Source organism: Bufo bufo, chromosome 6, assembly GCF_905171765.1.
Source record: "Bufo bufo chromosome 6, aBufBuf1.1, whole genome shotgun sequence".
In the NCBI taxonomy this organism is placed as follows: Eukaryota; Metazoa; Chordata; class Amphibia; order Anura; family Bufonidae; genus Bufo; species Bufo bufo.
Window position 1 is genome coordinate 322,568,668 of NC_053394.1, and position 72,089 is coordinate 322,640,756.

At 46.5% G+C, this 72,089-nt stretch overlaps 1 protein-coding gene across 4 annotated transcripts; it reads left to right on the forward strand.

Moving 5' to 3' along the window:
* Positions 1-21,272: 21,272 nt before the first annotated feature.
* On the forward strand, positions 21,273-46,581 carry LOC121003957. Of its 4 annotated transcripts, none has more exons than XM_040435938.1 (4): positions 21,273-21,310; positions 43,226-43,339; positions 43,502-43,852; positions 46,095-46,581. In XM_040435938.1, the coding sequence occupies exons 2-4, from the start codon at positions 43,276-43,278 to the stop codon at positions 46,283-46,285; spliced, it is 606 nt and encodes a 201-aa protein (XP_040291872.1). In that variant the 5' UTR covers positions 21,273-21,310; positions 43,226-43,275; the 3' UTR covers positions 46,286-46,581. The 4 variants fall into 4 exon arrangements, with proteins under 4 accessions (XP_040291872.1, XP_040291874.1, XP_040291871.1 ...); XM_040435940.1 differs by lacking the exon at positions 21,273-21,310 and adding an exon at positions 37,664-37,833 and having other exon boundaries at positions 43,502-43,925; XM_040435937.1 differs by lacking the exon at positions 21,273-21,310 and adding an exon at positions 37,664-37,833.
* The last annotated feature ends 25,508 nt before the right edge of the window (positions 46,582-72,089 follow it).

Consider the following 72,089-nt stretch of genomic DNA (forward strand, 5'->3'; position numbering starts at 1 on the left):
GCTGGCCAGTTGGGAGCCCCTGGCGCTGTGGGCTGCTCTCCTGTAGGAGGGGGGAGTGGCTTGGCGCTGGGGTCCGCTCCCATGGAAAAAGTGTCCCCGTCCGCTGCCTCGGTGAGCGCTTGTGGCGTGGAGCTGAGGCGGTACGGCGGCGACGCTGCTCCTCCCACACATGGGCGGAGCCTAAAGGTCCTGGAGATGGAGGCGAGAGACGGTGCGGTGAGCGCGGCTGGGGGCGTGCCTGGGGATGCTCCCGGCGATGCTCCCTTGTCTGGGGGCGGAGCTGGGGGTGTGTCCGGGGACGCGCCCAAGCAGCAGCGCACAGTGGTGGCGGGAAGTGGCGGCAGCAGGAGAAGCGGGGACTGGTGTGGCTGGGAGCAGTGGTTCTACAGCGCACCAGTTCCCATTAAAATTAAAATAAAAAGGTGAATGATAAGAGGCCAAAAAGGCCAAGAGGTTAAAAGCGGGGTTTGTATCGCCCAGTGCGGTGGCCGAATACATAAAGACCGGGTTTATTGCTGGGGCCTCTGCCTCCTCCTCCGGCGCTGAATCAAGCGCTGGAAAGGGGGAGGTAATGGTAACCGGCGCCCAAGTATTGAGGGAGGCCGGCAGCGATAACATAGTTATGAATACAAATGCTGTAATGAATGTCTCTGCTGGCCCAGCGGTTTGTTCGCGGGAGGCGGCTCCTGGAAAAGGGGTTGCTCCTAGCGGACAAACCTGTGATGGGTCTCTGGCCGCTGGGGCTGGGGGGGCTATGGAGGTGGGGGTCGGTGGGACACGGTGGCTGGAGTAGCTGCTGGTGCGCCTGTTAAACCGGCCGGTGCCTCCGTGGCCTCTCGGGCTTCTGGGGTCAGTGGCCAAAAAGAGTGTGCGGGAGTGTGTTAGGGCTGCGGGCCCGGTCTCTGGTGGTGGGGTGGATGCGGGGGGGTCGGTCGGCCGCTGAGGGAAAGCGGCTGCGGGCCCCCCGTGCGGCCCCTCGGGGGGACGGGGTGCAGTGTCTGCGTTAGGCATGGTGGGGGAGGGGGGGGGCCGGCTCGGCTGCCCCTCCCGCGTCCGTGGCGCCTGGCAGAAGTTATGCCAGTGTGGCTGCGGCCGTGGGGGGGGAGGGGCTGTCCTCGTTGGCTTCCTCGCTCTCACAGTCCGGTGATGGTGACTTGCAGCGGCGACTGCTGGAGGCCCTCAAAAAGGGGGAGAGCTCCATCACTGTAGAGGGAAAGAAGGTTGATCTGTCGTTCTGGTTCAACAGACATGGCGTGAGGGCTTTCCGAGAGCAGAATGGGGGCGAGACCGCCTGGTCGTCACCTACAACCGGCCCTGGGGTCAGACGGAATGTGGTCTGTCTCAAGTGGAGTAGCGATGAAGCTTGCCCCACAAGAAAGAGGGTGGCGGAGCTCCTGCTTGGGATGGGTTTCAAGGCGACCGACATCTTTGCCTTGATCCATCCGTACGGCTCCAAGGAGTTCGACGTCAGCTTTGTCCGGCCGGAGGGGCTGGAGCTCTTCTGGTCCGGGTATGAGCTGGCGAAGAACACGCCGGACTGGCGCGGTTTCCTTGCGAAAGCAATAACCCGTCAGAGTGAGGTCAAGAGAGTGACCGTTTTGACCCGTAACGAGTCGCTCTCTTGTGTTGACATCATGACCTGGCTGGGCAGGTATGGAGAGATCCAGGGGGTTCCATCCAAGAACCTGGACGAGTTTGGCATTTGGTCGGGCGCCTGGACGTTTAACATCAAACTCAAGCGTCTGGGGAGTACGGTTTCCCACATTCCATCATCTGCCTTTATCGGCCGTGACAGGATTTTGGTTTTCTACAGGGGGCAGCCTAAGCTCTGTCACAAGTGCGGCAGCCCCTCACACTTCAGCGCCAGCTGCCAAGTGCAGAAGTGCGCGCTGTGTGGGGGGACCGGTCATCTAGCCGCATCTTGTGGGGAGATTAGATGCAACCTGTGCGGTGAACTCGGTCACCCTTTCAGTCGTTGTCCTCTCTCTGAGGTCAATGCGGCCCGAGCTCACGCAGGAGCGGGCCGGGAGGTCCCTTCGGCTGAGGCGGGTGCTGGCGGAGACAGCAGAGTTCAGGGGTCGGTGAAGAACAAAGATGGTCCGTCCGGCAGAGGCGGAGGGAGAGGCGCCAGGCGGAGAGGGAGCGGGAGGAACCCCGTCCTGGGGTGATGCCTGCCCCTTCCCAAGCGGCTGCCCCTCCTGCATCGGAGACCCTAGGGGACAGGGAGCTGAATGAGGAGAACGAAAGACTGGAGCGTGCCGAGGGGACTCTGTCCTCGCACTATGAAAGCGCCGCAGAGGATAGCGGGACGGAGTCCAAAATAATTAGACGGAAACGCCGTACTAAGAAAAGACCCGGCTCGACCAAAGTAGCCAGGGAGGGCCTAACCGACTCCCCTCTGGAGCTCTCCAAACCGGTTTCTCACCTTGGATGAGACCTCCGCCTCCTCTTCTTCTGGGGAGGAGGTTGAAGGTGGGAGACCGGGGGCGAAGGAGGGAAGGCCTTCGGGAGGCCCCGCGCCCCCCTCTGGTGGGGATGTAAGGTCCTCAGGAGGGGTGGCAAAACCGGGCCCTGAGACCGAGGAAGCCAGGGTGGTGCGCGGGGGGAGGCGGTGGTGACAAATGAGATGGACACCACCATCTCCCTCAAGAGGGGTCGTGCCGCCTTAGAAGACAGCCCCGGGAGAGGGAGGGTTGGGAAGAAGGCCGTCTAACTCGATCACTCTGTATGGCGGCACCCGCTCTGCTGACACTGGCGACCATTAATGTCGCCAGCATTAAGTCGGATGCGGCTCGTTTCGCGGCCTTTGATTTTCTCAGCCGAATTGGGGCTGACGTTTTGTTTTTGCAAGAGACCAGGCTGCCAGATTTGGCGGCGATTCACGAAGCCAGGAGGGAGTGGGAGATCAGGGCCCTCCTACTGGTCTCTTGCGGCCGAGCCGTATAGCGGAGTGGCGGTCCTTTTTACCGCGCCGGTAGAAAGCCGACGAGTGATCGAGTTGGAAATGGGGAGGTGTTTGATCCTGGATGTCCTCATGAAGGGACAAGACTGCGCCTAATTAACATCTATGGGCCCCAGACCAAACGGGACAGGAAAAGTCTCTTTATGAGGATCAAGCCTTTTCTTTTTACGAGTCGGCAAGTGGTCTTTGGAGGGGATTTCAACACGATCACGAGGTCCCAGGATAGGGGAGGCGCCAGAGACCGGCTGGCTTACGATAGCATCTCTTTAAATAGCGTAGCTAGCGAGGCTCGCCTGGTGGATGTCCACATCAGGCATACCCCAGGCCACGGGGGTTTCACTTATTATAGAGGAAGTCAGACTAGGTCTAGAATAGACAGGTTTTATTTAAAGGAGGAGGCTATTTTCTTGCCCTTAAGGGTCGTAGAGGTAGAATTCTCCGATCACTGTCTGATTATGTTTTCTTTGAATATTTCAGAGTCCCCCCAAATGGGAAGAGGTTACTGGAAGCTGAATTCGGGAGTCCTGGAGGAAGCGGAGGTGAGACAATCCTTTGAGGACTTCCTTCAGAGTCAGGTAACTTTGCTGGATCTCTGTGATACTAAGTCAGAGTGGTGGGAGATATTCAAAGATCGGGCGGCAAAGTTCTTCCGCCAGCTCTCGAGCCTCAGGTCCCTGACAGGTACCGCCTGTATCAGGGTCTGAGGAGGAAACTCGAGCGTCTGGTCTCGACTGGAGGTAGCCGCGAGGATATCTCCAGGGTGAAATCTTTGCTCAGGGGGTGCCAGTACGATAGGCACGCATCTTTGGTTTTTGAGAGGGACTTCGGGAAGTACCGCTCGCCCGACCCTTACAGAAACTGCAAGATGTCAGTGAGTAGTAAGTTGGTGACAGGACTGGTCGATAGTACGGGATCTCTGAACCGGTCCAGATCGGGGATCCTGGAAGTCGTCAGATCCTTCTACTCGCGCCTCTTGGGAAAGAAGGATCTGGATCGGGACAAGATGTCGGCTTTCCTGGCTGACATCGCCCCTGAGTCGGGAGCTCACCTCTCTTTTGACGTTTTGGTGGAAGAGATCAGGAAGGAGGAAGTAATCCTGGCGGTGGAAGGGTTAGCTCTGAAGAAGTCGCCGGGCCCGGATGGCTTAACATCCGAGTTTTATAAGGCCTTTAAGGACTCTTTATGTCCCCTCTTGACTGAGGTATTCAATGAGTGTCTATCCTCGGGCACTCTGCCGAAGTCAATGAGGAGGTCAGCCCTGATCCTTCTGTCAAAGGGTTAAAGATCCGAGCCGTATCGAGAACTGGCGTCCCATAGCGCTTCTCAATACGGACAGAAAGATTCTGGCCAAGATACTGTTCAATCGGTTGGTGAAATTTGCACCCCAGCTCCTTTCGGTGGCCCAGCATTGCTCGGTTCCAGGCCGCAGTACTCTCAGTGCTGTGCTCGGTGTTCGAGAGGCAGTGGAGCGGAGTAGGGCGGGTCACTGGAAGGGGTACATGCTGTCCTTAGATCAGGCAAAGGCGTTTGATCGGGTGAACCACGAGTACCTCTGGTCGGTCCTTCTGAAGTACGGCCTGCCGGGGGGGTTTGTTGATTGGTTAAAGATCTTGTACGCGGGGGCGGAGAGTTTCCCGCTTGTGAACGGTTGGTCTGGCTGCTCTTTCGAGGTTGGGTCTGGCGTTCGTCAGGGTTGTCCTTTGAGCCCGCTTTTATACGTGTTCGCGATCGATCCCTTTCTTAAGAGGATCGATCGTGGTCCGTTGGCGGGAGTCGGGATGGATCCGGCAGCGCCGGAAGCCGCTCTGAGGGCAGTAGCGTACGCCGACGACGTCACCGTTTTCGTGTCCTCGAGAGGGGAGGCGGAGTACGTGATGTCTGAGGTGGACAGCTACTCGGAGGCATCCGGGTCCATGATCAATCGGGATAAGTGCGAGAGTCTCTGGCTGGGAGGGGGTGATCCAGTGTTCGATCTCCCGGACACCCTTCCGGGGCCCCAGTCGTCAGCAAAAGTTCTAGGCATCCGTTTCGGCCACGGGGATTATCCCACCCAAATTGGGACGACAGGCTCAAGATCGCCGCTCAGAAGGTCGGCCAGTGGAAGGGTTGGTCTTTGACCCTCAGGGAAATGGTGAATCTGATCAAGACTTACCTTCTCCCTTTGCTTATCTATTTGGGTAGCGTGTGTATCTTGCCAGAGCCTCTCTGGACTCGGGTTTATAGCCTGTTCTTCCAGCTTTTATGGGGGAATAGGCTGAACCTGATCAAGAGAGAGGTGACTTATCGCACGAGGAGACTAGGGGGGTTATCTATGGTCAACCCCGTGGTGTTTCTCGTGAACACCTTTGTTAAGATCAATTTGGCAAACCTCTGGATGGAGAGGGCTCCTCCGTGGATAGTCTCCTGCAGGGGGTGGTTTCGGCCTTTCTTCAGGAATGGGAGACAGGAGGGCGAGTGAAGGACTTGCGTACGCCTCACGGATATCTTCCGGCTTATGTCACCCCGATTCTGAAGGTGATCCGCCGGTGGGGTTTGGAGGGTGAGGGAAATCAGGACTCTGTCAAGGAGATCCTTGACGAGAGGGTCTTGTTGTCCCACTTTCAGAAGCCCCTGGCCCTCAAGGATTGCCCAAGCCGGGATCTAGACAAGGGGTTACAGTTGCTAAATTCTGCAAGGATCCCTTGAAGTTTTGGGACTTGGCTTGGCGCTGCTTTCAAGGGAGGCTGTATGTAAGGGACAAACTGAAGTACAGGAACTCTGAGGAAAGGGGTTGTCCCCGGGAGGAGTGCGGCTCCATACTGGAAAGTATGGAGCACTTCCTGCTTCATTGTCCTTTTAATACAGAGGTGTATGAACGGGGTGGGAGCTTCCATTGGCTGGCCCAGGCTAGCCAGCCTCTCCTATGCGGAGTGGACCTACGGAGTGTTCAGAGACCTGGGAAGGAGGGACCCGTGCACAAGTTTTTTAGTTAGCATAGTGGTTAGGTTCTACACGTGGAACGCACGGTGTTTAGTTTCTACGCAGCAGAAAGTCCTCCCGGTGGACGAGGTTTGTAGGAACATCTTGGGTGGCCTGGTGAAGGTGCGTTCTCTTGAGTATGAGAGACTGGGTACCAGTAGGGCCTCTCTCCTCTGCAGAGGCTTTGCTTTTGATGTACCGTAAGTCTAGTCGTACTGTTCCTGGTGGTGGGCTGACGCTTCCACACTAGATTTTTGTTTTGTAGTAAGTTGAGGTTTTTGAAAAAGGCTTGCAAAGACCGAACTTGGGCCTTCGGGAGTTTATGTAGTTATGTGAGTTATGTTTGCTAGAGGAGGGAAAGTTGGGATTAGTTAGGTTGGGTGGGTGAGGTAGGGGGGGATAATTTTATGTGTCCTTTTGTGTTTTGAGTTGGGAGACCTGCATCTAGCCCTGGACTATGCGGACATGGGAGGACATGGGGCGAGGGGCTAGATGTGGGTGGTGAAGGAAGGGCTGGCCTTGGACTATGCGGACATGATAGAGACATGAGGCGAAGGTCAGCCCTGGGTGTCGGGTGATGGGTAAAAGGATAGTGTGAGTAGGGATAGAATAGGTTAGGTTGGTGATTTTTCTATAAACAGGTGACGGGAGAAAAAAGAAAAAAAAAAAAGAAAAAAAAGGGAAAAAAAAGAGTATATAAATAATTATGTATATATTTGGCAAAGTCGCCTTGTTGTTCTTTTTTTTGGCAAAGGTCGCCTTTATTTATTTAGTTATATTGATTTATTTATGTTTATGTTTGTTATTTTCTGTTCATTATATACTTTTCTGTTTATGACGATTAGTCCTATTTCTGTTTGGGTTTTACAGCCGGGCGGCCAGGTAAGGTTTTGTAGTTATAAGGTTAGTTGTTAAGTTTGATATGTTGTTAGGGCATGAATGTGAGTGTGAGTGTGGATGTATGTGGCTGGGCCAGTAATAACATTGTTTTATGAGTATTGCTTTATTTGAAATTGTTTTATTTTGTAAAGTTTTGTACTTTTATAATAAAAAGAGTAGCGGTGTGTAGGAGATACAGTCACGGTGTAAGCGGTGTGTAGGAGATACAGTCACGGTGTAAGCGGTGTGTAGGAGATACGGTCACGGTGTAAGCGGTGTGTAGGAGATACGGTCACGGTGTAAGCGGTGTGTAGGTGATACGGTCACGGTGTAAGCGGTGTGTAGGTGATACGGTCACGGTGTAAGCGGTGTGTAGGAGATACGGTCACGGTGTAAGCGGTGTGTAGGTGATACAGTCACGGTGTAAGCGGTGTGTAGGAGATACGGTAGATTAATTCTCCATCGTCACAGTATTTAGTTACCTCATCAGTATTACAGTCACTCACATTGGTTGAATTGGCACATGGATACACATGTGAGCAGTAACGCCACGTCAAGGCTCCAACCCTTGTTACTGACCAGTCACACACACCATGCTTTTCATTCATACGCATTTGGTATTCCAGATGTTTTGGACTACACCTCCCATAATACTTTACCAGCATGATGGGAGATGTAATTCACAGCATCTGGACGGCTATGGTTGCCGACCTCTGACCTCGCGGTGATCACCGTACACAATGCTGAAGTAGCGGTGCAAACAGGAGCAGCTTGTCATCTGTCCAGAGGGCGCGGGCCTCAAACATGGGCTTCTTCATTCCACTTCAGGTACTTCGTGTTCCATAGGAGAACATGCTGGTCAGAGTTGGGACACACAAAAAATAATTAAAATGGTTAGAGTAAATGGCAGAACAGACGCAGTGCAGCAGACGGACGGTCCACATATATACAGCAGACAGACACACAGACTGTGGAGACACAGAGACGGAGATGACAGAATCCAGTGAGCGACGGATTTGGTGGCAGATGTGGGGCCGTCCTCTGGTGGGAATTTATTTTTTATTTTTTGTTAAACTAGGGTTGTACACATGGAACACACAGGCCACACGTGGTGCACAGCTCCACATCTAACGCACAGCCCACAAATATAGTACACTGCCCCCCCCCCAATATACTGCATATCCATCCCCCAATATACTGCGCAGACAGACCCCCATATACTGTGCAGACCCCCCCCCATATACTGTGCAGACAGACCCCCCAATTTTATACTGTGCAGACAGACCCCCCCCATATACTGTGCAGACAGAACCCCCCATATACTGTGAAGACAGACCCCCCCCCCATATACTGTGCAGACCCCCCCCCATATACTGTGAAGACAGACTCCCCCCCATATACTGTGCAGACCCCCCCCCCATATACTGTGCAGCCCCCCCCCATATACTGTGCAGACCCCCCCATATACTGTGCAGACCCCCCCCATATACTGTGCAGACCTACCCCCATATACTGTGCAGACCCCCCCCCCATATACTGTGCAGACCCCCCCCATATACTGTGCAGACCTCCCCCCATATACTGTGCAGACCCCCCCCCCATATACTGTGCAGACAGACCCCCCCCCATATACTGTGCAGACCCCCTATATAATAGAACCTATTTATAAGCGAACAATATGACAATTGCTCCTGCAAAGGGTTAAAAGCGCTTTTGTGAAATGGATATTTATACTACCCTCGGCGCTTGCGCACTGGGACGTAATTTTTCCCTACACCCACACTGCGCAGGCGCGTATATCGGGTGGATTTTTATGAGTTAACCGCGCTTGCGCACTGGGCCGTAATTTTTCCCTACCTCGGCTCCCCGACGCATGCGCAGTGTCCCAGTGTGCTGCTGAAATCGGCAGTGAGATTTTCACTAGTCTGGCCTTTTGCGCATGCGCAGATTGTAAAAACTAAGACACGCCTCCATACGTCATCGCCGATGCGACAGGAAGTCAGGGGGTAGGGAAATCTAACGAGGAAGGGTAATGTAACGCTACACCGGACTGGAAGGGGCGTGGCTTATTCTCCCGCCCTGATTCAGCTTCCTGATTCTTCCTCGGCGCTGCGTGGGTAGGACACAGGACCTGGGAGCTCCATACTGGTAGGCAATCGATACCCCCATCCAGCAGGAGATTTGACCATGTCTGACCCGGCCACTAACCCCCACCAGGCACCCTGTAGGACCACTTACTATGCCTGCTCCTTATGTTCGGAGAAATTCCCTCGTGGTCAGTCACTATCACTGTGCTCTGCATGTCAGAAACCTGCACAGAGCCATCCCCCTAGGGCACAACAGCCCACAGAAGCCCTGGAGCGGCCTGTCCAGGGGGAACCAGACTGGGCAAGGTCCCTGTCACGGGCAGTGGAAGACCTCTCAAAAATCTCCCATTCCACCCTTTCATTGCTGGGTCGTTTGGTAGAGAAATCACCACCGGCGCAACCCGCACAGTCGCATAGCGCACAAACCAGAGGCAGACTTCCGAGTAAGCGCCCCAGAGCAGGCACCCGTTCCTCCTCTGACGCCTCAGCATCCCCCCCTGCTCCTGGATCCCATTCACAGGCGTCCTCCCTTTTAGGCGACGCACTGTCAGAAGGAGAGCTTGGGGATTCGGATGCAGATATGGATCCGGAGCACTCTTCTCAGATTGCATCCATGGTGGATAGCCTTATATCGGCAATAAGGGACACCTTCCAGGTTCAGGAGGACCTTCCCTCCACTAGCAAACAAGGGGTGTCATTTCTGCGTACAAAGCAGAACCCCAAATCGCTCCCATTACACAACGATTTTTCTATCGTTGTCACGAAGGCTTGGGACCAGCCAGGTTTGCGTTTCATTATTCCGAAACGCCTAGACTTACTCTACCCTTTTCCACGCGAGTCCGTGGACAAATGGTCCTCCCCACCGAAGGTGGACCCACCGGTTGCTCGCTTGGCAAAATTCACTACCATCCCGGTGGCGGATGGCTCGTCCCTCCAGGATCCAGTGGACCGCCGCATAGAGTCACTCTCTAAGTCGATCTTTACGGCGAGCGGTTCGGCATTGCGGCCGATTTTCGCCTCTGCCTGGGTAGCCAAAGCAGTTTCGGAGTGGTCCCTCCGTTTGAACCAGGATATAGCGTCCGACCTCTCTCCCACTGAACTTCAATCGTCAGCGCTCCAAATTTCTCAGGCAGGGAAATATCTCTGTGAAGCGGCTCTGGATGCTGGGACTATGATCGCCAGTTCCTCAGCTCTCGCCACTTCCATCCGCCGGGAGTTGTGGCTCAAGGCCTGGAAAGCCGATTCCTCATCTAAACGCTCCCTGTTGAGGCTTCCGTTCTCGGGGTCTCGGCTATTTGGGTCCAAATTAGATGAGATTATTTCGGAGGCTACGGGTGGAAAAAGCACCCATCTGCCCCAACCCAGGGCAAAGCGGCCTTTTCAGTCCAGAACTTCATCTTCTCGCTTTCAGTCCTTTCGCCGCTTTTCGGGCACCCGTTCAACACCCACCTCAGCGGCGGGGCCGCCCAATCAGGATCGGCGGAAAGGACCGTCCTTTAAGCCCCAGCAGGCCTGGTGTCCGCGGCCTCAGCAGCCTCGCACAGCCCCAGGTAAGCAGCCTTCAGCATGAAGGTTTGTCCCCACCCTCACAGGTGGGGGGGTGTCTTCTCCTGTTTCAGGAGATTTGGCACGCCCATATTCCGGACGCATGGGCGCTCGAGGTTGTCTCCTCGGGCTACAAAATAAAGTTCAGGTCTCTTCCCCCCCCAACCGCTTCTTCCTCTCCCAGCCCTCCAGGGATCCCATCCGGGCCGCAGCTCTTTTGCACGCAGTCCAGTCACTTCTCTCACGGGGGGTGATTTCCCCTGTTCCCTTGGAGGAGCGGTTTACGGGTTTTTAGTCCAACCTGTTTGTGGTCCCCAAAAAGGAGGGCGATGTGAGGCCAGTGCTGGACCTAAAACTGTTAAACCGTTATCTGCGGGTTCAAAGGTTCAGGATGGAGTCCCTCCGTTCCGTGGTTGCTTCACTGGTGAAAGGGGAGCACATGGTGTCCTTAGACATCCAGGATGCATATCTCCACATTCCCATCGCCACAGCCCACCAACGGTTCCTTCGATTTGCCATCCAGGCAGCTCATTACCAGTTCGTCGCTCTGCCGTTCGGCTCCGCGAGTATTTACAAAAGTTCTTGCCCCTCTTCTGGGGATTCTGCGGTCCAGAGGCATTACTCTTCTCCCGTATCTGGACGACATCTTAATCAAGGCACCTACAGCGGCTCAATGCGAAGAGAGTCTTCAGATTACGATGAGCACCCTCACTCGCTTCGGGTGGATAATCAACCTGAGGAAGTCATGCCTGTCTCCCACCACTCAGATCAGATTCTTGGGCATGAAACTGGACTCCGAGGCTGCAATGGTGCGTCTACCACTGGACAAGAGATCGGACATTCAGAGGACGGTGCGTCTGCTCATTCAGCGCCGCAGGGTGTCGATTCGCAGCTGCATGCGAGTACTGGGCCTGATGGTGGCCTCCTTCGAGGCGATTCCATTCGCCCAGTTCCACACCAGGGATTTTCAGAGGCTCATTTTGTCCTCCTGGGACAAGTTCTCGGGATTCTCTGGACCTCAGGATCTCTCTGTCCCACCCAGTGCGCGCGGCTCTTGGCTGGTGGATGGTACCGGATCACCTGTCCTTGGGGAAGTCCTTCCTTCCAGTGTCATGGACGGTGGTCATGACCGACGCCAGCCTCAGCGGCTGGGGAGGGGTCTTCGGTACCCGGACAGCCCAAGCCGTTTGGTCTCTGTCGGAGTCCAAACTACCTATCAATATACTGGAGCTCCGGGCCATCTACCTCTCCCTCTGCCATTGGACCCCCTGCTTGCAGGGCCGTCCAGTCAGGATACAGTCGGACAATGCTACAGCGGTTGCCTATATCAACCACCAAGGGGGGACTCGCAGCGGGACGGTGAGGAACGAGGCCGCAAGGATTCTGCAGTGGGCGGAAGCCCATGTTCCGGTGATCTCGGCTATATTCATCCCGGGTGTGGACAATTGGACAGCGGACTTCCTCAGCCGAATGACGGTGGACACGGGGGAGTGGTCTCTCCATCATGAGGTGTTCGAGGACCTTTGTCTCCGGTGGGGACGCCCAGAAGTGGATCTGATGGCGTCCAGGCTAAATCACAAACTCCCGTGCTTTCTGTCTCGTGCAAGAGATCCGATGGCGTACGACGTGGACGCCCTCGTGGCTCCGTGGGACAACTTTACGCTTCTGTACGTGTTCCCTCCGTTACCGCTCCTACCTCGGATCCTACGCAGAATCAGGATGGAGGGCATTCAGACGCATCTGATCGCCCCAGACTGGCCTCGTCGAGCTTGGTACTCAGAGCTCATTCTTCTTCTGGGAGACGTGCCGTGGCCCCTTCCACTCAGGCCCGACCTGCTCTCACAGGGCCCAGTCTTCCACCAGGGTTTAAATACGCTACGTTTAACGGCGTGGCTATTGAAACCTTCCTGTTGAAGCAAAGAGGTTTCTCCGATGCGGTTGTTCGCACGATGATTAGGGCTAGGAAGCCCTCCTCCGCCAAGATCTATTATCGGACGTGGAAATCTTTCCTCAAATTCTGTGAGGACAGGGATCTTCCTCCCAGGCAGTTTTCCCTCCCTACGGTGCTGGCTTTCCTTCAGGCGGGTTTAGAGCTGGGACTAGCTCTGAGTTCGCTGAAAGGTCAGGTTTCTGCTCTTTCCATTTTTTTCCAGCTTACACTGGCGGTGTTGGGTCCAATCAAGACTTTCATACAGGGAGTGGCTCACACCGCAGTCCCTTATCGGCCACCATTGCATTCCTGGGACCTGAATCTGGTGCCAGTCTGAGCCATTTGAACCTCTGCGGTCAGTCTCCCTTCGCATGCTTTCATGGAAGGTTGCGTTTCTGGTTGCAATTACCTCCATCCGGGGGGTGTCGGAACTGGCGGCTCTCTCGTCCAAAGAGTCCTTCTTGGTGTTTCATCAAGACAAGGTAGTACTCCGGACAGTGCCGTCCTTCCTGCCGAAGGTGGTGTCTGCGTTTCATGTTAATGAGCTCATTGTTCTGCCCTCTTTTTGCCCTGCGCCTTCTCATCCTAGGGAGGTGGCTCTCCACTGTCTGGATGTGGTACGGGCCTTGCGGATCTACCTGGCAGTGGTGGCCCCTTTTAGACGTACGGACTCCCTGTTCGTAATCTCGGAAGGTCCTCGTAAAGGTTTGGCAGCCTTCGAAGGTGACGATTGCTCGGTGGATTAGATCGACCATTGCAGAGGCCTACCGCTCTAAGGGCAAGGTTCCTCCTCCCGGTATCACGGCTCACTCTACCAGGGCGGTCGGGGCTTCTTGGGCTCACCTTCACCACGCTTCGGCGTCTCAATTGTGTAAGGCAGCGACTTGGTCCTCTTTACACACCTTCACGAAATTTTACCGAGTGCATTCTTTCGCCTCGGCGGATGCTGCTCTTGGCCGCAGAGTAGTGTCTTACCGGAGGGAGTTGGTTTTGTTCTGGGCCAGTGGTTGTTTCCCGCCTCGGGGACTGCTTTAGGACATCCCACGGTCCTGTGTCCCCCAATGATATGAGCGAGAAAACGAGATTTTTGTGAACTCACCTGTAAAATCTCTTTCTCGCTTTATTCATTGGGGGGGACAGCACCCACCCATTTTTTCCTTTATTATGAGGCCAGTGGGTCCGAGTTGCCGATTGGGGCTGGTGTCCGGTTTGGTTTTTTTGTTGGGCAGTGGTCCTTACTGGTTGTGTTTTGTTTCGGTACTGTTTCTCCTACTGCTGAAGCACAAACTGATATGCTCTCTCCAGGCTGGAGGGGGTATAGCCTGCAGGGGAGGAGCTAACAGCTTTCAGCCTAGTGTCGCCTCCTAGTGGCAGCAGCAAGCTATACCCACGGTCCTGTGTCCCCCAATGAATAAAGCGAGAAACAGATTTTACAGGTGAGTTCACAAAAATCTAGTTTTCTTGCCTCAGGCTGTGTACAAACACCATTTATGTGTGTATTTAAAAAAAAATGTACACTTCTTGCATCACAGACTGAGATTTGGTGTGTGGTAGACAAAGGTATATTTGGTTAGCAAATGTTTGGCAAAAGAAAATGACAGTCATTTCTAGGTTCGTCCACTAGTAACTAGTGATGAGCGGCAGGGGCAATATTCGAATTCGCGATACTTCGCGAATATATGGTAGAATATTTGTCATATATATTCGCATTCGAGATATTCGTTTTATTGCGAAAAATCTGTAATAAAAAAAATCGCATAATGCAAATTTTTATGCGAAAAAAGGTGTTGGTCAAAAACGAGTATATAGCACTACAGAATATACTGCTATATATTCGTCTTTAGAATATTCGTCATTTTTTCCATCTGAACAAATGATTCCTCCCTGCTTAAAATGCTTGTGGGTCAATGAGTCATTGGCCCACAAGCAAGAAGCAGGAAATAATCATGACTTTAGATGTTGAAAAAAGACGAATATTCTAAAATACGAATATATAGCACTATAGAGAATATATTCTTTTTTTTTCTCTCCAAACAGTACAGTAAAACCCCTTTGGCATACTCCTCCACACAAGCGTCCCCGTCACCATGGGAACACCTGGTGGTTAGAATATACCATCGGATCTGAGTTAGATCATGAAAACTCAAATTCGATGGTATATTCTAACACAAAGGCGTTCCCATGGTGATGGGGACGCTTGAATTTAGAGTATACCAACAGGCGCATACATACTGGCCCCCTGCTGCCTGGCGGCACCTGACCTTTGACAGGGCACTGTGATCCACACAATTAACCCCTCAGGTGCCGCACCTAAGGGGTTAATTGTGCGGATCACTGCACCCTGTCAGAGGTCGGGTGCCGCCAGGCAGCAGTGCGCCCCCCCCTAATTAAAATAATTCATAGGCAGTGCGCCCTAACCCCCCTCACCAGTATTACAATCATTGGTGGCCAGTGCGGATCCCCCCCCTCCATATTAAACATCATTGCTGGCAGTGCGCTGACAATCCCTCCCCCCCCCCCGTATTAATCATTTCTGGCAGTGCGCCCTCAATCCCCCCTCCCTCCCCAGTATTAATCATTACTGGCAGTGCCCCCCCCCCCCATCATATGTGGCAGCGGCAGTTCCGATCGGTTACCATGGCAACCAGGACGCTACTGAAGTCCTGGCTGCCATGGTCAGTTAGTCAGCATTGTACTTACCTGCGCTGGGGCCGCCGGGCGCTCCTTCTCAAACTCACAGGTCTGTTCGGCGTATGCTTATAGGTGTCAGGGGTTAATTGTGTGGATGACAGTGCCCTGTCAGAGGTCGGGTGCCGCCAGGCAGCAGTGCGCCCCCCCTAATTAAAATAATTCATAGGCAGTGCGCCCTAACCCCCCTCACCAGTATTACAATCATTGGTGGCCAGTGCGGATCCCCCCCCTCCATATTAAACATCATTGCTGGCAGTGCGCTGACAATCCCTCCCCCCCCCCCGTATTAATCATTTCTGGCAGTGCGCCCTCAATCCCCCCTCCCTCCCCAGTATTAATCATTACTGGCAGTGCGCCCCCCCCCCCATCATTGGTGGCAGCGGCAGTTCCGATCGGTTACCATGGCAACCAGGACGCTACTGAAGTCCTGGCTGCCATGGTCAGTTAGTCAGCATTGTACTTACCTGCGCTGGGGCCGCCGGGCGCTCCTTCTCAAACTCACAGGTCTGTTCGGCGTATGCTTATAGGTGTCAGGGGTTAATTGTGTGGATCACAGTGCCCTGTCAGAGGTCAGGTGCCGCCAGGCAGCAGGGGGCCAGTATGTATGTGCCTGTTGGTATACTCTAACTTCAAGCGTCCCCATCACCATGGGAACGCCTCTGTGTTAGAATATACCATCGGATTTGAGTTTTCACGATCTAACTCGAATCCGATGGTATATTCTAACCACGCTTGTGGGGAGCAGTATGCCAAAGGGGTTTAACTGTACTGTTTGGAGAAAAGAAAAAAAAGAATATTCTAAAAAATGTCAAAACGAATATATTTGCTATAGTGCTATATATTCGTTTTTTTAGAATATTCGTCTTTTTTCAACATCTAAAGTCATGATTACTCCTTGCTTCTTGCTTGTGGGCCAATGATTCATTGACCCACAATCATTTTAAGCAGGGAGGAATCATTTGTTCAGATGTAAAAAATGACGAATATTCGATATAACGAATATATAGCAGTATATTCGTAATATTCGCGAATTATCGAAGTTGCGATATTCACGATTAATATTCGCTATTTGAATATTCGCGCTCAACACTACTAGTAACGTGTCCGCTCCTGCCACCACTGCAAACCCACCACAGCCAGACATCATCTCCTGCACCTTGTCCGTCATGTTCCATACTGCCACTGCTGCCACCAATTGCTACTACAACTGCAAGGCCAGACATCTCCTGCATTTTGTCCATCATGTTCCATACTGTACTGCCACCAACTACTAGCACCACACAGCCAGACATCTCCTGCACCTTGTCCGTCATGTTCCATACTGTGCTGCCATCAGTTACTACTACCACTAGTGCCTCTACCATTCTCACTACACAGCCAGACATTATTTGATATTCAAATCCAGCCTTGTCCATGATGATCCATACTGTACAGCCATTTATGTTGATGCACCACTGCTGCTTCCACCACTACAGAGCGAGACATCTGCTGCTTTGCCCGCATCATGTTCCAAACTGTATTGCCGCTGATGACAACTCGCCACTGCCACTATCACCATCACACAGCCAGTTATCTGTCGCCGTTATGTCCGCCCTGATCTCTTCTGTATTGGAAATGTAGGCAACAACCATTTAGGACCTGCGCCTCATAAAGGAATACATTTTGGAAGGCCATTTAAAAAACAAACAAAAAAAAAACACTTCTTTTTACATAGAAAAGGTCCGTCTAGGTTATGGGAAATAGACAGTACACTGTGAGCAGGCCAAACCCCATGCCTGAAGAGGACCTCCCCAGCAGGAAAACTTCTCTGCTTCTCTGTAGTTAATACATAGAAAAGGTCCATCTGGTGTATGGGAAATAGACAGTACCCTGTGAGCAGGCTAAACCCCCTGCCTGAAGAGGACCTCCCCAGCAGGAAAACTTCTCTGCTTCTCTGTAGTTAATACATAGAAAAGGTCCATCTGGTGTATGGGAAATAGACAGTACCCTGTGAGCAGGCTAAACCCCCTGCCTGAAGAGGACCTCCCCAGCAGGAAAACTTCTCTGCTTCTCTGTAGTTAATACATAGAAAAGGTCCATCTGGTGTATGGGAAATAGACAGTACCCTGTGAGCAGGCTAAACCCCCTGCCTGAAGAGGACCTCCCCAGCAGGAAAGTTTCTCTGTACATAACACACAGAAAAGGTCCATCTGGGGTATGGATCCCATTCGTGAAGAGGACCTCTATTATGTGTATTATGGGGCTATAGAGCTTTCCTTTGACAATGATGATAAAATCACAGGTTATCGACAAAGTCTTGCAATCTGATTGTATACTTTGATATATAGTTCAACTGGCGCTTCACCATATATAGGAAATCGCAGCGGTGTTTATAGCAGTCCCGTACCTGCTATGGAGGGTATTGTGCAGACAAGCTGTACGAATGCCAAATGTGAGAAAATAAGTGTAACACTGCGCGCTAATATTGAGTGAAAATATTGTATTAAAATAACTAGCCACAAACTAGAAACCACTCTGACATACAATGCCGCAAAAAAGAACCACTAACTGCGTATAGGTCTTACCTTAACGCACGTGTGTTAGCGGCGGTGCAAAGTTCTGCAGCGGTGCTCCTCTTGTGTTCTCTGTGCACCGTGAGAGAAGTGGATCCAAAAGGGAGGGGATGACCAGCATGGACCGGTGAGTGTTAAAATATTATAAGTATTGGGAAGCTCGCCCCGGCCGGTGGCGGAGTGTTCCCGTTACCTGTGGGTTAGTGCTCACGTCTGAGCCAGTGACGTCACCGCTAGTGAGTTACGGATTGTAGTGGGAGTCAAACTTCCAACGCGTTTCGAGTACGGACGGTACTCTTCGTCAGGGAACGTTACACCCACTACGTATATTGTCATTATTTATAGTACATGCTGAACCTACTCCTCCCTAGAGTAATTGTAACTAATCAAAACCAAATAGTTCAACTTCAGAGTTGAGGCCCTTTGGCAACATGGTATCTAAATTAAATATCCATTCTGTTTCTTTCTTGGATTGCTTTTTAATGAAATCTCCTCCACGGGCGTCCATTTCTATCTTCTCTATGCCCAAAAAGGACATGCCTTCTATTTTTCCTCCATGTACCTCGGTGAAGTGCCTGGATAGGAGGTGTTCTGATATTATTCATATGTTCGCTTATCCGTTTTTTTAATTTTCTTTTGGTGCGTCCAATATATAGTTTGTGACAGGGGCATTTAATCGCATAAATAACCCCTTCTGTGTTACAGGAGATATGACCCCTAATCTCCTGGTCAAAACTACCCTCATGATTACTTATGTGTTGTATTTTCACAGTGTTTTTTGCTGTGTTTTTACATGGGGCACATTTTTTACACGGGAAGAAGCCCTGTGGGAGATTACTCTGAATGTTGTTCTTTTTCATTAGTATACCTGCTCCTTTGCTAGTTGAGGCAATCTTGTTGCCTATATTGGTTGCCCTTTTATATATAAAGACTGGTTTAGCTGGTATGAGGTTACCTATAATTTTATCCTCTTTCAATATATCCCAATATTTCCCTACGATTTTTCTGAGGATATGGGTTTGAATATTATAAGGGATAATAATGGGTGGTATTTTTTCCTTCATTTCTGATTCTCTTGTTTCTTTGTTTCCACTTTTCTTTATTAGTTTTTCTCTTGTTATCAACTTTATTTCTTTTTTCTGTGCTTCCACTATTTCCAGATTATATCCCTTCGCTGTAAATTTTTTTCCTAAGATTTCTGCCTCGTTAACATTTTCATCGGTCTCAGTGCAGTTTCTTCTAAGGCGGAGAAACTGACTCCTGGGTATATTGTCCAGCCATCTACCCAGGAGTCAGTTTCTCCGCCTTAGAAGAAACTGCACTGAGACCGATGAATATAGCTTCCCAATACTTATAATATTTTAACACTCACCGGTCCATGCTGGTCATCCCCTCCCTTTTGGATCCACTTCTCTCACGGTGCACAGAGAACACAAGAGGAGCACCGCTGCAGAACTTTGCACCGCCGCTAACACACGTGCGTTAAGGTAAGACCTATACGCAGTTAGTGGTTCTTTTTTGCGGCATTGTATGTCAGAGTGGTTTCTAGTTTGTGGCTAGTTATTTTAATACAATATTTTCACTCAATATTAGCGCGCAGTGATTGTATACTTTGGTGCGAACAATTCACAGATAACTCTTGACAAATGAAAAATTTACGCACATCGTTTATTTTTCACGTACACTGTACAACTTTTCAGTCATTGTTAAATGCAGAAATTTGGCAGTGATTAGAAGCTTATCTGGACCATGATCTGAACCCAAACACTGTTCTCACAGGACTCAGGGGGGTGAGATGGGTCCATGATACGGATTCATGTTTTACGGTGATATTACACTATTATAAGGCTTAAATATGAAATAAACATAAAAACCTTACTCATCTGTTTCAATTTATTGGGCAAAATAAATTGCAACTGATCCCATACCACAAAGAGTTAAGCCGGTCCTTACAGAGTATGGAGCTTAGACAATACACTGTGAATCAGCTAAATCCTATAATAGTTCCGGACCTGAGCAACCCCCTGGTGGCTGAGAGGTCCGTATCAGGCATGGGAAATAGACAGCTGCTGTAGAGTGGGCTAATCCCCATACTTGGTAAGGACCAGGTCCGTATCGTGCATGGAGTTTAGCCAAATCAATGTGAGCTGGCTAAACACTAGCTCTGTTCCGGACCTGTCTACTAGGGACCAAGAGGTCTGTACCATGCATGGAGTTTAGACAGCTCATGTAGAGTCGGCTATTTCCTATGCCTGGTAAGGACCAGGTCCGCACCGTGTATGGAGTTTAGACACAACCTTGAATCTAATGCACTAGAAGAGCTGATGGACCTGTGGTAACATCACAGGTCATGTGACCAGTAAAACAGGCAGTGGTTAATAAGGACCTGCGATGATGTCACTATCATGTGACCAGTGCAGGAGAGAACAGCATTGAAGATGTGAAGTCCTGGGGAAGAAGCTGTGGTGATGTCTGTACATGAGGAGAGGGAAGTGAAGGGAGAGGCAGAGCAATGCTGGGAGTTGTGGTTATTTAACTGGGACTGTATGTTAGGGCTGAAGGGAGGGATGTTATTTACATGGGACTGTATGTTGATGGCGTCTGTGGGAGGGAGTGATGTTATTTACATGGGACTAAATGTTGATGGCGGCTGTGGAAGGGAGTGATGTTGTTTACATGGGACTGTATGTTGAAGGTGGCTGGTGGGGGGGAATGATGTTATTTAAATGGGACTGCATGTTGAGGGGGTGATGTTTACATGGGATTGCTTGTTGGAGGCAGCTGGGGAGGAGGTGATATTATTTATTTGGGACTGTATGTTGAAGGCGGCTGGGGAGGAGGTGATGTTATTTACATGGGACTGTATTTTTTTTTGGGGGGGGGGGCGATAAAGAGGGATATTATATATATGGAACTATATATTGGAGGGGGCTGGAGAGATGATGTGATGTTATTTACATGGGACTGTATGGTGGAGAGAGGAATATAACTGCAGGGGGCATTATAAATACTGGGAGCACTTCAGGGTGAACATTATAACAGTACTGGGGGCACTGTAGGGGTATAAATCCAGGGGACATTATAAATGTTCTTATTACTACTGGGGGCTCTATAGGAGGGACTTATAGAACCGCATTATTTCTACTAAGAGCACTATGGGGGCCTTATTACTACTGAGGGGTCTGTAGAAAGCTTTATTACCACTGGAGGAACAATAGGGGAGTTTATTTTTACTGGGGGCTCTGTGAGGACAGTATTAATACTGGGGGGCTCTTCTATGAATGGGGGCACTCTTGGGGAGCATTATCATGGTTGGGGCACTGTAGGGGGAAGTATTAATAATGGGGGCATTCTTGGGAGCATTATCATGGTTGGGGGCACTGTAGGGGACAGTATTACTAATGAGGGCATTCTAGGAGAGAATTACTATTGGTGGGACTGTGAGGAGCACTATTACTATGGGGACACTCATTTCTCTTCAGGATAGTATTTAGGGGTATTGGGGAGCACAACAAGCAGCAGGATAACACTGTGAGGGCTCCTGGTTTGGGGATGATGATAGAAATATGAGGAAGCTAAGATGTCTGTGTGTCACACTCTGCAGAGACGAGGCGGCTGAGAAAAGTGTCCGGACCGAATAGAGAAGATGATGACAGAGAAGATCTACATCGGGGGAGACGTCACCTGGACGCCCTGGATGTGAGAGGTATGTGCTGCTATGTAGCGAGTACAGTAAACTGGGGGGGGGGGGGGGACTTAGAGAACTGGGCCATATTCATTGGGGCTTGGGCCCCGGATCTTTTGAGATCCTAGCAACGCCCCTGCTGAATCCAATATGGCGGCCATCCTCCAACAAGTGGCATGGAATTCTCACCATGAGGCTTACAACCAATCAGCTACTCACAGAGCCATCATGTGATTAGTGCCTGCAGGGGGCGCTGTTTTCAGCATCTGGAGCACGCATGCGCAGGTGCTGTATCACTATACTGCACTCTAGGTTTTCAGGCGCCGCCTTGGCACTGAAATGGCGCCTTTTGCTCCATGAGAAAACGCCATTTGGGGGCGACAGCAGAAGTCAGGAAGGTGAATCGGCTCTGTAAATGACCCCCACTCCCAGAACATCTGCTCAGAGGCGTTATCACTATTACAGTGCAGAGTATAAACCCCCCCACATCTCCCTCTGGAGAGGAGTGACTACTCAGAGTCCATCAGCGACGTACGCCTACCAGAGCCTATAATGCCTCCTCTCCGTCATGTCAGCATTGCGGAAACAGACGCCGAATAATGATCTGTAGACGCTTCACCAGAGCAGTGATATGGATGTGCAGGAGTACAATGCCAGAGCTGCAGTGAAGACTGACACAGGCCGAGCAGTAAAGACAGGGAACAGGGTAAATGTATCCAGAGAGCAGCTCTGCTCATTAAAGCGAGAAAGAGGGTGCAATGCAGCGCTGAGTCTGAAAAATAGAATGCCGGAACTACAGCACAGACTGAATGCAGAGCACAGTGGCCCTGAGCATGTCCTGTGTGGAGGTGGGGAGGGGGGTGTCTTCTGTTGGCTGAAGATATTTGCTCTTCCATCCTCTGGTGACGATGGAAATGGTAAAAAAACAGGATCCCACTGAAACCTGCAGAGAAGATGATGTTCCCCAGCACTGGGGTCCCGGTCTGGAGGCTCCACAGCTGCCCCGGTGCCATCTGCTGCAGGTGAGTAAGAAGCTTCTCCCCTACCTACCTGTGTCAGGTACTCCCACAAGGGTTGTCAGTTGTCATCCAGCTCCCTAAATGCCAAATATATCACCATGTACAGTTTCTTGCTCCCTCGCTGCGTCTTGTCAGTCTTCACTGTAGTGTTTGCATTTTATTCACACACCAATAATTTGTTACAATGTATCAGGGCAGCATGAATTTATCAGACTGTTTAGATCACCAAAAACTATCAGGACTGGACACAACTGTAACAAACCCTTAGCTGTTAGAAGGATTAGGTCTGAAGTCCTGATCATACAGAAAGGCCTCATGCTCACGGACGTTGTTTTGGTGGCTCGGATGCGGACCCATTCACTTCAATGGTACGGATCGCTCCTATACAAGTGTATAGAAGCGATCCGTACCATTGAAATGAATGGGACGGCTTGGGTGTAATTACAGCTGCTCACCGCTGCAGATGCAACGGCGAGCAGGTAAATAATGAAGAGGAGGCAGTGCTGGCACAGCGCGCGCCTTCTCTTTAAACAGCTTATCGGCGGGGGTGCCGGGTGTCGGACCCCAGCCGGTCTTATATTGATGACCTATCCTGAGAATAAATTGGTGAGTGAAATTGGACCGGCACTCAAAACACCCAGAGAAATGTGGATCCAAACTTATTTATTTAAGTACAATAAAATAAATCGAGTGTGTATATTGGCATCAAAAATACAATTTTATCGATAGAATATCTATTATAAAAAATCGACCACAATGAATCGATCCAATAAAATAGAATAGGTTAAAATTCATACATAAAATACATATAAAATGCAATATCCTTAATCGATAAATACTCGATTTTTCTGGAGACCTAAGTGTTTTTCTCAGATAAAGTCCCAGTACAATAAACCCATATATATGGGTGAGTCCCAATGGAAATAATCAAAGCTGTGTCCTCAGAGCTTTATATAAGGAACATCATTTTACCTTTTCAGGCCTGCATAATTAATAAATGCAACCAGCTTTCACGATTAAGCGTATATTTTTAGTTACTCACAACCTTTGGCGCACAGGTACTCCGACCAGACGCGTTTCGAGATAGCTTATCTCTTCCTCAGTGGGGAAGAGATAAGCTATCTCGAAACGCGTCTGGTCGGAGTACCTGTGCGTGAACTCGACTGCTATTTCTACATGGCCATGTATTGAAACCAACTACACAAGGAAAAGTTTCTGTTTTACTCACGAAAACCTACAGACGGACCAAGTCCTGTGATATTCTGTGACGAGATCCTGAGAGCTGCTGCAGAGGGAAACCAACACTGCTGGACTGGGATGTGAATGGTGGGACGCCACCTGAAATAATTCCCATGCAAAGAACCTCTCGATCAGCGCCAAAGGTTGTGAGTAACTAAAAATATACACTTAATCGTGAAAGCTGGTTGCATTTATTAATTATGCAGGCCTGAAAAGGTAAAATTATGCTCCTTATATAAAGCTCTGAGGACACAGCTTTAATTACTTCCATTGGGACTCACCCATATATATGGGTTTATTGTACTGGGACTTTATCTGAGAAAAACACTTAGGTCTCCAGAAAAATCGAGTATTTATCGATTAAGGATATTGCATTTTATTTGTATTTTATGTATGTATTTTAACTTATTCGATTTTATTGGATCGATTCATTGTAGTCGATTTTTTATAATCGATATTCTATCGATAAAATTGTATTTTTGATGCCAATATACACACTCGATTTATTTTATTGTACTTAAATAAATAAGTTTGGATCCACATTTCTCTGGGTGTTTTGAGTGCCGGTCCAATTTCACTCACCAATTTATCTCAACAAGAGCAAGGGGTGGCTCTTTTTGTCCAGAGCACCTAGCGTGATTACTCATAGTGAGCCATCTGTTCATTCTCTCCAAGTGAACATTTCTCTATCCTGAGAATAGGTCATCAATAAATATAACTTGAACAACCCCTTTAATTCTGTCAAAAACTTCTGTCTCAAAGTAAGCCAGCCAATAGCTGCACAGAGCGAGTCCAAAGGATCCGCCCCAAATGTATCGTCAGCCGGGGCCCACTGCTAAACCTCATACTGGTACCTGGTACACCCTTTCGGAGATAAATGTGGTACTGATCCAAGCATACACCCACCGCTGTAGTGTGCCGTTCTTTAGTGTGTAAGCGCCTATACAGGTACATATACAGGTGCACATACAGTACAGACCAAAAGTTTGGACACACCTTCTCATTCAAAGAGTTTTCTTTATTTTCATGACTATGAAGGCATCAAAACTATGAATTAACACATGTGAAATTATATACATAACAAACAAGTGTGAAAAAACTGAAAATATGTCATATTCTAGGTTCTTCAAAGTAGCCACCTTTTGCTTTGATTACTGCTTTGCACACTCTTGGCATTTTCTTGATGAGCTTCAAGAGGTAGTCCCCTGAAATGGTCTTCCAACAGTCTTGAAGGAGTTCCCAGAGATGCTTAGCACTTGTTGGCCCTTTTGCCTTCACTCTGCAGTCCAGCTCACCCCAAACCATCTCGATTGGGTTCAGGTCCGGTGACTGTGGAGGCCAGGTCATCTGGCGCAGCACCCCATCACTCTCCTTCATGGTCAAATAGCCCTTACTTTCAAAGTTTTCCCAATTTTTCGGCTGACTGACTGACCTTCATTCTTAAAGTAATGATGGCCACTCGTTTTTCTTTACTTAGCTGCTTTTTTTCTTGCCATAATACAAATTCTAACAGTCTATTCAGTTGGACTATCAGCTGTGTATCCACCTGACTTCTCCTCAACACCACTGATGGTCCCAACCCCATTTATAAGGCAAGAAATCCCACTTATTAAACCTGACAGGGAACACCTGTGAAGTGAAAACCATTTCAGGGGACTACCTCTTGAAGCTCATCAAGAGAATGCCAAGAGTGTGCAAAGCAGTAATCAAAGCAAAAGGTGGCTACTTTGAAGAACCTAGAATATGACATATTTTCAGTTGTTTCACACTTGTTTGTTATGTATATAATTTCACATGTTCATAGTTCATAGTTTTGATGCCTTCAGTGTGAATCTACAACTTTCATAGTCATGAAAATAAAGAAAACTCTTTGAATGAGAAGGTGTGTCCAAACTTTTGGTCTGTACTGTATATACAGAGGCTCCTATACAGGTGCACATACATCATACATATACAGAAGCTCCTATAAAGGCACACATACACTCACCTAAAGAATTATTAGGAACACCATACTAATACGGTGTTGGACCCCCTTTTGCCTTCAGAACTGCCTTAATTCTATGTGGCATTGATTCAACAAGGTGCTGATAGCATTCTTTAGAAATGTTGGCCCATATTGATAGGATAGCATCTTGCAGTTGATGGAGATTTGAGGGATGCACATCCAGGGCACGAAGCTCCCGTTCCACCACATCCCAAAGATGCTCTATTGGGTTGAGATCTGGTGACTGTGGGGGCCATTTTAGTACAGTGAACTCATTGTCATGTTCAAGAAACCAATTAGAAATGATTCGAGCTTTGTGACATGGTGCATTATCCTGCTGGAAGTAGCCATCAGAGGATGGATACATGTTCTCATTCTGTTTACGCCAAATTCGGACTCTACCATTTGAATGTCTCAACAGAAATCGAGACTCGTCAGACCAGGCAACATTTTTCCAGTCTTCAACAGTCCAATTTTGGTGAGCTCGTGCAAATTGTAGCCTCTTTTTCCTATTTGTAGTGGAGATGAGTGGTACCCGGTGGGGTCTTCTGCTGTTGTAGCCCATCCGCCTCAAGGTTGTGTGTGTTGTGGCTTCACAAATGCTTTGCTGCATACCTCGGTTGTAACGAGTGGTTATTTCAGTCAACGTTGCTCTTCTATCAGCTTGAATCAGTCGGCCCATTCTCCTCTGACCTCTAGCATCCACAAGGCATTTTTGTCCACAGGACTGCCGCATACTGGATGTTTTTCCCTTTTCACACCATTCTTTGTAAACCCTAGAAATGGTTGTGCGTGAAAATCCCAGTAACTGAGCAGATTGTGAAATACTCAGACCGGCCCGTCTGGCACCAACAACCATGCCACGCTCAAAATTGCTTAAATCATCTTTCTTTCCCATTCTGACATTCAGTTTGGAGTTCAGGAGATTGTCTTGACCAGGACCACCCCCCTAAATGCATTGAAGCAACTGCCATGTGATTGGTTGACTAGATAATTGCATTAATTAAAAATAGAACAGGTGTTCCTAATAATTCTTTAGGTGAGTGTACATCATACATGTACAGAGGCTTGTATACAGGTGCATATACATAACAAATGCATATACATCATACATATACAGAGGCTCCTATACAGGTGAACATACATCATACATATACAGAGGCTTCTATACAGGTGCACATAGATCATACATATACAGAGGCTCCTATACAGGTGCACATACATCATACATATACAAAGGCTCCTATACAAGTACATATACAGGTGCACATACATATACAGAGGCTCCTATACAGGTGCACATACATATACAGAGGCTCATATACAGGTGCACATACAGGGAGTGCAGAATTATTAGACAAGTTGTATTTTTGAGGATTAATTTTATTATTGAACAACAACCATGTTCTCAATGAACCCAAAAAACTCATTAAAGGGCTTCTGTCACCCTGCAAAAATCATTTTTTTTTTTTGGGATAGTTACATTCCTTATAGCCCGATATAGGAGAATATAATCTTGTCACTTACTTTCATGCGGCCGTTTCTTTAGAAAACGAAGTTTTATAATATGTAAATCCAGTCTCTACCAGCAAGTAGGGCGTCTACTTGCTGGTAGCCGCAGCATAAAACCGCCCCCTCGCCGTGTTGATTGACAGGGCCAGCCGTGATCTCCTCCTCCGGCCGGCCCTGTCAGTATTTCAAAAATCGCGCGCCTCTGTTCATTCGGCGCAGGCGCTCTGAGATGAGGAGGCTCGTCTCCTCAGAACTCCCTCAGTGCGCCTGCGCCGATGACGTCTTCTCTTTCGGTGATGTCATCGGCGCAGGCGCACTGAGGGAGTTATGAGGAGACGAGCCTCCTCATCTCTGAGCGCCTGCGCCGATTGAACAGAGGCGCGCGATTTTTGAAATACTGACAGGGCCGGCCGGAGGAGGAGATCCCGGCTGGCCCTGTCAATCAACACGGCGAGGGGGCGGTTTTCTGCTGCGGCTACCAGCAAGTAGACGCCCTACTTGCTGGTAGAGACCGGATTTACATATTATAAAACTTCGTTTTCTAAAGAAACGGCCGCATGAAAGTAAGTAATACCATTATATTCTCCTATATCGCGCTATAAGGAATGTAACTATCCAAAAAAAAAAAAAATGACTTTTGCGGGGTGACAGAAGCCCTTTAATATCAAAGCTGAATATTTTTGGAAGTAGTTTTTAGTTTGTTTTTAGTTTTAGCTATTTTAGGGGGATATCTGTGTGTGCAGGTGACTATTACTGTGCATAATTATTAGGCAACTTAACAAAAAACAAATATATACCCATTTCAATTATTTATTTTTACCAGTGAAACCAATATAGCATCTCAACATTCACAAATATACATTTCTGACATTCAAAAACAAAACAAAAACAAATCAGTGACCAATATAGCCACCTTTCTTTGCAAGGACACTCAAAAGCCTGCCATCCATGGATTCTGTCAGTGTTTTGATCTGTTCACCATCAACATTGCGTGCAGCAGCAACCACAGCCTCCCAGACACTGTTCAGAGAGGTGTACTGTTTTCCCTTCTTGTAAATCTCACATTTGATGATGGACCACAGGTTCTCAATGGGGTTCAGATCAGGTGAACAAGGAGGCCATGTCATTAGATTTTCTTCTTTTATACCCTTTCTTGCCAGCCACGCTGTGGAGTACTTGGACTCGTGTGATGGAGCATTGTCCTGCATGAAAATCATGTTTTTCTTGAAGGATGCAGACTTCTTCCTGTACCACTGCTTGAAGAAGGTGTCTTCCAGAAACTGGCAGTAGGACTGGGAGTTGAGCTTGACTCCATCCTCAACCCGAAAAGGCCCCACTAGCTCATCTTTGATGATACCAGCCCAAATCAATACTCCACCTCCACCTTGCTGGCGTCTGAGTCGGACTGGAGCTCTCTACCCTTTACCAATCCAGCCACGGGCCCATCCATCTGGCCCATCAAGACTCACTCTCATTTCATCAGTCCATAAAACCTTAGAAAAATCAGTCTTGAGATATTTCTTGGCCCAGTCTTGACGTTTCAGCTTGTGTGTCTTGTTCAGTGGTGGTCGTCTTTCAGCCTTTCTTACCTTGGCCATGTCTCTGAGTATTGCACACCTTGTGCTTTTGGGCACTCCAGTGATGTTGCAGCTCTGAAATATGGCCAAACTGGTGGCAAGTGGCATCTTGGCAGCTGCACGCTTGACTTTTCTCAGTTCATGGGCAGTTATTTTGCGCCTTGGTTTTTCCACACGCTTCTTGCGACCCTGTTGACTATTTTGAATGAAACTTTGATTGTTCGATGATCACGCTTCAGAAGCTTTGCAATTTTAAGAGTGCTGCATCCCTCTGCAAGATATCTCACTATTTTTGACTTTTCTGAGCCTGTCAAGTCCTTCTTTTGACCCATTTTGCCAAAGGAAAGGAAGTTGCCTAATAATTATGCACACCTAATATAGGGTGTTGATGTCATTAGACCACACCCCTTCTCATTACAGAGATGCACATCACCTAATATGCTTAATTGGTAGTAGGCTTTCGAGCCTATACAGCTTGGAGTAAGACAACATGCATAAAGAGGATGATGTGGTCAAAATACTCATTTGCCTAATAATTCTGCACGCAGTGTACATATACAGGTACACATACATCATACATATACAGAGGCTCTTATACAGGTGCACATACATCATGCATATACAGAGGCTCCTATACAGGTACATATACAGGTGCACATACATATACAGAGGCTCCTATACAGGTGCACATACATCATACATATACAGAGGATCCTATACAGGTGCACATACATCATACATATACAGAGGCTCTTATACAGGTGCACATACATCATATTTATACAGAGGCTCCTATAAAGGTGCACATACATCATACATATACAGCGGCTCCTATACAGGTGCACATACATCATACATATACAGAGGCTTGTATACAGGTGCATATACATAACAAATGCATATACATCATACATATACAGAGGCTCCTATACAGGTGCATATACATTATACATATACAAAGGCTCCTATACAGGTGTACATACATCATACATGTACAGAGGCTTCTATACAGATGCACTTACATCATACATATAAAGAGGCTCCGATACAGGTGCTCATACATATACAGGTGCACATACATCATACATATACAGGCATAGGTGTAGGAACCACAAAAAATCTGGGGGGGGCAGCACTTTTGCTCCCCGGGTATATTTTTATTCAGTAAACTGCGAGTTGTTTATATCGTTAAATTTTAAGTGTGTGTGTGTGTGTGTGAACCCCTTCCCCCCCCCCCCCCCCCCCCCCACACACACACACACACACTTACAGTTCTGAAGACTCAGGGGTGCTGGCTGGCTTGGCCTCAGGGGTGCTGGCTGGCTTGGCCGGGCAGAAGGAGTGTGGGAGACTGTGAGGCCTTTTTCTCCAAGCTGCTCCGGATCAGTGCTCTAAGCTCCGGGCTGGAAGTGGGCACAATAAAAAAAAAAAAAATTTCATTACACCTCAGGTCAGACCACCAATCAGACCCCCAATTTTAATCAGACCTCAGCCCCAATAAGATCCCCAATGTTAATAAGACCTCAGATCACACCTCAGCTCAGACCCCAATATGAATGACCCCCAATCAGACCTCAGATAAGAGCCCCAGTGCCTCTCATCAGCCCCCCAGTGCCTCTCATCAGCCCCCCCCAGTGCCTCTCATCAGCCCCCCAGTGCCTCTCATCAGCCAGTAATAACAGCCCCCCCCAATCATGTGCCAGTAATAACAGCCCCCCAATCATGTGCCAGTAATAACAGCCCCCCCAATCATGTGCCAGTAATAGCCCCCCCAATCATGTGCCAGTAATAGCCCCCCCAATAATGTGCCAGTAATAGCCCCCCAATCATGTGCAAATAATAGCCCCCCAATCAAGTGCGAGTAATAGCCCCCCCAATCAAGTGCCAGTAATAGCCCCCCACAATCAAGTGCCAGTAATACCCCCCCATCAAAGTGCCAGTAATACCCCCCCATCAAAGTGCCAGTAATAGCCCCCCCAATCAAGTGCCAGTAATAGCCCCCCCATCAAGTGCCAGTAATAGCCCCCCCATCAAGTGCCAGTAATAGCCCCCCAATCAAGTGCCAGTAATAGCCCCCCCAATCAAGTGCCAGTAATAGCCCCCCAATCAAGTGCCAGTAATAGCCCCCCAATCAAGTGCCAGTAATAGCCCCCCCAATCATGTGACAGTAAAACAAAGTATTGTATATATAAAAAAATTAATAATTTAACACTTATACTTACCTCTTGGAGCGATGCGATGCAGGCCTCTTCCGGCCTGTCACTGTGTCCCGACTCCAGCGCTGTACGGCTCATGCGGCGCGATGACGTCATCATGCCGCCTACGCCGGCCTCTGATAGGCTGCTGGCACTACTAGGCCGTCAGCCTATCAGAGGAACAGGAAAGGGACACACCTCCCTGCCCTGCTCCTCCGCACAGCCTTCTGTTTGTATCGCTGTCCTGAGGACGGCGATACAAACAGATCACTATGGAGATGAGCGCTTCACTTCCACAATGGAAGCGCTCATCTCAGTGCCTGCCCCGCCGCACACATTGCCCCGCTGCCGCTGGGGGGGATTTGACCATACCTGTCCCCACGCATTATTTCCTGGGGGGGATCCGTCCCCCCCGTCCCCCCTTCCTACGCCCATGTATACAGGTGCACTTACAGTACATCACATATCTTTACAAGACAAGAGATACATAGTTGCTGTGCCGCGGGGATTTTTCTTTGCAGTGATCGCCGTGTGATATCATTCCAATACAGGGAGTGCAGAATTATTAGGCAAGTTGTATTTTTGAGGATTAATTTTATTATTACACAACAACCATGTTCTCAATGAACCCAAAAAACTCATTAATATCAAAGCTGAATATTTTTGGAAGTAGTTTTTAGTTTGTTTTTAGTTTTAGCTATTTTAGGGGGATATCTGTGTGTGCAGGTGACTATTACTGTGCATAATTATTAGGCAACTTAACAAAAAACAAATATATACCCATTTCAATTATTTATTTTTACCAGTGAAACCAATATAACATCTCAACATTCACAAATATACATTTCTGACATTCAAAAAAAAACAAAAACAAATCAGTGACCAATATAGCCACCTTTCTTTGCAAGGACACTCAAAAGCCTGCCATCCATGGATTCTGTCAGTGTTTTGATCTGTTCACCATCAACATTGCGTGCAGCAGCAACCACAGCCTCCCAGACACTGTTCAGAGAGGAGTACTGTTTTCCCTCCTTGTAAATCTCACATTTGATGATGGACCACAGGTTCTCAATGGGGTTCAGATCAGGTGAACAAGGAGGCCATGCCATTAGATTTTCTTCTTTTATACCCTTTCTTGCCAGCCACGCTGTGGAGTACTTGGACGCGTGTGATGGAGCATTGTCCTGCATGAAAATCATGTTTTTCTTGAAGGATGCAGACTTCTTCCTGTACCACTGCTTGAAGAAGGTGTCTTCCAGAAACTGGCAGTAGGACTGGGAGTTGAGCTTGACTCAACCCGAAAAGGCCCCACAAGCTCATCTTTGATGATACCAGCCCAAACCAGTACTCCACCTCCACCTTGCTGGCGTCTGAGTCGGACTGGAGCTCTCTGCCCTTTACCAATCCAGCCACGGGCCCATCCATCTGGCCCATCAAGACTCACTCTCATTTCATCAGTCCATAAAACCTTAGAAAAATCAGTCTTGAGATATTTCTTGGCCCAGTCTTGACGTTTCAGCTTGTGTGTCTTGTTCAGTGGTGGTCGTCTTTCAGCCTTTTTTACCTTGGCCATGTCTCTGAGTATTGCACACCTTGTGCTTTTGGGCACTCCAGTGACGTTGCAGCTCTGAAATATGGCCAAACTGGTGGCAAGTGGCATCTTGGCAGCTGCACGCTTGACTTTTCTCAGTTCATGGGCAGTTATTTTGCGCCTTGGTTTTTCCACACGCTTCTTGCGACCCTGTTGACTATTTTGAATGAAACGCTTGATTGTTCGATGATCACGCTTCAGAAGCTTTGCAATTTTAAGAGTGCTGCATCCCTCTGCAAGATATCTCACTATTTTTGACTTTTCTGAGCCTGTCAAGTCCTTCTTTTGACCCATTTTACCAAAGGAAAGGAAGTTGCCTAATAATTATGCACACCTGATATAGGGTGTTGATGTCATTAGACCACACCCCTTTTCATTACAGAGATTCACATCACCTAATATGCTTAATTGGTAGTAGGCTTTCGAGCCTATACAGCTTGGAGTAAGACAACATGCATAAAGAGGATGATGTAGTCAAAATACTCATTTGCCTAATAATTCTGCACGCAGTGTAGTCCGGATGCTGTTTGATGCAGTAGGGCTGATTGTGCGGATTTTTTCTTGTTCATTTTACAGATGTTAAGTGGGTTTTTTACCTTCTTTTCTCTGTGCTTTTTGTAGTTCTAAAAGCTTATAAGACATTCTTATATTTTTCGTCCCCTCGTGATTTTAATCTGTGATCTGTGCTCTGCACTCTTCTGTGCTGTCATCTCAGCAACGTCCTGTTTTACCAGACAGTGGTCGTGTCCCTCACGATATGGCAGTGCGGATCATGTGTAGGGTCGTCCACTGTGAATATCAGTTATTACAGACTATGGCGTAGCCGCAAGAATTATTGTGATTCAGCAGACTGGTGTATTGGTATGAAATGAGTATGCAGCACCTGCGCTGAGCAATGATGGTTTATTATGAGCCTCCTCCTCTGTAAGGCTACTTTCACACTCGCGTTTGGTGCGGATCCGCACCGATAATACAACCGTCTGCATCCGTTCAGAACGGATCTGTTTGTATTATCTTTAACATAGCCAAGACGGATCCGTCTTATTATGAGCCTCCTCCTCTGTAACACTGCCTTCACACACTTAGGTTGTATCCGTCCTTTATACTTTCTCTTCTTTTATCATCCACTCCTGATTTTGGCTTCCAAAACTGCATCAGGAACCTGACTGGGTGAAAGCGCCCTTAGGCGATGACTCGCATTTTGTGCAGAACCGGTCGGTCAGGTGACTTTCCTGCAGAATGTTTAATCTGTAACAGTATGAGAGCCAAACCAGCAGAGACTCAGCAGCGCCAACTTCTGCCGCCAGCCTTAGGGTGTGCAAGCCGCGCAGCAAGGGGGCGCTGCAGCCTCTTGGGCTCCTGACGGGGACTGCTGTGAGCGAGGACTGTATTATTACCTTCTGTAGGATCAGGGAGAGGTGGAAGCCAAGCAGATGCTGGACACGAGCAGATACCATGGAGATCAGGTACGAGGACAGACACAGGACATGCGCTCCATAAAACTTTTAAGGCTGTCTGCTAACTTCCAGGGCGATACGGGGCGACACAGGGCAATGCGGGGTGACACAGGGCGATACGGGGTGACACAGGGACATATGATGGTAATGATCTGTGTAACAGAATACAGCATAAAATAACGACCGGACAGAACTGGCGACTCCACATAAATAACATGGAGCAGAGGCCGAGCATGCACCCTGCTGCTATCGCACAGATGGCGATAGCCGAGTGCTGTACTCTAGGGGATGCATGTACTGAATATCTGTGTGTATGATGTATATGTATAGGAGCCTCTGTATATGTTTGATGTATGTGCACCTGCATAGGAGCCTCTGTATATGTATGATGTATGTGTGCCTGTATAAGAGCCTCTGTATATGTATGATGTATGTGTGCCTGTATAAGAGCCTCTATACGTATATGTATGATGTATATGTACCTGTATAGAAGCCTCTGTATATGTATGATGTATGTGTGCCTGTATAAGAGCCTCTATACGTATATGTATGATGTATATGTACCTGTATAGGAGCCTCTGTATATGTATGATGTATGCACACCTTTTATTGGAGCTTCTGTATATGTATGAGGTATGTGTATAAAAGCCTCTGTATATATATGATGTATGTGCACCTGTAAGGGAGCCTTTGTATATGTATGACGTATGTGTATAGGAGCCTCTGTATATGTATGATGTATATGAGCCTCTATACATGTATGATGTATGTGCGCCTGCATAGGAGCCTCTGAACATGTATGATGTATGTACGCCTCTATAGGAGCATCTGTACATGTATGATGCATGTGCGCCTGTATAGGAGCCTCTGTACATGTATGATGTATATGCATCTGTATAGGAGGCTCTGTATATGTATGATGTATATGCATCTGTATAGAAGTCTCTGTATAAGTATGATGTATGTGCGCCCGTATAGGAGCCTCAACATATGTATGATGTATGTGCACCTGTATAGGAGCCTCTGTACATGTATGATGTATGTGCACCTGTATGGGAGCCTCTGTACATGTATGATGTATGTACGCCTCTATAGGAGACTCTGTATATGTATAATGGATGTGCACCTGTATAGAAGACTCTGTATATGTATGATGTATGTGTGTCTGTATAGGAGACTCTGTATATGTATGATGTATATGTACCTGTATAGAAGCCTCTGTATATGTATGATGTATATGCATCTGTATAGAAGAATCTCTGTATATGTATGATGTATGTGCGCCCGTATAGGAGCCTCAACATATGTATGATGTATGTGCACCTGTATAGGAGCCTCTGTACATGTATGATGTATGTGCACCTGTATGGGAGCCTCTGTACATGTATGATGTATGTACGCCTCTATAGGAGACTCTGTATATGTATAATGGATGTGCACCTGTATAGAAGCCTCTGTATACAGGGAGTGCAGAATTATTAGGCAAGTTGTATTTTTGAGGATTAATTTTATTATTGAACAACAACCATGTTCTCAATGAACCCAAAAAACTCATTAATATCAAAGCTGAATATTTTCGGAAGTAGTTTTTAGTTTGTTTTTAGTTTTAGCTATTTTAGGGGGATATCTGTGTGTGCAGGTGACTATTACTGTGCATAATTATTAGGCAACTTAACAAAAAACAAATATATACCCATTTCAATTATTTATTTTTACCAGTGAAACCAATATAACATCTCAACATTCACAAATATACATTTCTGACATTCAAAAAAAAACAAAAACAAATCAGTGACCAATATAGCCACCTTTCTTTGCAAGGACACTCAAAAGCCTGCCATCCATGGATTCTGTCAGTGTTTTGATCTGTTCACCATCAACATTGCGTGCAGCAGCAACCACAGCCTCCCAGACACTGTTCAGAGAGGAGTACTGTTTTCCCTCCTTGTAAATCTCACATTTGATGATGGACCACAGGTTCTCAATGGGGTTCAGATCAGGTGAACAAGGAGGCCATGTCATTAGATTTTCTTCTTTTATACCCTTTCTTGCCAGCCACGCTGTGGAGTACTTGGACGCGTGTGATGGAGCATTGTCCTGCATGAAAATCATGTTTTTCTTGAAGGATGCAGACTTCTTCCTGTACCACTGCTTGAAGAAGGTGTCTTCCAGAAACTGGCAGTAGGACTGGGAGTTGAGCTTGACTCAACCCGAAAAGGCCCCACAAGCTCATCTTTGATGATACCAGCCCAAACCAGTACTCCACCTCCACCTTGCTGGCGTCTGAGTCGGACTGGAGCTCTCTGCCCTTTACCAATCCAGCCACGGGCCCATCCATCTGGCCCATCAAGACTCACTCTCATTTCATCAGTCCATAAAACCTTAGAAAAATCAGTCTTGAGATATTTCTTGGCCCAGTCTTGACGTTTCAGCTTGTGTGTCTTGTTCAGTGGTGGTCGTCTTTCAGCCTTTTTTACCTTGGCCATGTCTCTGAGTATTGCACACCTTGTGCTTTTGGGCACTCCAGTGACGTTGCAGCTCTGAAATATGGCCAAACTGGTGGCAAGTGGCATCTTGGCAGCTGCACGCTTGACTTTTCTCAGTTCATGGGCAGTTATTTTGCGCCTTGGTTTTTCCACACGCTTCTTGCGACCCTGTTGACTATTTTGAATGAAACGCTTGATTGTTCGATGATCACGCTTCAGAAGCTTTGCAATTTTAAGAGTGCTGCATCCCTCTGCAAGATATCTCACTATTTTTGACTTTTCTGAGCCTGTCAAGTCCTTCTTTTGACCCATTTTACCAAAGGAAAGGAAGTTGCCTAATAATTATGCACACCTGATATAGGGTGTTGATGTCATTAGACCACACCCCTTTTCATTACAGAGATTCACATCACCTAATATGCTTAATTGGTAGTAGGCTTTCGAGCCTATACAGCTTGGAGTAAGACAACATGCATAAAGAGGATGATGTAGTCAAAATACTCATTTGCCTAATAATTCTGCACGCAGTGTAGTCCGGATGCTGTTTGATGCAGTAGGGCTGATTGTGCGGATTTTTTCTTGTTCATTTTACAGATGTTAAGTGGGTTTTTTACCTTCTTTTCTCTGTGCTTTTTGTAGTTCTAAAAGCTTATAAGACATTCTTATATTTTTCGTCCCCTCGTGATTTTAATCTGTGATCTGTGCTCTGCACTCTTCTGTGCTGTCATCTCAGCAACGTCCTGTTTTACCAGACAGTGGTCGTGTCCCTCACGATATGGCAGTGCGGATCATGTGTAGGGTCGTCCACTGTGAATATCAGTTATTACAGACTATGGCGTAGCCGCAAGAATTATTGTGATTCAGCAGACTGGTGTATTGGTATGAAATGAGTATGCAGCACCTGCGCTGAGCAATGATGGTTTATTATGAGCCTCCTCCTCTGTAAGGCTACTTTCACACTCGCGTTTGGTGCGGATCCGCACCGATAATACAACCGTCTGCATCCGTTCAGAACGGATCTGTTTGTATTATCTTTAACATAGCCAAGACGGATCCGTCTTATTATGAGCCTCCTCCTCTGTAACACTGCCTTCACACACTTAGGTTGTATCCGTCCTTTATACTTTCTCTTCTTTTATCATCCACTCCTGATTTTGGCTTCCAAAACTGCATCAGGAACCTGACTGGGTGAAAGCGCCCTTAGGCGATGACTCGCATTTTGTGCAGAACCGGTCGGTCAGGTGACTTTCCTGCAGAATGTTTAATCTGTAACAGTATGAGAGCCAAACCAGCAGAGACTCAGCAGCGCAAACTTCTGCCGCCAGCCTTAGGGTGTGCAAGCCGCGCAGCAAGGGGGCGCTGCAGCCTCTTGGGCTCCTGACGGGGACTGCTGTGAGCGAGGACTGTATTATTACCTTCTGTAGGATCAGGGAGAGGTGGAAGCCAAGCAGATGCTGGACACGAGCAGATACCATGGAGATCAGGTACGAGGACAGACACAGGACATGCGCTCCATAAAACTTTTAAGGCTGTCTGCTAACTTCCAGGGCGATACGGGGCGACACAGGGCAATGCGGGGTGACACAGGGCGATACGGGGTGACACAGGGACATATGATGGTAATGATCTGTGTAACAGAATACAGCATAAAATAACGACCGGACAGAACTGGCGACTCCACATAAATAACATGGAGCAGAGGCCGAGCATGCACCCTGCTGCTATCGCACAGATGGCGATAGCCGAGTGCTGTACTCTAGGGGATGCATGTACTGAATATCTGTGTGTATGATGTATATGTATAGGAGCCTCTGTATATGTTTGATGTATGTGCACCTGCATAGGAGCCTCTGTATATGTATGATGTATGTGTGCCTGTATAAGAGCCTCTGTATATGTATGATGTATGTGTGCCTGTATAAGAGCCTCTATACGTATATGTATGATGTATATGTACCTGTATAGAAGCCTCTGTATATGTATGATGTATGTGTGCCTGTATAAGAGCCTCTATACGTATATGTATGATGTATATGTACCTGTATAGGAGCCTCTGTATATGTATGATGTATGCACACCTTTTATTGGAGCTTCTGTATATGTATGAGGTATGTGTATAAAAGCCTCTGTATATATATGATGTATGTGCACCTGTAAGGGAGCCTTTGTATATGTATGACGTATGTGTATAGGAGCCTCTGTATATGTATGATGTATATGAGCCTCTATACATGTATGATGTATGTGCGCCTGCATAGGAGCCTCTGAACATGTATGATGTATGTACGCCTCTATAGGAGCATCTGTACATGTATGATGCATGTGCGCCTGTATAGGAGCCTCTGTACATGTATGATGTATATGCATCTGTATAGGAGGCTCTGTATATGTATGATGTATATGCATCTGTATAGAAGTCTCTGTATAAGTATGATGTATGTGCGCCCGTATAGGAGCCTCAACATATGTATGATGTATGTGCACCTGTATAGGAGCCTCTGTACATGTATGATGTATGTGCACCTGTATGGGAGCCTCTGTACATGTATGATGTATGTACGCCTCTATAGGAGACTCTGTATATGTATAATGGATGTGCACCTGTATAGAAGACTCTGTATATGTATGATGTATGTGTGTCTGTATAGGAGACTCTGTATATGTATGATGTATATGTACCTGTATAGAAGCCTCTGTATATGTATGATGTATATGCATCTGTATAGAAGAATCTCTGTATATGTATGATGTATGTGCGCCCGTATAGGAGCCTCAACATATGTATGATGTATGTGCACCTGTATAGGAGCCTCTGTACATGTATGATGTATGTGCACCTGTATGGGAGCCTCTGTACATGTATGATGTATGTACGCCTCTATAGGAGACTCTGTATATGTATAATGGATGTGCACCTGTATAGAAGCCTCTGTATACAGGGAGTGCAGAATTATTAGGCAAGTTGTATTTTTGAGGATTAATTTTATTATTGAACAACAACCATGTTCTCAATGAACCCAAAAAACTCATTAATATCAAAGCTGAATATTTTCGGAAGTAGTTTTTAGTTTGTTTTTAGTTTTAGCTATTTTAGGGGGATATCTGTGTGTGCAGGTGACTATTACTGTGCATAATTATTAGGCAACTTAACAAAAAACAAATATATACCCATTTCAATTATTTATTTTTACCAGTGAAACCAATATAACATCTCAACATTCACAAATATACATTTCTGACATTCAAAAAAAAACAAAAACAAATCAGTGACCAATATAGCCACCTTTCTTTGCAAGGACACTCAAAAGCCTGCCATCCATGGATTCTGTCAGTGTTTTGATCTGTTCACCATCAACATTGCGTGCAGCAGCAACCACAGCCTCCCAGACACTGTTCAGAGAGGTGTACTGTTTTCCCTCCTTGTAAATCTCACATTTGATGATGGACCACAGGTTCTCAATGGGGTTCAGATCAGGTGAACAAGGAGGCCATGTCATTAGATTTTCTTCTTTTATACCCTTTCTTGCCAGCCACGCTGTGGAGTACTTGGACGCGTGTGATGGAGCATTGTCCTGCATGAAAATCATGTTTTTCTTGAAGGATGCAGACTTCTTCCTGTACCACTGCTTGAAGAAGGTGTCTTCCAGAAACTGGCAGTAGGACTGGGAGTTGAGCTTGACTCCATCCTCAACCCGAAAAGGCCCCACAAGCTCATCTTTGATGATACCAGCCCAAACCAGTACTCCACCTCCACCTTGCTGGTGTCTGAGTCGGACTGGAGCTCTCTGCCCTTTACCAATCCAGCCACGGGCCCATCCATCTGGCCCATCAAGACTCACTCTCATTTCATCAGTCCATAAAACCTTAGAAAAATCAGTCTTGAGATATTTCTTGGCCCAGTCTTGACGTTTCAGCTTGTGTGTCTTGTTCAGTGGTGGTCGTCTTTCAGCCTTTTTTACCTTGGCCATGTCTCTGAGTATTGCACACCTTGTGCTTTTGGGCACTCCAGTGATGTTGCAGCTCTGAAATATGGCCAAACTGGTGGCAAGTGGCATCTTGGCAGCTGCACGCTTGACTTTTCTCAGTTCATGGGCAGTTATTTTGCGCCTTGATTGTTCGATGATCACGCTTCAGAAGCTTTGCAATTTTAAGAGTGCTGCATCCCTCTGCAAGATATCTCACTATTTTTGACTTTTCTGAGCCTGTCAAGTCCTTCTTTTGACCCATTTTGCCAAAGGAAAGGAAGTTGCCTAATAATTATGCACACCTAATATAGGGTGTTGATGTCATTAGACCACACCCCTTCTCATTACAGAGATGCACATCACCTAATATGCTTAATTGGTAGTAGGCTTTCGAGCCTATACAGCTTGGAGTAAGACAACATGCATAAAGAGGATGATGTGGTCAAAATACTCATTTGCCTAATAATTCTGTACACAGTGTATGTATGATGTATATGTACCTGTATAGAAGCCTCTGTATATGTATGATGTATATGTACCTGTATAGAAGCCTCTGTATATGTATGATGTATGTGCACCTGTATAGGAGCCTCTGTATATGTATGATGTAAGTACACCTTTTTAGGGACCTCTGTATACAGTGCCTTGCAAAAGTATTCACCGCCCCCCCCCCCCCTTGACTTTTTTTGTGTTTTGGTGCCTCACAACCTGGAATTAACATGGATTGTTTGAGGATTTGCATCATTTAATTTACAGAACTTGTTATCAGTATAAAAGACACCTGTCCACAACCTCAAACAGTCACACTCCAAACTCCACTATTGCCAAGACCAAAGAGCTGTCGAAGGACACCAGAAACAAAATTGTAGACCTGCATCAGGCTGGGAAGACTGAATCTGCAATAGGCAAGCAGCTTGGTGTGAAGAAATCAACTGTGGGGGCAATTATTAGAAAATGGAAGACATACAAGACCACTGATAATCTCCCTCTATCTGGGGCTCCTCGCAAGATCTCACCCCGTGGGGTCAAGATGATCACAAGAACGGTAAGCAAAAATCCCAGAACCACAGAGAAGGACCTAGTGAATGACCTGCAGAGAGCTGGGACCAAAGTAACAAAGGCTAACATCAGTAACACACTACGCCGCCAGAGACTCAAATCCTGCAGTGCCAGACGTGTCCCCCTGCTTAAGCCAGTACATGTCCGGGCCCGGCTGAAGTTTGCTAGAGAGCATTTGAATGATCCAGAAGAGGATTGGGAGAATGTCATATAGTCAGATGAAACCAAAGTAGAACTTTTTGGCGAAAACTCAATTTGTCATGTTTGGAGGAGAAAGAATGCTGAGTTGCATCCAAAGAACACCATACCTACTGGGAAGCATGGGGGTGGTAACATCATGCTTTGGGGCTGTTTTTCTGCAGAGGGACCAGGACGACTGATCTGATGTATGTGCACCTGTATAGGAGCCTCTGTATATGTATAATGGATGTGTACCTGTATAGAAGCCTCTGTATATGTATGATGTATGCACACCTTTTATTGGAGCTTCTGTATATGTATGATGTATGTGCGCCTGTATAAGAGCCTCTATACGTATATGTATGATGTATGTGCACCTGTATAGGAGACTCTGTATATGTATGATGTATGTACATCTGTAAAGGAGCCTCTGTATATGTATGATGTATGTGCACCTGTATAGGAGCCTCTGTATATGTATGATGTATGTACATCTGTATAGGAGCCTCTGTATATGTATGATGTATGTGCACCTGTATAGCAGCCTCTGTATATGTATGATGTATGTGCGCCTGTATAGGAGCCTCTGTATATGTATGATGTATGTGCCCCTTTATTGGAGCTTCTGTATATGTATGATGTATGTGTATAGGAGCCTCTGTATATGTATGATGTATGTGCACCTGTAAAGGAGCCTTTGTATATGTATGAGTATAGTAGCTTCTGTATATGTATGTGTGCCTGTATATGAGTCTCTGTACATGTATGATGTATATGCACCTGTATAGGAGCTTCTGTATATGTATGATGTATGTGCACCTGTATAGGAGCCTATGTATATGTATGATGTATCTGTATAGGAGTCTCTGTATATGTATGATGTATATGCACCTGTATAGGAGTTGCTGTATATGTTTGATGTATGTGCACTTGTATAGGAGCCTCTGTGTATATGAAAGTATATAGCTATGTATGATCTGTGTATATGAGGGTATATACATATGTATGATTTGTGTATATAGCTATGTATTATTTCTGTATATAGCTATGTATGATCTGTGTATATGAGGATATATAGCTATGTATGATCTGTATATATGAGGGTAAATAGCTATGTATGATTTTTGTATATGAGGGTACATGGCTATGTATGATCTGTGTGAATACCCATGTATGATTTGTGTATATGGGGGTACATGGCTATGTATGATCTATGTATATGAGGGTATATAGCTATGTATGATTTGTATATATAGCTATGTATGATCTCCGTATATAGCTATGTATGATCTGTGTATATGAGGATATATAGCTATGTATGATCTGTGTATATGAGGGTTTATAGCTATGTATGATTTGTGTATATGAGGGTACATGGCTATGTATGATCTGTGTATATGAAAGTATATAGCTATGTATGATCTGTGTATGATTTGTGTATATAGCTATGTATGATTTGTGTATATAGCTATGTATGATTTGTGTATATAACTATGTATGATCTGTGTATATGAGAGTATATAGCTATGTATGATCTATGTATTTGAGGGTATATAGCTATGTATAGTCTGTGTATATAGCTATGTATGATCTGTGTGTGTGCATGTACACTACTTTATGTAGATGTCTCAGTATGCAGTGGATTTTCAGCTTTATATTTGGTATATTTTAGGATCTGAGAAGCCATAAATAAAGGTAAGAAGGAGGAACTCCCGACCGCTCATGGCGACAGCGGCCCCCAGAGGACAAGCCCTGACCCTTGCCCTGTGTCTGCTGCTCAGGAACGGTGAGTCTGAATCTAAATCTGCCATTAGTGCTCAGGGGCCCCACCTGTACCATAGGGGCCCATAAACATGATACAAGGTCCATGTGCTGGCTGCATCTGCATCTGCTCCTCTGACCTGAACTCCTGTTGGACGCGCGTTCACACAGTGTCTTTTTCTTCCAGTTTGCAGCCAGTTTGTGGTGGACGATGTGTACGCTGTGGACGGAGTCGCCAAAGGCAGCGTGACGTTACCGTGCTCGCTCACCGCACCCAGCAACTGGAAGGACCACGAGCTGAAGATTATCTGGTTCAAAAACTTGACAGAAAAATTATGGGATTGTGTGGTGAAAAGAGAGAAGTCGCCCGATTGTCGCTCGTCCCCGAACTCTTCCCGGTCTCGGATCTCATGGGGGGTCTTTGGAAACGCTGATTTAGAGATCTCTGCGCTACAGGAATCGGACGCTGGGCCGTATCAGTGCTGGATCCTCCTGTCAGACGCCTACCGCCGCAGAGACCTGCTCCTCAGGGTCCATGGTAACCACAATCCTTCACCATTGCTAGATCTGTTTCTGGAAAAGCTGGGTGACCAGAGGGTGGGATAAAGCAGGTGCGATCCCAGACAAGCCCATCATCTAATGTATGACGCAGGGAGTGGTCATCGGCCCCAAGCCAGGACAAGGGATTATCCAGATGGGATACAGTTGTAACAAACCCTTAGCTGAGTGAGCAGGACTAGATCAGGGCAGCTTTTTAGGTTGTCGATGTAAGCAGCAATGTTTCCATTCACTGACAGGAAACAGAGATCTTGAAAATGTAGCAAAATTGAAACAGAAGGCATCTTCGAATGTCTGGACCACAGTGGAAGGCCGTTGTGCAGAGCGATGGTTCTAGTTATAGTCATATAGCGGTCTTCAGTGGTCCTCCACCGTCAGACTTCCCGACGCATCGCCATCCGGTCCTCTGACGGAAAAATAAAATGGGATGATCAGGATGTTGGAGGAATGTGGCAGGACGGCGGAGAAGGTTTGTCCGGTCGTCTACAGGCCACTGTCAGCTGGAAGTACTATCCACAGCCGCTCCCCTCACCCACTGCTCACTGGGGTCTGACAGGCACAAAGATGTCAGGCACGGGCGTAGCTAAAGGCTCATGGTGCCAGGCCGCATCTCTATAATAGTGCCAGGCTGCATCTCTATAATAGTGCCAGGCCGCATTTCTATAATAGTACCCGGAAGCATCTCTATAATAGTGCCAGGCAGCATCTCTATAATAGTGCCAGGCAGCATCTCTATAATAGTGCCAGGCAGCATCTCTATAATAGTGCCAGGCAGAACCTCTATAATACTGCCAGGAAGCACCTCTATAATAGTGCAATGCTGTACAGTTATGATGGTGCTATGTGGTAGCTCTACTGCAATACTATACACATCTTCTATAATAGTAACCCTCAATACCTCTACGATAGTGCCATACACATCCTATATTATAGTAACCCTCAGTACCTCTACGATAGTACCATACACATCCTCTATGATGGTTCCTCTAATACCGATGGCATATTCTAAGAATAGGTCACCAATTCCGTAAAACCTACATAAGGGCCTGCCATACTCTCACAACCAGTGCTATAAGGTTATGCCCCAGTATGGTGGACACAGGGTGGTGGAGGTCTTGGGCCCATTGCTGGTATTGCCCATGCTTTAATCAGACCCTATAGGGTTTTCCATACCAATCATAATCTGTTAATCGGCAGCTCTCCTGGAAGGATTCCTCAGCTCGTTGTGTGGTCTAAATGAATGCTTTATGGGGTCATTTATGAAGTGGTGTATATGTGTTACAGATTCAGTCACACAGTGGACTGAATCTGCAACTTCTTCCCCTTCCATTCCACGTAAGCCAGTTCTAAAAAAAAGGGGCATGGCGTGGGCAAGAAAGAGGTGGGCCAGCAGGCCCGTCTCATTTATTATTTAGAAAATGCAAGGGAGCTGGCGTAGATCTAAGGCTGTTAGGCGCCGGCAGTCGATGCGCTTAAGTTATGTAAAGGCTAGCGCCACCGCAGGGATATAAGATCGGCATCTATAAAACGCTGGTCTTAATTAGTGATAAGAGGCAGGGGCTATATTCGAATTTGCGATTATTTAATAAATATTTTGTAGAATATTCATCATATATTCGCGAACTTCGAGAATTCAAGATTATTTTATTGAATGCGAAAAATCTGCAATGTAAAAATCGCGTAATGCGAAATCGTAACGCGAAATACAGGCGTGGATGACTTTTTCAAGCTGGCATAAGTTTCCTGAGACTGGAGAAAATGGTTGGCACGGCAGAACATTACAATAGCTTTATATGCAGATAGAGTCAAGTGCTCCAATATATTCACGATTGCGCTAATCGGCAGTGATTAGAATATTTATTTATTTATTTATTTTCGTGCAACTTCACATTTTAGCAGATCTGACTACAGATTACTGATTGGTGCACTAAGTATTGTTGTGAACTTGACATTGCTTCCTTCTCATTGGTCCACAAGCAAGAAGCAGAGAGGAATCATGTGTTCAGATGGAAAAAATGCCGAATATTAGATATAATAAATATATAGCACTTTATTCAAAATATTAGCGAATTCTCGAAGTGGCGATATTCGCGATAAAAATTCGCTATTCAAATATTTGTGCTCAACACTAGTCTTAATAAATGACACCATATGTTTCCATATTGGCATGATGGACACCAGAAATCATCTGCTCATATCTATAAACCTCTTCTTCTCACCAGGAGTCCCTACTGATGGTCCAGGACCGGACACAAGAGGTCAGTTCTTAGGACTGGTGCTGGATGCATCTTCACGGAGGTTCCTCCTGCTGAGCGGCTGGCCTGTGGCTGCATTCCTCATTCTGCTGCTTCTGACTCAAAGATTACGTATCAGTAGGAGAATGAGAAAATGTAATCTCCCTAACTTAATATAACTTGATGGACGAGGTGTGATGTTGAGAGGTGGATCCAGAGAAGGCCCACGGACGAGATGAAAAGATTCAGGACGTGGAACAGGGGTCAAGGTCAAAGACGTTTCTTATCTTAAGGAAACACTGGAGTTCTGTGCATTGCGCTGAAGGGTGAGGGGTAGCGGAGAGATGGGTTCTAGAGGCTACTTTCACACTAGCGTTTTTGCTGGATCCGGCAGGGTTCAGCAAAAACGCTTCCATTACTGATAATACAACCGTCTGCATCCGTTATGAACGGATCCGGTTGTATTATCTTTAACATACCCAAGACGGATCCGTCATAAGCTCCATTGAAAGTCAATGGGGGGTGGATCTGTTTTCTATTGTGTCAGAGAAAACGGATCTGTCCCCATTGACTTGCATTATTAGTCATGACGGATCCGTCTTGCTCCTCATACTATGACCGAAAGCAAACCGCAGCATGCTGCTCTCCGGTATGAGAACGAAATGAAATGTATTTTGGTGCACTCCGTTCTGTTCAGTTACATTTTGTCCCCATTGACAATGAATGGGGACAAAATGGAAGCGTTTTTTTTCCAGTATTGAGACCATATGACCTCAATACCGGAAATTATTAAGGCTAGTGTGAAAGTAGACTAAGACCCTGGAGGTGAGGGGTAGAGATAAGTTGGGCTATAGTTTTTTTTTTTTTTTTTCCGGACAAGTTATACATTCTAATGTGGCATACAATGTAGAGGGAAACTGGAAAAAAATCCAAATGCGTGGGAATTGGAAAAAACACAATTCCACCAAAGTTTTATGGGTGTTGTTTTTACGGCGTCCATTATGCGGTAAAGCTGACTTGGGCTCTTCATTCTCCAGGTCAGTACGATTATGGCAATACCATGCTTAGGGCTTGTTCACGTCACCGTTATGGATTCCGTCATTGTTTTCCGTTATAACATGGTTATAACGGAAAATAACAGAATCCATAAGATGGAAGTCAAAACAGAAGCCTTTAAGAGGCATTCCATTTTGATCCGTCATAGTAGAAGTCTATGGGCAATCGTAACGGGTCCGTCTGGTTTCTGGTTATGCAAGACAGAAAACTAAATCCTGTCGACAGGACTTTTTCTCCGTTCTGCATAACGGAAACCAGACGGATCCGTTATGCTTGCCCATAGACATCTATTATCAGGGAAAGCAAAACGGAATGCCTTTTAAAGGCTGCACATTCCGTCATAATACAAGTCTATGGGCAGCATAACGGATCCGTCTTGGTTTCCGTTATGCTGCCCATAGACTTGTATTATGAAGGATCAAAACGGAATGCCTCTTAAAGGCCTCCATTTTGACTTCCGTCTTATGGATTCCGTTATTTTCCGTTATAACCATGTTATAATGGAAAACAATGATGGAATCCATAACGGTGATGTGAACAAGCCCTAATATAGTTTATTCTGCGTTTTAATGCTGAAAAAAAACTTTAGAAAAAATAATTCTTTTCTTGTCATTGCCGTATCCTGATCCCCATAACTTTTTTTTTTATAGTTATGTCTATAGAGACGTGTGGGGGCTCATTTTTTTGCAGGACGATCTGTAGTTTTTGCCATTAGCATTTTTGGGGTTTGTATGACTTCTTGATCACTTTTTTTTTTCCATTTTCTTTGGGAATTGAAGTGATAAAAAAACTGTGAATTGGCCATTTTTTATTTCTTTTTACGCCATTCAACATATGGGATAAGTTTTTTATATTTTAAAGGGAACCTGTCACTAAAAAAACGCTTACTAAGCTGTTAATAGTACCTTATAGTGCTGCATAGTAGTTTCCTAATGCACTTTTTCATCGTTTAGCCGCATCTAGCCTCCTTGAGAAATCGATGTTTTATTCAGCCGCTGCCCCCTGCTTCAAGTCAGGTTTGAAGTCAAGGGGGCAGCGGCCTAGGCGTCTCCAATGCTGCTCTCCCCGCCTCCCGCCGCCTTTATTGACAAGCCGGATCTCAGTGCCGGGATCGCGCTTCCAGCCCGCATGTGCAGTAAAGGGCTGCTGTAGCGCGATCCCGGCTCCGGCTCGTACACTCAGCCGGCTTCAGTTTCGCTACTGCGCATGCGCCCGCCAGCCTTACATACTAGCGCAGTTACAGAAGATGCCGGGCGCATGCGCAGTAGCGAAACTGAAGCCGGCTGAGTGTACGAGCCGGAGCCGGGATCGCGCTACAGCAGCCCTTTACTGCACATGCGGGCTGGAAGCGCGATCCCGGCACTGAGATCCGGCTTGTCAATAAAGGCGGCGGGAGGCGGGGAGAGCAGCATTGGAGACGCCTAGGCCGCTGCCCCCTTGACTTCAAACCTGACTTGAAGCAGGGGGCAGCGGCTGAATAAAACATCGATTTCTCAAGGAGGCTAGATGCGGCTAAACGATGAAAAAGTGCATTAGGAAACTACTATGCAGCACTATAAGGTACTATTAACAGCTTAGTAAGCGGTTTTTTTGGTGACAGGTTCCCTTTAATAGCTTTTACATGCAGCGATGCCCATGATGTTATTTTTTTAATTGTTTATTTAGGCTATATGCACACAAACGTTGTTTGTTTCCGTTCCGTTTTTTTTGCGGATAAGATGTGGACCCATTCATTTCACTGGGTCAGCAAAAAATGTGGACAGCACACCATGTGCTGTCCGCATCATTATGTCCGTTCCGTAGCCCCGCAAAAAAAATAGAACATGTCCTATTCTTGTTCATTTTAGGCATTGCTACAAAAGATCCGGAAAAAAAAAACGGATGGCATACGGATGTCATCCGTTTTTTTTTTGCGGATCCGCAATTTGCGGACCGCAAAACACATATGGTCGTGTGCATGTAGTCAAATTTTTATTTTGGGGAAAGCGGGTTGATTTAAATTTTTATGTTTTTTTATTTTTTACATTTTTTAAAACCTTTTTTCCTTTTTTTTTGGTCCCCAAGTGGACTCAAACTTGCAATAATCAGATGGCAATTTGTATAGAATAATGGAATTTGCTCCATTATCCTATACATAAATAGCTATTGTGAGACAGTGACAGGTCTCACGCAGGTTAGAGGCAAGGAAGGGGTGGATAGTGCGGTCCACACCCCTGTTCCACCACAGGTGAGACAAGCTGGATGTAATCAGCCTGGCATAAGGCACCTCCCCAGAGTGTCAGAAAAGGGGGAGAGTGTTACCTGTGGACAGAGGCCTGGAGGCTCTGTCTGTGTGGTCTCAGCTGGGCAAGGCTGAGGGACCACAAGGCTGGGAGATAGCCTGGAGTTGGGGGACACATCGACGCCTGGGAGGGTCGCAGGACCATAGTCAGGCAGACTACTGAGCCCCAATCCCCCACAAGAAATACTGAACGGGAGACAGTGGGCGTACTGTGCTCTGTACAGCCAGGAGGCTGTGGGACATTGGCTGACAAAGCCGCATGAGTTCACAGGGTGTGAACTGGGACCTAGGTGAGTCAGGAAACTTTATGTTTAGTTAGAGCCTGGACGGGCGAGTATTTATTATTTTGTCATTTTATTGTTGCTGGTGTTGAACAATAAATGCACTGTTTGGACCTGAAACCTGGTGTCCTAAAGGCGTATCTGTGAGAATGACCCCCGGTGAAGAGCTAACCCCCCACACTATATTACAATTCAGTGCTGCGACCTGCTAGCCTGAATTGTAATATACAAGCAGTGATGGCCAGTTCGCAGTGTTCGCCCACGAACACATGCGGGCTGCCATCTTGACTCACAAGTCTGGCGATGCACAGGTAAGCCTTTACCTGTGACGGGAGCTGGTCTGAAACAAATGCGGTCACCGGGAGCAGGCAGTTCCGAAAACAGCCCGATGAAGGCCCCCGGCGGCTGTTCTCGGAACTGCCTGCTCCCGGTGACCGCATTTGATTTCAGACCGGCTCGTGGCACAGGCACAGGTAAGGGCTTACCTGTGCATCGCCGGACTTGTGAGCCAAGATGGCAGCCCGCATGTGTTCGCGGGCGAACACTGCGAACTACCCATCACGGTATACAAGTAATGAGCCTGAAAGCCTAGTACAGAAGCGTTCCTGCTCCAGGAGTGCGGGGGAGTGTTCCTGCTCCGGAAGTGCGCCCTTCTGAGTTCTAGCCATCTCAGATGCTGTAGTCACATTTGACCATGGCATCTGAGGGGTTAATTGTCTGCGGTCTGCATTACCGCTGATTGTGGACAATTAGCCACGGGTGTCTGTTGTATGAAACAGCAGGCACCCACTAGCTATGGCACTCGCTCTGCTCTGGAGTGGACACCATTTTTAACCACCTCCCGACCGCCTAACTCAGGAATGCGTCCTGCGGGTGGCCGAGTTATTCCTCCTGGACGCATCGGCATGTCCTCTAGCGAGACGTGAGATTTCCTGTGAACGCGCACACACAGGAGCACGCGTTCACAGGATCGGAAGGTAAACTAGCTGATCTACAGCCTGCCAGCGGCGATCATTCGCTGGCAGGCTGTCGATGCGATTTATTTATTTTTTTAACCCCTGAAAGGTATATCAGATGCTGTTTTGTTAACAGCGTCTGATATACCTGCTACCTGGTCTTCTGGTAGTCCCTTTTGCTTGGATCGACCACCAGAGGACACAGGCAGCTCTGTAAGTAGCATCACACTACACTCCCCCCCCCCCCCCGTCACTTATTAACCCCTGATCACCACATATAGACTCCCTGATCACCCCCCTGTCATTGATCACCCCCCTGTAAGGCTCCATTCAGACGTCCATATGTGTTTTGCGGATCCGCAAAACACGGACACCGGCAATGTGCTTTCCGCATTTTGCGGATCCGCACATTGCCAGAACTATATAGAAAATGCCTTTTCTTGTCCGCAATTGCGGACAAGAATAGGACATGTTCTATAGGCTCTACAAAAAACGCAGTGTTCGCTCGATCAGTCTTGATCTTGTGCGCACACTTGCGTTCAGTCCGCCCCACCGCAGTGACAAATATTATTTTTTTCTGATCACTGCAAAAACACAGTAAAATCGCTGCGGCGCTATAAAGATCACTTTTGAGGGGCATGGCGAGTTAATAGAAGATTTTTTTTTTTGCCACAAGTTAGCGGAATTTTTTTTTTGTTGTCTCATATTCCACTAACTTGTGATAAAAAATAAAATCTCACATGAACTCGCCATACCCCTCACGGAATCCAAATGCGTAAAAACTTTTAGACATTTATATTCCAGACTTCTTCTCACGCTTTAGGGCCTCTAAAATGCCAGGGCAGTATAAATACCCCACATGTGACCCCATTTTGGAAAGAAGACATGTAAAATTTTATTTTTTGTCACAAGTTAGTGAAATATGAGACTTTGTAAGGGTACTTTCACACTTGCGGCAGGACGGATCCAACAGGCTGTTCACCATGTCGGATCAGTCCTTCCGCTATTTCGCCGGACCGCCGCTCCATCCCCATTGACTATAATGGGGGCGGAGCTATGGCGCAGCACGGTGGTGCACGGCGAAAGCCGCCGGACTAAAGTCGGACATGCAGGACTTTTTAGTCTGGCGGCTTTCGCCGTGCACCGCCATGCTGCACCGGAGCTCCGCCCCGTCCCCATTATAGTCAATGGGGACGGAGCGGCGGTCCGGTGGCACGGCGAAATAGCGTAAGGATGGATCCGACATGGTGAACGGTCTGTCGGATCCGTCCTGCTGCAAGTGTGAAAGTAGCTTTAGAGAAAAAAAAACAAAAAACATCATTTTCTGCTAACTTGTGGCAAAAAAAATAATTCTAGCAACTCGCCATGCCCCTCACGGGTTAACTTTGGGTGTCTTCTTTCCAAAATGGGGTCACTTGTGGGGTATTTATACTGCCCTGGTATTTTAGGGGCCCTAAAGCATGAGAAGTAGTTTGGAATCCAAATGCTTAAAAAATGCCCTGTGAAATCCTAAAAATACTCATTGGAATTTGGGCCCCTTTGCGCACCTAGGCTGCAAAAAAGTGTCACACATGTGGTATCGCTGTACTCAGGAGAAGTAGGGCAATGTGTTTTGGGATGTATTTTTACATATACTCATACTGTGTGTGAGAAATATCTCTGTAAATGACAACTTTTTTTTTATACAAGTTTACAGAGATATTTCTCTCACCCAGCATGGGTATATGTAAAAATACACCACAAAACACATTGCCCTACTTCTCCTGAGTACGGCGATACCACATGTGTGACACTTTTTTGCAGCCTAGGTGCGTAAAGGGGCCGAAAGTCCGAGTACCTTTATGCTTTACAGGGTTGCTCACAATTTAGCCCTGCCCAAAATGCCAGAACAGTAAACACACCCCACAAATGACCCCATTTCGGAAAGTAGACACCCGAAGGTATTCACTGAGGGGCATATTGAGTCCATGAAAGATTGAACTTTTTGTCACAAGTTAGCGGAAAGGGAGACTTTGTGAGAAGAGAAAAAAAAAATTAAAAATGTCCGCTAACTTGTGCCAAAAACAAATACTTCTATGAACTCGCCATGCCCCTCACGGAATACCTTGGGTTGTCTTCTTTCCAAAATGGGGTCACATGTGGGGTATTTATACTGCCCTGGCATTTTAGGGGCCCTAAAGCATGAGAAGAAGTCTGGAATGCAAATGCCTAAAAATGCCCTCCTAAAAGGTACTCATTGGAATTTGGGCCCCTTTGCGCACCTAGGCTGCAAAAAAATGTCACACGTGGTATTGCCGTACTCAGGAGAATTAGCGCAATGCGTTTTGGGGTGTATTTTTACATATACGCATGCTGGGTGAGAGAAATATCTCGGTAAAATGACAACTTTGTATAAAAAAAAATGGGAAAAGTTGTCTTTTACAGAGATATTTCTCTCACCCAGCATGGGTATATGTAAAAATACACCCCAAATCACATTGCCCTACTTCTCCTGAGTACGGTGATACCACATGTGTATAACCCCCTCCAGTCGTGCTAAACACACGTTCAGACAATACACTGGCTGCAGGGCAGGCCAGCACCTCCAAGGCGTAAAGGGCAGGCTCAGACCATGTGCCCAATTTGGAGACCCAGAAGTTGAAGGGGGCAGACCCATCATTCAGTACGTGTAGGCATGTTCACACATACTGCTCAACCATGTCGCACGTCCCCGTGATGTCCACTATCCAATTGGATATCTTCTCTATCAACTTTCGATGTTCTTTTATGCGCCTACCATGGTGATCACTGGTGGCGGGGAATTAGGGTTCCAGGCCGGAGAGGGAGCCTGAGAAAGGGATACCACATCCAAGGGAGGTCAATGGATGAAATTAAATGTAATCGAGTGGAAATGTGGGACAAAGTATTGAAGCGTAAGCTTCCAAGTTGAGGGGGCGCGCCGGCAATTACCCACTCCCGACTCGGGCAGCTAGTGACGATTAATAACAATACAGGACTCTTAAGATGCCCTGTTATTTGAATGATTAATTAAAAATTACAGGGAATGTCACTGCAGTATTTTGGATTAGGAAACGTTAGACAGGAGAGGCCCTGCTGCCGTTTTGTTGACTCTAGATAACTTCTCCCTGATCGCACGTCCAGTGACGTCCACCATCCATTTGGATATCTTCTCTATCAACTTTCGATGTTCTTTTCTGAGCCTATCATGTTGCTCACGGTTATTGGCGAGTCAGGGTTCCATGCCGGAGAGGGAGCGTGAGAAAGAGAGACCACATCCAAGTGAGATAAATGGATGAAATCTAATTTTGATTGAGCGGAAATATGGGACAAATTATTAAAGCAGAAGGATCAAAGGAAAGGGCCAATTAAAGACGAATTTTAGAAATTTAAGTCCCTGTCACCTATGCAGAGTACGGGTTTTTCATCGCCAGAAATGGGTTAATGTCACCCACCAATGGAACAGATTATTTTTAAAAATTTCGGTCCCTGTCACCTATGCAGAGCAGGGGTTTATTCACATCAAAAATTGTAAAATGTCAACCCAAGAATGTAACAGGAAAAATTAGTGCACTTTATTAAGCTGTCAACTAGGTAGAGCCAGGGGTATATCACAGCCAAAAATTAGTGCATTTCACCCGACAATTTAACAGACGAATTAGTGATATGTATTTCCCTGTCCACTAGGTAGAGCAGGGGTATATCACAGCCAAAAATTGGGGTAATGTCACCCAACAATGTAACAAACAAATTAGTGAAATGACTTGAAATAACATAAAATACTTAAAAATAAAATATAATAATCTTGATCTAGGAGGTGGAGGTCCAATTTCACCCGAAAATATAACAGACAAATTAGTGTGTTTTTTTTTGTTTTTTTTTTATACCTGTCTACTAGGAAGTGTCGGACTGGGGTACTCAGGGCCCACCAGTGTAACTGATTCTGGGGGCCCACCTTAGGGCTCCTGCACACGAACTTATTTTTTTTCCATGTCTGTACCGTTAACTTCAATGAGGCTGCAAAAAATAAAATTTGACTCTGTGTGCATTCCTTGTCTGTATGTCTGCATGGCCATTCTGCAAAATGATAGAACATGTCATTTTATTGTCAGCATTACAGGCCGGCTGTTCTGTTCCGCATAATGTGGAATGCACACACCCGGTATCCATGTTTTGCGGATCCGCAATTTGCAGACTGCAAAACATCCAACGGTAGTGTTCATGAGCAATTACAGTGATATCAGAAATATTAAAGATGAAGTATGATGGCAGACATTCACAGCAAAATGCACAAACATACATGTGGCAGAATTTACACATATATAGATTGCACTTAAGGGTACTTTCACACTTGCGTTAAACTTTTCCGGTATTTAGTTCCGTCCTAGTTTTATCCTAATGCATTCTGAATGGAGAGCAATCCGTTCAGTATGCATCAGGATGTCTTCAGTTCAGTCACTGTACGGTTTTTGGACGGAGAAAATACCGCAGCATGGTGCCGTATTTTCTCCGTCCAAAATTCCGGAACACTTGCCGGAATGCTGGATCCGGCATTATTTTCCATTGAAATGCATTAATACCAGATCCAGCCCCAAGTGTTCCGGAAAAACGGATGCGGATTTGCGGTCTGTGCATGCACAGACCTTTAAAAATGTGAAAAAGATAAATATCAGATCCGTTTTTCCAGATGACAACGGGAGAGACGGGTTCAGTATTGCAATGCATTTGTGAGACAGATCCACATCCGTATCCGCCTACAAATGGTAACCGTTTGCATGCAGATTGCCGGATCCAGCAGGCATAGAAGTGAATGGGGCTGCGTGTTTTCCTGAACGCATCCGGACCTAATCCATGACGCTCGTGTGAAAGAGGCCTTAGTCAGTCAGAAACAAGACACATGCAGCGCACACCAATCACTCATTGGACACATGTGACACACAAGACACTTATACATGGCTCATATGTCACATACTGCACATACGCCACTGATACATAGATCATATATAGCACACACCAATCACACGTAGGAAACAGGTAATGCATGCACCAAGACATTTATGCCTAACCCTATTAAGTGTAGCACACTTAAAGGGGTTGTCTCGCTTCAGCAATTGGCATTTATCCTGTAGAAAAAGTTAATACAAGGCACTTACTAATGTATTCTGATTCTCCATATTGACTCTTTTCCATCACATTATACACTGCTCGTATCCATGGTTTTGACCACTCTGCAATCCAGCAGCGGTGGCCGTGCTTGTACACCGTAGGTAAAGTTGTTGGCCTATGCGCACTTCCAGCCTTTCCCTATAGTGTGTAAGCACGACCACCACTGCTGGATTGCAGGGTGGTCGTAACCACGGATACGTGCTGTGTATAATGTGATGGAAAGGAGGCAATATAGAGAATCATATTAGTAAGTGCCTTGTATTAACTGCATGATAAATGCCATTTACTGAGGTGAGACAAACCCTTTAACCTCCTCATGTTGTACATAATCTACATTATAATTAAAAGGGTTGTCCTACCATAATCGCAAGATCTTTTCCCCACCCGGCTTGTCTGGGCCTGAAATGGATTGATTGACAGATCTCTCCCTATGCAGACATACAAAATTAATCTCCTGACAGGAAAACACTTTGTAAAAAAGACCTGAAAAAGGACTTGGGGTATATTAGCGGACTTCACACCACCTGTAGCAATCAATGCCATGCAGCTGCTGTTTAAAAAAAAAACTTACACTGGGTTGTCCGGGATTTTAATATTGATGGCCTATCCTCAGAAAAGGCTATCAATATCTGATCACTGAGGTTCTGACACCCTGCATCCCCTGCTGTTTTAGAGTAGCTCCAGTTCTGGAAGTTGGTCCTGAAACTGCACAGCTCCATCCATTGTGCAGCAGACGGAGCTAGTTATTGCAGCAGTGCTCCCACACTTCTGGCGCAGCTGATCGGCAAGCCTGTTGGAGTCCCGATTATCAGATATTGATGACCTAACTGCCCACTGTAGGATAATAAGCTAAGTAGTGATATAACTGTAAGGGGTGCAGTGGTTGCATTCACATGTGGGCCCAGGAATCTGTGGTATTCACACCTATCTGGACTGCCTGGACTAGCCTGAGACAGAGGGCTAACTGTAAACCCGCCGCTGCGCTCTGCAGACTCCAGGGCTTTCAAATTTTGGGGGGGCACACTGGGGGCCAGGACAAAAGTAGGGGGGCAGCTATAACAACGATACATTTACACAAGTACGCTTAGAAATGCTGCGATACTTTACCCAATACCTAAAACCGCAACAGGGAAGAAAAGTCCTGCTGTCTGTGGTTTTAAAAAAAAAAAAAAAAACAATCACTCAGATTTCAACATGTCCTAGTTGCATGTGGATGACACTTTTATAGGGAGGGGGATCTGTGGATGACACTGCTATGGGGGGGATCTGTGGATGACACATACCGTATATAGCATCTTATGCTATATGTGTCATCCACAGATCGACCCCATGACAGTGTCATCCACAGATCCCCCTCCCTATAACAGTGTCATCCACAGATCCCCCTCCCTATAACAGTGTCATCCACAGATCTCCCTCCCCGCCACTCACAGGAGTGTACATTTGACATTTCTAAACTGTAATCCATATCCTGCAGTAAATAACTTTAAATCAGGATTCCGCGGCCGCTCATCTCTACTAGTACCTTAACCTTACACCACTCGGCTAATTCTATGTTTCTATTGGTGAGACCTCACTTGGAGTATTGTGCGCAGTACTGGAGGCCATATCTCCAGAAGGATATAGATACTCTAGAGAGAGTTCAGAGAAGAGCTACTAAACTGGTACAGGGATTGCAGGATAAAACTTACCAGGAAAGGTTAAAGGACCTTAACATGTATAGCTTGGAAGAAAGACGAGACAGAGGGGATATGATAGAAACTTTTAAATACATAAAGGGAATCAACTCGGTAAAGGAAGAGAGCATATTTAAAAGAAGAAAAACTACCACAAGAGGACACAGTTTTAAATTAGAGGGGCAAAGGTTTAAAAGTAATATAAGGAAGTATTACTTTACTGAGAGAGTAGTGGATGCATGGAATAGCCTTCCTGCAGAAGTGGTAGCTGCAAATACAGTGAAGGGGTTTAAGCATGCATGGGATAGGCATAAGGCCATCCTTTATATAAGATAGGGCCAGGGGCTATCCATAGTATTCAGTATATTGGGCAGACTAGATGGGCCAAATGGTTCTTATCTGCCGACACATTCTATGTTTCTATGTTTCTTATAGAACAGACTACACAGTGTAGAGATATACTGTACATTGTGTGGCACAGTGTAGCGGTATACTGTACATTGTGTGGCACAGTGTAGAGGTATACTGTACATTGTGTGGCACAGTGTAGAGGTATACTGTACATTGTGTGGCACAGTGTAGAGGTATACTGTACATTGTGTGGCACAGTGTAGAGGTATACTGTACATTGTGTGGCACAGTGTAGAGGTATACTGTAAATTGTGTGGCACAGTGTAGAGGTATACTGTAAATTGTGTGGCACAGTGTATGCTATATGTGTATAACATAAACATATTTCACATGAAAACTTACAATTACTTGACTTGGGGATCTCTGACACCACTTCCACACTTTGGCCGGGGGCTCGGCGGAGCTGATGTTGTGTTTTATCCTAATGAGAAAGATTTCATAATAAGGATTTGGAGAAGGGGCAGAGGCATAGCAGAGCAGGGAGAGGCTGGTGCTGCTACTAGGGGGTCATACCATGGGGGAGTAATAAAGCCCACCTTAATGCCCCCCCAGTAGAAATAATTCTCCTTAGGCCGAATGCACACAGCCGTGTTCCGTGGCCGAGAGCGGTCCGTGGTATGCCGGGCTGGATTCCTGTTCAGAGCAGGAGCCCACGGCATCATTGGTTGCTATGACGCCGTGCGCTCCTGCTCTGAACAGGAATCCAGCCCGGCATGCCACGGAACACGGCCGCGTGCATTCGGCCTTATAATGTGACAATGCAAAAAATACCCCCTTGTAATGCCAATGTCCCCCATAATGTGCCAGTATAAAATACCCCTATATAGTGCCCCCAAAGTGCTCCTCTCCCCCCTTCCTCCTAGTGCCCCCCATAATGTACCAGTATAAAATGCCCCATATATTGTGCCCCAGTAGATGCCCTCAGTGTCCCCCATAATTTGCAAGTATAAAATACCCCTTCTTAGTGCCCCCCGTAGATGACTCCTTAGTACTCCTCTCCCCCCCTTCCCCATAGTACTCACTATAATGTGTCCCAGTATAAAATGCTACTGTGCAGAGTCCCCCCCCATATAAAATACCCCTTCTTTGTGGCCTCAGTAGATGCCCCTATAGTGCCCCCCCATCACGTGACAGTAACAAGAGCCCCCCCATCACGTGCCAGTAACAAGAGCCCCCCCATCACGTGCCAGTAACAAGAGCCCCCCCATCACGTGCCAGTAACAAGAGCCCCCCCATCACGTGACAGTAACAAGAGCCCCCCCATCACGTGCAACGTGTCCTCGTCTTGTCAGTTTTGCGTACAAGAATAGGCCTGTTCATTATGGGCTGCCCCTTCAGCCAATAGTGGAAGGCACACAGGCGACATCCATGTTTTGCGGATCTGAAAATTGGCGAGCGTGAAGAACCACACGTTTGTTTGAAAGAGCCCAAGTATTAATTTCCAAAATATTTATAGGAAATGTATTTATATAGTAAATATTTTGTAACAATAGTGACATATGTTTTATGCTGTTTCATTAGATTTCAATAATCCTGTTCAAGTGTTATTATATAATAAATAACAATATTCAAGTAAAAGTTGTTATTTTATTAGTGTCATCCAAAAAAAAAGATTTATTTATTATTTTTGGGGGAGAAAAAGAAAAATAGACACAGAAAAGAATCTCTAGGAGAAACATGGTCGTCGCTGTTAGGCCTAGTTTACAAGAACGTGTGTGCCCCGTGGCCGTGCTGGGGGTCCGCAATGCACACACACCCACTGCATGGCAGACGCAGCGGATCGATTTACTTTAATGGGTCCGCGATCCGCCCATAAGTACGGGACGAAACCTCACTGAACCACTCTGTAGTGCTTCCGAGGTGTCCCGTTCCGTGCTGCCGTTCCGCAATTCCGGACCCATTGAAGTGAGTGGGTCCGCATCCGTGATGAGAGCAGAGGTGTAACGACGACACAACTGTTGCTAATAGAGGCTCATTTCCATGTACTACAACATAATTCTTAGGTGAATTTTGGACACATATGATCATGGAACCAGTATACATAGCTTAATCGAACAAGTGCACACGTAACAGGTCAGCCACTGAAATAGGTTCAATTATGATGACAGATGCCCTTTATCTACTCCATGGCAAGATACTCCGCTGGCTCTTCTCTATACATCAGAAATCCACAATAATCCTGCTCTGGGTCAGGGAAAACATTTCTTATGACGCAAACAGCACAAGAAGGAATTAATCTTCTTTTGGCCACGCCAAGATAGCCATGTATCCAAGCTGTGAACCCCCGATAAGCGTTTTTTCTGAGTAGCCTATAATGAAATATTAAATACTTAAAAAAAAATTTTTTTTTAATTATCATGTAGTTTACAGAGAATTGAATAGAAACTGAAAAGCCAGATTCAGGTTTTTGAATCAATGCAATAATATGTTGAACCGTCCTTTTGAAACATTAACTAACCTGTTCAAATCTTTGTCAGGGAGTGGATGCAACACTTGACCGATTGACCTCATCGACACCTCCACTTTTCCTCGATCTTGACAGAATTGATGAAAGTAGTCATGTTCGCTTATACATCCCATTTCTTCTAAATAAGGTTCTATATTTGATACTTCTTGGAAGCATATTGATTCGACTGGCGTTGGCATTGGTTCACAATTGTTACAAGTACACCATAACTTATTTCCAAGTCTGTAGTATGACTCTTCAATTTCAACGTTGTCCTCCGTGTTTGAGGAACGAGTGGGGTTTTCAGGAAAACAGGGTTCTGAATTGTCAGGACAACCGTATTTTTCTTGGAGACTCTTCTTTATCCATTCCAACTAGACATGACAAAAATAAATTATAAATAATCTGAAATATCAAATAAATTATACACAAAAGTAAAATGCGAATCTAATAAATTTCTTACTTTTTCAGCTCTTGTTGCTGAAGCACACAATGATACTTGTTGCGAGTCACTATCCATTCTTATACCTGTTTTATGGAAAATAAATTTTGATATTTTGACTATTAAAAAATTTTATTCCTGGGATTCATTTGCAGGGGCCAGAATTCCATGTAATAAGGTGTGAGTAACAGTAGTAATGCGATGGTCGATGGGGGTGCTATTTCTGGCAATGCCTCTACTGTCCGATATATATGATGACCATCAACAAAACGGTGGCGTAGAGTAATTTCCAAAACTTATTATTGCAAGAGGGCGGTGGTTGTGAAGCGTATATTTCAATAAATTTGTCCAAAAAATGGCTACTATGTATCTGCTCAGAATACTTGCGGTGGTAAAACCTATGGCAGCAGTAATGTGACAGAGGCTAGGGTGATGATTACAAGCTGGTAAACACAGCTTGTAGTGAAGATTTCAAAAACACCAGAAGTAAAGCGATTCCTCCATCTACAAGTAGTTGGAACAGCTTGTCTGGGTGTCTGAAAATAGCTTTTAGAAGCAGGAGGGTAAACCATGGCAGATTATGATAACCGGTGGGGCCACAGGGCTTATTTGATACCAAAAATAAAATGACGTGGGGCCCCCACTAATTTTCATAACCAGCCAAGGGTTAACCAGCAGCTGTGTTTTGCCATTATCAGGGTGAGAAGGTCCATGGTTTTTGGCGCCTTCTCAGCCTATTAATAACAGCTCACAGCCACCCCAAAAGCAAAACCATAAAATAAAATGGTTTCACACTTGGCGGCAACCTGGCTCTTCCTGGCACCCCTTGGGCTTTGGGAACCGGGGTAATTGTCTTGGGGTTTTACTGTCAGCACAGTTATGACACTATACCACACGCTGGCTGACAATAAGACCCAGTAATAGTGATGGTAGCGTCTGGACAGATGCAGCCATTACTACCACTGCAAGTACTGGAGAGCAAGAATACAAGTAGCCATGTCTGAAACAAGTTTATTGAAATAAATACTCCCCAACGCAAGCCCCCGTTGACTATTTTAATGAGTTATTTTTAAATTTACTATTTTCTGCTCTTCTTCCGCTCAGATGAAGTCCAAAGAATAATCCTAAAAAAAAAAAAAAAAAAAAAGTTTAGCATGCGATTACATGAATTTAGAAAAATATATGGTCAGACGGGAAGACAGTTTTTGGGAATACACAGACTAGAATGGGTTTCGTCATGTCCCTGAGTAAGACAAAATAGTATAAATGGCATCCTCAATCCAGTGTTGTGGGAGGGGGGGGGGGGTTGGGAGTATAACTCCCATCATGCTCGTTGCCATAGGGGGGTCTGGTTGTTGTGGGGGGAGTATAACCACAATCATTCTCATTGCCATAGGGGAGGGGGGGATTTGCCCCATCATGCTCGCTGCCATAGGGGAGGGGGGATCACCCCCATCATGCTCATTGCCATAGGGGAGGGGGGATCACCCCCATCATGCTCGCTGCCATAGGGGAGGGGGGATCACCCCCATCATGCTCGCTGCCATAGGGGAGGGGGGATCACCCCCATCATGCTCGTTGCCATAGGGGAGGGGGGAATCACCCCCATCATGCTCGCTGCCATAGGGGAGGGGGGATCACCCCCATCATGCTCGCTGCCATAGGGGAGGGGGGATCACCCCCATCATGCTCGCTGCCATAGGGGAGGGGGGATCACCCCCATCATGCTCGCTGCCATAGGGGAGGGGGGATCACCCCCATCATGCTCGCTGCCATAGGGGAGGGGGGATCACCCCCATCATGCTCGCTGCCATAGGGGAGGGGGGGATCACGCCATCATGCTCGTTGCCATAGGGGATGGGGGATCACCCCCATCATGCTCATTGCCATAGGGGAGGGGGGGGATCACCCCATCATGCTCATTGCCATAGGGGAGGGGGGATCACCCCCATCATGCTCGCTGCCATAGGGGAGGGAGGGATTACCCCCATCATGCTCATTGCCATAGGGGAGGGGGGATCACCCCCATCATGCTCGTTGCCATAGGGGTGGGTTTGGTTGTTGTGTGGGGGGGTATAACTCCCATTATGCTAGTTGCCATAGGGGGGGTCTGGTTGTTGTGGGGGAGTATAACCACCATCATGCTCATTGCCATAGGGGAGGGGGGGGATCACCCCATCATGCTCATTGCCATAGGGGAGGGGGGGGATCACCCCATCATGCTCATTGCCATAGGGGAGGGGGGATCACCCCCATTATGCTCGCTGCCATAGGGGAGGGACGATCACCCCCAACATGCTCGTTGCCATAGGGGAGGCGGGATCACCCCCATCATGCTCGTTGCCATAGGGGTGGGTTTGGTTGTTGTGGGGGGGTATAACTCCCAATATGCTCGTTGCCATAGGGGGGTCTGGTTGTTGTGGGGGAGTATAACCCCCTTCATTATCATTGCCGTAGGGGAGGGGGGGATCACCCCCATCATGCTTGTTGCCATAGGGGTGGGGGGGTTCGGTTGTTGTGGGGGAGTTTCAACCCCATCATGCTCGTTGCCATGGGGGTTTGCCACACAGATCTAATGCTCGTTTGTCTAGGGGGGTACATTGGAACAACTTGCTTGTTTGTCTAGGGATGTTTTACACACTTACCTTCAGGATCCGGGTGCTGCTGCTGCTGCCGCCTCCGACGCTGCTCCGATGCTCAGCGAGGGAATCCAAGATGGCGCCGGCTCCGGATAGATGAAATCGCTCCAGTTCTCGAGAATCTCGCGAGAACTGGAGTGTCTTCTCCCTGGCTAAGAGCGGAGCGCGCTGATTTGATGCGCTCCGTGCCAGGGAGAAGAATGAATGCACCACCGGGAGAACTTTTAACGCCAGCCCATTTGAGCCGAGCTCATTAGCATACAAGGCGGGAAATATTCCGGGGGGCAGGTCGGACAAACGGGGGCACAGAAAGAAAAATGAATTAATGATTAACAACTACCGGGGGCATGTAAGTAACGCTATGTCTTTAGTTAAATTTTTTTTTTTTTGGTGAAAGGTCCTCTTTAACCACTTCAGCCCCCAGTGCTTAAACACCCTGAAAGACCAGACCACTTTTTACACTTCTGACCTACACTACTTTCACCGTTTATTGCTCGGTCATGCAACTTACCACCCAAATGAATTTTACCTCCTTTTCTTCTCACTAATAGAGCTTTCATTTGGTGGTATTTCATTGCTGCTGACATTTTTACTTTTTTTGCTATTAATCGAAATTTAACGATTTTTTTTGCAAAAAAATGACATTTTTCAATTTCAGTTGTAAAATTTTGCAAAAAAAACGAGATCCATATAGAAATTTTGCTCTAAATTTATAGTTCTACATGTCTTTGATAAAATAAAAATGTTTGGGTAAAAAAAAAATGGTTTGGGTAAAAGTTATAGCGTTTACAAACTATGGTACAAAAATGTGAATTTCCGCTTTTTGAAGCAGCTCTGACTTTCTGAGCACCTGTCATGTTTCCTGAGGTTCTACAATGGCCAGACAGTACAAACACCCCACAAATGACCCCATTTCGGAAAGTACACACCCTAAGGTATTCGCTGATGGGCATAGTGAGTTCATAGAACTTTTTATTTTTTGTCACAAGTTAGCGGAAAATGATGATTTTTTTTTTTTTTTTTTCTTACAAAGTCTCATATTCCACTAACTTGTGACAAAAAATAAAAACTTCTATGAACTCACTATGCCCATCACGAAATACCTTGGGGTCTCTTCTTTCTAAAATGGGGTCACTTGTGGGGTAGTTATACTGCCCTGGCATTCTAGGGGCCCAAATGTGTGGTAAGGAGTTTGAAATCAAATTCTGTAAAAAATGACCTGTGAAATCCGAAAGGTGCTCTTTGGAATATGGGCCCCTTTGCCCACCTAGGCTGCAAAAAAGTGTCACACATCTGGTATCTCTGTATTCAGGAGAAGTTGAGGAATGTGTTTTGGGGTGTCTTTTTACATATACCCATGCTGGGTGAGATAAATATCTTGGTCAAATGCCAACTTTGAATAAAAAAATGGGAAAAGTTGTCCTTTGCCAAGATATTTCTCTCACCCAGCATGGGAATATGTAAAATGACACCCCAAAACACATTCCCCACCTTCTCCTGAGAACGGCAATACCAGATGTGTGACACTTTTTTGCAGCCTAGGTGGGCAAAGGGGCCCATATTCCAAAGAGCTCCTTTCGGATTTCACAGGTCATTTTTTACAGAATTTGATTTCAAACTCCTTACCACACATTTGGGCCCCTAGAATGCCAGGGCAGTATAACTACCCCACAAGTGACCCCATTTTGGAAAGAAGAGACCCCAAGGTATTCGCTGATGGGCATAGTGAGTTCATGGAAGTTTTTATTTTTTGTCACAAGTTAGTGGAATATGAGACTTTGTATGAAAAAAAAAAAAAAAAATCAGCATTTTCCACTAACTTGTGACAAAAAATAAAAAATTCTAGGAACTCGCCATGCCCCTCACGGAATACCTTGGGGTGTCTTCTTTCCAAAATGGGGTCACTTGTGGGGTAGTTATACTGCCCTGGCATTTTCCAGGGGCCCTAATGTGTGGTAAGTAGGTAAATGACCTGTGAAATCCTAAAGGTGCTCTTTGGAATATGGGCCCCTTTGCCCACCTAGGCTGCTAAAAAGTGTCACACATGTGGTATCGCCGTATTCAGGAGAAGTTGGGGAATGTGTTTTGGGGTGTCATTTTACATATACCCTTGCTGGGTGAGAGAAATATCTTGGCAAAAGACAACTTTTCCCATTTTTTTTATACAAAGTTGGCATTTGACCAAGATATTTCTCTCACCCAGCATGGGTATATGTAAAATGACACCCCAAAACACATTCCCCAACTTCTCCTGAGTACGGCGATACCAGATGTGTGACACTTTTTTGCAGCCTAGATGCGCAAAGGTGCCAAAATTCCTTTTAGGAGGGCATTTTTAGACATTTGGATACCAGACTTCTTCTCACGCTTTGGGGCCCCTAGAATGCCAGGGCAGTATAAATACCCCACATGTGACCCCATTTTGGAAAGAAGACACCCCAAGGTATTTAATGAGGGGCATGGCGAGTTCATAGAATTATTATTTTTTTCGGCACAAGTTAGCGGAAATTGATATTTTTAATTTTTTTCTCACAAAGTCTCCCGTTCCGCTAACTTGGGACAAAAATTTCAATCTTTCATGGACTCAATATGCCCCTCACGGAATACCTGGGGGTGTCTTCTTTCCGAAATGGGGTCACATGTGGGGTATTTATACTGCCCTGGCATTCTAGGGGCCCTAAAGCGTGAGAAGAAGTCTGGAATATAAATGTCTAAAAAATTTTACGCATTTGGTTTCCGTGAGGGGTATGGTGAGTTCATGTGAGATTTTATTTTTTGACACAAGTTAGTGGAATATGAGACTTTGTAAGAAAAAAAAAATAATAATTCCGCTAACTTGGGCCAAAAAAATGTCTGAATGGAGCCTTACAGAGGGGTGATCAATGACAGGGGGGTTGATCAATGACAGGGGGGTTGATCAATGACAGGGGGGTTGATCAATGACAGGGGGTTGATCAATGACAGGGGGGTGATCAGGAAGTCTATATGGGGTGATAACCACAGTCATTGATCACGCCCGTGTAAGGCTTCATTCAGACGTCCGTATGCGTTTTGCGGATCCGATCCATCTATCAGTGCATCCGTAAAAATCATGCGGACATCTGAATGGAGCTTTACAGGGGGGTGATCAATGACAGGGGGGTAATCAATGACAGGGGGGTGATCAGGGAGTCTATATGGGGTGATCACCACAGTCATTGATCATGCCCCTGTAAGGCTTCATTCAGACGTCTGGATGCGTTTTGCGGATCCGATCCATCTATCAGTGGATCCGTAAAAATCATGCGGACGTCTGAATGGAGCTTTACAGGGGGGTAATCAATGACAGGGGGGTAATCAATGACAGGGGGGTGATCAGGGAGTCTATATGGGGTGATCACCACAGTCATTGATCACGCCCCTGTAAGGCTTCATTCAGACGTCCGGATGCGTTTTGCGGATCCGATCCATCTATCAGTGGATCCGTAAAAATCATGCGGACGTCTGAATGGAGCTTTACAGGGGGGTAATCAATGACAGGGGGGTAATCAATGACAGGGGGGTGATCAGGGAGTCTATATGGGGTGATCACCACAGTCATTGATCACGCCCCTGTAAGGCTTCATTCAGACGTCCGGATGCGTTTTGCGGATCCGATCCATCTATCAGTGCATCCGTAAAAATCATGCGGACATCTGAATGGAGCTTTACAGGGGGGTGATCAGGGAGTCTATATGGGGTGATCACCACAGTCATTGATCATGCCCCTGTAAGGCTTCATTCAGACGTCCGGATGCGTTTTGCGGATCCGATCCATCTATCAGTGGATCCGTAAAAATCATGCGGACAACTGAATGGAGCTTTACAGGGGGGTAATCAATGACAGAGGGGTAATCAATGACAGGTGGGTGATCAGGGAGTCTATATGGGGTGATCACCACAGTCATTGATCACGCCCCTGTAAGGCTTCATTCAGACGTCCGGATGCGTTTTGCGGATCCGATCCATCTATCAGTGGATCCGTAAAAATCATGCGGACGTCTGAATGGAGCTTTACAGGGGGGTAATTAATGACAGGGGGGTGATCAGGGAGTCTATATGGGGTGATCACCACAGTCATTGATCACGCCCCTGTAAGGCTTCATTCAGACGTCCGGATGCGTTTTGCGGATCCGATCCATCTATCAGTGGATCCGTAAAAATCATGCGGACGTATGAATGGAGCTTTACAGGGGGGTAATCAATGACAGGGGGGTGATCAGGGAGTCTATATGGGGTGATCACCACAGTCATTGATCACGCCCCTGTAAGGCTTCATTCAGACGTCCGGATGCGTTTTGCGGATCCGATCCATCTATCAGTGCATCCGTAAAAATCATGCGGACATCTGAATGGAGCTTTACAGGGGGTTGATCAATGACAGGGGTGTAATCAATGACAGGGGGGTGATCAGGGAGTCTATATGGGGTGATAACCACAGTCATTGATCACGCCCCTGTAAGGCTTCATTCAGACGTCCGGATGCGTTTTGCGGATCCGATCCATCTATCAGTGCATCCGTAAAAATCATGCGGACATCTGAATGGAGCTTTACAGGGGGGTGATCAGGGAGTCTATATGGGGTGATCACCACAGTCATTGATCATGCCCCTGTAAGGCTTCATTCAGACGTCCGGATGCGTTTTGCGGATCCGATCCATCTATCAGTGGATCCGTAAAAATCATGCGGACGTCTGAATGGAGCTTTACAGGGGGGTAATCAATGACAGGGGGGTAATCAATGACAGGGGGGTGATCAGGGAGTCTATATGGGGTGATCACCACAGTCATTGATCACGCCCCTGTAAGGCTTCATTCAGACGTCCGGATGCGTTTTGCGGATCCGATCCATCTATCAGTGCATCCGTAAAAATCATGCGGACGTCTGAATGGAGCTTTACAGGGGGGTAATCAATGACAGGGGGGTAATCAATGACAGGGGGTGATTAGGGAGTCTATATGGGGTGATCAGGGGCTAATAAGGGGTTAATAAGTGACGGGGGGGGGGGGGGGGGTGTAGTGTAGTGTAGTGTTGCTACTTTACTGAGCTACCTGTGTCCTCTGGTGGTCGATCCAAACAAAGAGGACCACCAGAGGACCAGGTAGCAGGTATATTAGACGCTGTTATCAAAACAGCGTCTAATATACCTGTTAGGGGTTAAAAAAAACACATCTCCAGCCTGCCAGCGAACGATCGCCGCTGGCAGGCTGGAGATCAACTCTCTTACCTTCCGTTCCTGTGAGCGCGCGCGCCTGTGTGCGCGCGTTCACAGGAAATCTTGCGTCTCGCGAGATGACGCATATATGCGTGACTCTGCGCAGGGCTGCCACCTCCGGAACGCGATCCTGCGTTAGGCGGTCCGGAGGTGGTTAAACTGCACACTGACTAATGCGGCAGAGGCTCAAAATGAAGGTTATTGCCAAAAATTGGTGTTTTTTCAAAGCCAGAAAATTATTAAGTATTAAGTATTTCAAACTTGTTTTTAACAGTAACAGATGCAGCAAGGGCTGCAATATTAAGTATTTTGCACAAAAAGGGTGGTTTTTTTTACTAACAGACTATGACAGCTGTATATAACACTTGAATTTCACACGTGCAGATGCAGCAAGGGCTGTAAAATTGTGTATTTTGCCCAAATAGGGTGTTTTTAAAAACTGTATTTCTAGCTTAATTTGTACACTGACTAATTCTGCAAAGGCACCAGATGTAGAATATTGCCAAAAGACTGTGTTATTTTAAAACCAGATTATTATCGCAGTATTTCAAGCTTGGATTTGAATGTCACAAAAGCAGAGATGCAGTGCTGGTGCACTGAGCTTGCATAAAATGTCCGCCGCCGCCCACCTAACAGACGGATAAAAGTTATTTTTCTGTGTCACTGGGCTCAGGGCAGGGTAAAAAGATTGTGCACTGCAGCCACACAACTAAATCTATGTAGATCGCTGAGTTCAATTGGAGTTTTGATTAAAGATTCTGTCCTATTCTCTCCCTCACAGCAGCATCCTCTCCCTATACTAAGCACAGCAGAGTGACGTGCATCGCTACGTGACTCCAGCTTATATAGAGGCTGGGTCACATGCTTCACTGGCAAATCACAGCCATGCCATTAGTAGGCATGGCTGTGATGGGCACACAGTTAAAACGCTTGTTGATTGGCTGCTCTGCAGCCTTTCAAAAAGTGCCAAGAAATCGCCGAACACCGAACCCGAACTTTTACTGAAATGTTCGGGTTCGCTCAACCCTAGTTTTAATATATTTTTTATATATTTGTAATATAGGGTACGTATGTGTCTTATGAATTATGTAAGGGACAGCGTGTTTTTTTTCCCTTTTATGTGTACGTTTATGGCTAGTCCCCATATATCAATAAATGATGGGATTATGTTTATAATTTGAGAGGGGGTACGATATGTTATAGGAGGAGATCATGTATAGTTACTCAGCGTAGATCATATAATTATAGGGGGAGGTCTGGTCCTTAGGTCTCGCCGCACCAGGTGACTGTGACGTCCTGGAGGTTGGCCGTACCATGTGACTGGTCACGTGGGGCGTACTCTGACGGGATGAGCCGTGGCATCGCGAGATTGCGCAATGATGACGGAGGAGGAGGTGTGACCAAACGTGAATGTTCATTGGCCAGATAGCATGAGCTAGGGGTATATATGGGAGGGGTGGGAGATAGGTGGGTTGTGCCCTTGATAAAGCGCAATAGCGAAACGGACGTTGGGCCGTTCCCTTGTACCGGGGTAGGTTAAATGATATGTAAATCACAGCTCTCAGCCATATCTGTTGGACTCTGCAGCTCCTGTGAGTTTTTGAAGATGTTCCTAGTGATACGTAAGTTATGGATGCCTGTTGGTACCACTTTACTTCCATGATTATAGGCGTGTGATATTACACCATTAAGGTTGCTGAGCTGTATTATTGATGTGTATCAAGACCTGTGGTTGGAGGGATTTCTTTCTTACATCCTTGCACTTCTCAATATATGTTTTTAGTATTTATATATTTGTCTTGATGTGTGTTTATTAATAAAGCTTCTTGTTCAGTACAGGGAGTGCAGAATTATTAGGCAAGTTGTATTTTTGAGGATTAATTTTATTATTGAACAACAACCATGTTCTCAATGAACCCAAAAAACTCATTAATATCAAAGCTGAATATTTTTGGAAGTAGTTTTTAGTTTGTTTTTAGTTTTAGCTATTTTAGGGGGAGATCTGTGTGTGCAGGTGACTATTACTGTGCATAATTATTAGGCAACTTAACAAAAAACAAATATATACCCATTTCAATTATTTATTTTTACCAGTGAAACCAATATAACATCTCAACATTCACAAATATACATTTCTGACATTCAAAAACAAAATAAAAACAAATCAGTGACCAATATAGCCACCTTTCTTTGCAAGGACACTCAAAAGCCTGCCATCCATGGATTCTGTCAGTGTTTTGATCTGTTCACCATCAACATTGTGTGCAGCAGCAACCACAGCCTCCCAGACACTGTTCAGAGAGGTGTACTGTTTTCCCTCCTTGTAAATCTCACATTTGATGATGGACCACAGGTTCTCAATGGTGTTCAGATCAGGTGAACAAGGAGGCCATGTCATTAGATTTTCTTCTTTTATACCCTTTCTTGCCAGCCACGCTGTGGAGTACTTGGACGCGTGTGATGGAGCATTGTCCTGCATGAAAATCATGTTTTTCTTGAAGGATGCAGACTTCTTCCTGTACCACTGCTTGAAGAAGGTGTCTTCCAGAAACTGGCAGTAGGACTGGGAGTTGAGCTTAACTCCATCCTCAACCCGAAAAGGCCCCACAAGCTCATCTTTGATGATACCAGCCCAAACCAGTACTCCACCTCCACCTTGCTGGCGTCTGAGTCGGACTAGAGCTCTCTGCCCTTTACCAATCCAGCCACGGGCCCATCCATCTGGCCCATCAAGACTCACTCTCATTTCATCAGTCCATAAAACCTTAGAAAAATCAGTCTTGAGATATTTCTTGGCCCAGTCTTGACGTTTCAGCTTGTGTGTCTTGTTCAGTGGTGGTCGTCTTTCAGCCTTTCTTACCTCGGCCATGTCTCTGAGTATTGCACACCTTGTGCTTTTGGGCACTCCAGTGATGTTGCAGCTCTGAAATATGGCCAAACTGGTGGCAAGTGGCATCTTGGCAGCTGCACGCTTGACTTTTCTCAGTTCATGGGCAGTTATTTTGCGCCTTGGTTTTTCCACACGCTTCTTGCGACCCTGTTGACTATTTTGAATGAAATGCTTGATTGTTCGATGATCACGCTTCAGAAGCTTTGCAATTTTAAGAGTGCTGCATCCCTCTGCAAGATATCTCACTATTTTTGACTTTTCTGAGCCTGTCAAGTCCTTCTTTTGACCCATTTTGCCAAAGGAAAGGAAGTTGCCTAATAATTATGCACACCTAATATAGGGTGTTGATGTCATTAGACCACACCCCTTCTCATTACAGAGATGCACATCACCTAATATGCTTAATTGGTAGTAGGCTTTCGAGCCTATACAGCTTGGAGTAAGACAACATGCATAAAGAGGATGATGTGGTCAAAATACTCATTTGCCTAATAATTCTGCACGCAGT

Bases quoted from the DNA above. Each gene is read 5' to 3' on its own strand.
- LOC121003957 (XM_040435938.1), top strand. From the start codon at position 43,276: ATGGCGACAGCGGCCCCCAGAGGACAAGCCCTGACCCTTGCCCTGTGT. The intron at 43,340-43,501 runs GTGAGTCTGAAT...TTTTTCTTCCAG, and splicing joins GTGTCTGCTGCTCAGGAACG to TTTGCAGCCAGTTTGTGGTG. The intron at 43,853-46,094 runs GTAACCACAATC...TCTTCTCACCAG, and splicing joins CCTGCTCCTCAGGGTCCATG to GAGTCCCTACTGATGGTCCA.